Genomic DNA, 72,089 nt, shown 5'->3' on the forward strand with positions numbered 1-72,089 from the left:
TTGCCCTAGCCCAGTGATAGGGAAGGAAACATTAGGGAAAACATGAAAGAGCAGTGAGACTGAGACTATTCTGCCAAACTTTACATTTCATCTTGAAAGCTGCTTTCATGTCCCTGTGACCACATGTATTCTTTGCAGTTCTGAGTTTCCACAACTGTGCTTCTAGAAAGCAAGTCAAATTCCTAGCACACAGGACTCGGGTATTTATATAGGGTAAGTGTATGCTCTACAAACCAGGAAGAAACCACTACCTGGAAAGTGACTTCCAGAGCTTTACTGTTATGAGTGAGGGCTGCCATTCACTTCTTTTTCTACTGTTGTATATTGAAAATTGCTAGAATAAACATGACGAAATTAAACTTGTCTGATTTTGAGGTCAATAATGTTGTGGAGTCTAGCCATATTTCAAGAATATGTAATACAGGAGAATTCTTTTTCAAAAAGGAGGTGTGAACTGGCCCAGCTTATAACAAGCAGCTTTATGCTGCTGATATGATTATGAACAGAATGGTAAAGAATGGCCTTGCAAATGGGTGTGCTCTAAAAAAGGGACACTTCCTATATACAGCCATGTTATCAGTTTCCTCAGTAGCTTGAATTTGAAACCAGGGCCTTTCCACACTACTTGGTCACTCTGGGACGTCTGGTGTAATTTTATGTTTCGTTGCCCAGGGTTTCAGGGTACATTCCTTCTCCAGCACTCAGCAATGAAAATTGCTGTATTTTCAAGTTCTCTTCACTGCTTGTGCCAATCATTTCTGTAGTTATTTTATACAAACACTCAGATTTAGTTTGTAGGTTTGTTTATGGACATCTGGGCTGTCTCCTCCAAAGACTTTTTATCAAAGTTGTCATTTTGTATCAAGTGGAGGTCTCTCTAAAACACATTGAAAATATCCTATGCTTCCTTTTGCTTGAGCTTTTCTGGAAAGAGAAGAGAAAAAAAAAATCCCATATTTATGTTTTATTGGTAACATTATAGCTGAAAAAAAAATAATATCAAGCACAGGCTTTCTGGTTTAGAATGGCTTTCTTATGTTCTCTTTTCCATTGTTGTTTATGATTAATAGGCCTGACTTGCAGTATAAATTTGTTTTTCCTTGTTGACAATTTTGCTATTATTCTGTATTTACATTCAGTGTTGTTTGGTTTTTTTTACTGGTGGTGGTGGTGGTGGTGTTTTTTTCAATTAACATTAAATGACGTCTACATCTGTCTGCTTTTATTCGTAATAGCTTTGCACATTGTGCTGATGAACTATTCCTCTCTCCTACCAAAATCATTCTTAGGTTTGGTATATATCGGTAAACATATCTGGGAGAGTTTCTCCAAGTTACTCCTGTGTCATCAGAGGTGGAATCCTGGAAACATAAATAGAAAAAGCAGTCTGAGTGCAGGAGCTCAAATTTCACTAGATTCTCTGACATTTTTTAAAGTAATTTTCCATGACAAAGACATAAATAAAAGAGTGAAACAAACTGCTCACCTGGTTCCTGGCTATTATGAATCACATTGTTGATTAAAAAAAAAAAAAAAAGATTAATTTTATTGGCAGTGGTTCACACACTGATCTTCCTGCTTTTAAATCCACCTCATGTGCAGAGGTGATATTTAGTCGTTAATTGTTCATCCCATGACACTTACGGAGACTGATAGAAAGGTAAGGTAGAAATTTATAAATGTTATCTTTGACTTCTTCATATCACCCATTTAAAAAGCAATATGTTTGATGATAATGATAATCAGATTCACACATTGAATGTATTCATTGGAAAATATTGGTCTCTGTCTAGTATGGCTTTGAGTCCTGGCACTCATGACTACAGTAACTTCCATTCTTTTAATCAGAAAACTCCAAGGTAGTTTTTCTACCTCTTTTCCTGGTCTTAGTTCGTTTGCATCCAGACAAGAACTTGATTACACATATCCCAGTTTAGAACATGTGCAAGCATTCAGCTTCATTTTGTCAACATTAGGAGACTACGGGATGGCTAATAGAATATGTGTGCTTGATTTTTTATCTCTGAATAAGGTATTCTTAAAATAACAGATCTTGTATTCCCAAACCTCCTAGTCATAAATCAGACCCAGAGGTAATTAAACAAAACAGATTAGGCTCAGCCTGCACTTTCCACAGCACATCTTTGCAAACTGTAGACTGTAGACAGCAGCCTGGGCAAGAATTTTTCAACAAAACAGTTTTTCACCAGAATTCTTGAAACCTAAAATTTCTTGCTTTCAGGAACATATCTGTTTTGTTGAGAAATTTTCCAAGCAGCACGATAGACTTATGTGTTGACTGTAGCCTCAGAGACAGGTTTCTTGGAGTTGTAGGAAAACTTTCATGCAAGTTTGGAGCCTCTCTTCACTGAGAACCCTACCTGTATAGCTGGTTATTCCCTTTCTGGCTGCACCCAACACAGAAATATAAGCTCTAAAGAATGGAAAAACATAAAAACATTTCCCATCTCCCTCCTTCAATATTTCAAGTAAGCATGCTAAAAAAATTAAACCGTGCATACAGGCAATAAATCTTGCAGTAGCCTAATTTTTCTTACAACGATGCCTAAGGCAAATCATCTGTGAGAAAAAAGAAAGTGAAAATATTAAAACTATCTCAAATTCCCTCATTTACTTATTTTCTTCTTCATCTTAAACTACTACTTCTCTCAAGAGGATTCAAAGTCCTAGTATTGCTCAGTTCTTCAACCAACCAGTGAGAAGAAACGTTCAGTGTTGCTTATCGGACTAATTCTGACAAATCACTCAGGAGTTTCAAACTGAGTAATTATTACTTTTAACAAAAACATAATAAAGATAGCATGTAAGAAAGCTGCAGATTTAGTAAGTTAGTTAGTTAGTTCTTTTCATGTACCCTTCTCACTTACTGAGAAAATCTTTATTTCCTCTTTCAACAGGAAGTATATCATCTCTGATGAAACCTTGTTGAAATTCATTTGGCTTGGCTAGCTATTACCTTTTCTATTCCTCAGTAATTTCAGAGAAGTGCTTTTAAAGATCATGTAGCCATTCTCAGCGATCTTTATGCTGTACACACCTTATGCAGAACTAAAATCACATTAGCCATGTTATTGACTATCCCATAGATAGAAGGTCAATGCCCATTCTTATTTTCCAGGGATCTCTCAGCATCATTCAGTGTTTCCATCATGAGAAAGAAATGTTCCATCTGAGAAGGTATTTCATATATTTGTACAGTGTTCTGCTCCATTAGCTTTCATAGCCTGAGTTACTGAATAATTCTATTTTGTTTGTGATTGTTTTGGCTAAGGACCTATTCTCTTGAGGTGAGAACTCAAACTTAATTCTTCCAAGGCAAGAACACTTAAAAAGCAAAAGAAATTCAAATTACAAACACCTCACTCACAGAGACTTGCAAAGATCATTTGTCTTAGAATATTTAGAGAACTGATGAGACACAAACTCAAGTTTGAATCTGCTTGCAGATGATACATAGTCTTGTTTACAGAACATCACATCATACAGCTATATTACCCTCACTAAATTAATCAACTTTTTGATGAAGATGAGCTGACGGATGAAGAACAGCTGTTTGAAAATGAATCATACCAAAATAAAGATTACACTGTGAAGTAGAGAAAAGCACACAGTTTGCCAAATGGCATATTCTCATCTATTTGATAGAATATAATCACAGGTAGCCCATTCTTAATACAAGTTACTTAAGAATTTTTGGTTCTTCACTGATAGGAAATTTTAATCATATAGTAATATCTATGGAGAAGTAATTAATTCTGAACTCTACAGTTGGCTAGGACACTACGTTATATTTTCCCTTTAATAACCTGACTCTAAGTTATGTCCCTTGGATGTGTTTAGAAGGGCTACAACTTAGCCTTTGATGGAGACATGAAATAGAACTCTAGAAACTACAGCCAAGACTGAAATCCAGCAGCAGACTTTGTAATTTCCTATAAGTACCTTAAATCTTTAGTCAGCTTTGCTCTCAGATTCTCTGTAGAATTTCCTATCGTGGTCGAGACTTGGTCTTCAGCTTTCAGGGTGGGGGTTCCTGGGAAAAATAATAATAATAATAATAATAAAAATCACGTATATATATATATATAAAGGGATATATGTATATCCCTTTAAAAGCAGGCCATGGCTAACAAGCAAAATGCAAGGGGGCTTCCTGTTGCTAAGTGAATAAAGTGAATAAAGACAAAACATTTTGGGGATGTTGTTGGGAGCAGGTCAAAGACTATTGAAAACATTCTTAGCAGACCTGAGAACAAATGCAACTCCTGCTATCCTTACCACATGTATGCAAAAACAACTACCTTGACCTTCACTCTTGTAATAAATACCTAGCAGAACATATGCAAATGTAAAAAAAGACTTTGCTTTTTTTCATCTGCACAAAATTATTCCCTAAGAAAAGGCAGAGAGAAAGAAGAAAATAACCACATTGTATAAATTAACAGCTCATGAATCATGAATGAATTATTAATTCTACTGGCTATTAATAATATTTTCATTTGAAATAATGATTCCCTGTCCTCCATATTTGAAATAACCCATGAGGTTTTATGATTCAGGAATGACAGGACTGACTGCCTCCAAAGAATTCTTATTGTTTATCATTCAAACATACCAGAAGTATCAAATTTTGACTTTGCAGACAGTGAAGCTTCCATTATGTGCTTTAAAGTAAACTAACATTTTACTTCTAAATTATGGAAGCAGCCTTGATTTCTGTTAACAGGATGCAGGAAGCAGACTCCTACACATATCTTCTGTATTTTTTGCTCACATTGTAAGGCTTGGTGTGATTTTGTTACTCATTGTCAACATCCAAGACTCAGATGTATTTGCAGGAATATGAGTCAGTGATAATGGTTTTCAAAGCAAAGCTAATTGAATATGAATGTTATTAAGTAATGTGTTTTTCATGAACCCCAAAAAATGAAATAATTGGAACTACTAGTAATGATCCAGCATTAAAATAATGAGAAAATGTGTCTGCTTGTATCTATTCATTCATTTTGACCTATAACTCAAAAAAAAAAAATTATTTCTGTAGCATTAAGATCTAATAATAGCATGGAGTATTTTACTTGTCTCCAGTCATATTGCATCCAGGATGCACTAAGCTCTTTTTTAAACTTCTGCTTCTGTTGCCAGCCAGTTCCACAGCCTGCTCAGAATGGGGCAGAGAAGGGTTTTGCTATCTCTTTCACCCAGCATACAACACCAGGAGAGAGAAAATATAGGGTAACACAGATATAGGCAATGCCAACTTTGTTTGAGAACTTGAATTTTAACTGCCTGTACTACTGAGGTGTAGCATAGGTAACAGAGGCTTCTTCCAACCTTCTGACCTTATGCAGCTACCCCCATACCAGTTACGATATGGCTTCACACAAGAAAACTAAAAGTGCTGTGTTTCCTTGAAAGAAATTGAAGAGCAGAGAGAGAATAAAAATAAAATTAAAAAAAAATGCTAAGGTATCTAGGAACTAGTAGGATAATAGGTAGTGTTAATACTATCAAGAATCAGTATTGTTGGTGTTAAGAAAAATATTATTACTTTTTAGGAAGAGTCAATACATTGCTGGCTTGCAAGGCATGGAAATATCTCAAAATACTTTCTACTGTCTTGTCATTATCACAAAAATAAAGTTCTCTAAAAAAAAACTAAAGCCCTGTCCACAACATAATACAATACAATGGAAAACTTAGCATCTAGCTGATATGTTACATGCATCTTTCATCTTCACGATAAAATACAAAATCCTTGCTCAGGAAAGAGAAGAATCATCTTCTGAATGTACACTTGCTGGATGAACTGGCCTTTTGAAGGGCCTGTAATGAATTATGCATTTAATATGATTCTGCTGTAGTTCGATCTTTAATGGCCAGAAAAGAGAAAACCCATCTAAGTGGATACAGAACTTGTGTGGCAACACAGAGAATTATACTGATTTCATTCTGACTGACAGGCTCTGTATTATCCAGAAGACTGTAGAATAAAGCCACTTCAACTCATGAACTGCCTGCAGAGATATATCATTTAACAAAACATTAAGCAGAAAAGAACAAAATTGTTCAGCATGAAAACTTCAGAATTAGCTAAGACAAGTTCAGGACAGAACTTAGTCTTGGGATGAATGTGAAAAGACATTAACTGTTACTAACTAATTGAATTTTTCTGCATTAAATAAAAGTGAAAGATCTGGTTGATGTTGTAAATGTAGCCCATCAAGTAAAGAAATTACTAAAGTTATATTATCTCAGAAAATATTCTATTTTATTGAAACTGAGGCTGAAGTTACAAATTTGAAATCTAAGTCTTTACGTCCTGCCAGAGCTATTGTATTTCTCAAAAAAATCAACCAGAAGAGAGTCAGTTACTGTGCTACAGAGATTTTTTTTTTGCCCATTTTCAAAAACAGCACTGATGCAGAAAGTAGGAACAAAGAACAGCCAGTGGGAACAGAGACATGAGAATGGAGAGCTGTGAAATGGACATTGGGTGACATTGCATTTAAAAGACAATCTTCAAGAAATTTACTCATTGATTGATTTTGTTCATCATTTTGGAATTGATTTTATTTCATAATTTTCACTAATTTCTTCAACACAAAAACTGTGAACAAATTAAAAAGCTAGCCAATATTGCAAATCTGGGAGGGTAATCAGTTAAAGAGATAACTGGAATATGACCTTCAAAGAACCAGATGAACTTGAGGCACAAGTAAACAGCACTGAAATGGTAAAATAAAATACAAGGTCATTAACTGAGAAAACAACCAAATTTTCTATCAGAAATTGCAAGTGCATCAGACAGAACTGAAAGAAAAGGAGACAAACTGGTAGATTAGTTAATCACAGCAAGACAAATAATCAGCAAAGAGATGCAGCTATGAAAATATGATTAAAAGGTGTTTCAGCCAAGCTGTTTACAGTTGAAGTAGGTAAATATAAATGTCATGTGTGCATGACAGTGTGAAGCCTAATTTAAAATACAGCTTTAACCACTCATATTTAGATACAAAGAACTCAGACTAGAACAGATGTAGAGAATATGCAATGAGCAATGACTAGCCCATTGTATGAGGGGAGGCTAGATGAAACTGGCTTGTTTTCAGTCCAGTGAAATGAAGACCAGGAGGAAGCTGTTATCTATAAGTCTGACATAAATTAGAAAGGGAAAAAAAAGAAGCTTTAGAGTATAAAAGTCATGCAATAGGATGTAAACTGTTATAAAAAGATCAGAAAAATTCTAGTTTCTAGCTTGTCAGGTAGTGAAATCTGGAACAGCTCTATTAGAGGTTTCTCATCCATCATATGCTTCTCATCCTTCGGTTTTGATTCAATTACATCAAATTAAAACATGATACTAGTACTAAATTATGGAAAACTACGGGCTTACAAAAATCAGAATGAATTATACTTCATTGGTAGAAGTCATTGTTTTTGTGTTTGCCTTTGGTCAGCCTGGCAGTAGCAGGACGACATAAATCCATAATGTTGCCCTAGAACATTCCTGTGACACTTCAACCTACAGATGATCTCCTCTAAGGCAAGTGGCTTGGTATCATTTATCTAAAGCAAAATTACACATAGATAATGCATTCTCATATGCAACAATTCAAATGCATTTTTGCACCTGTGGTCATCTTCTGTTGACCCGTAGAACGGACAAAAAGTATTGTGTGTAGAGAACCAATGAAAAGCAGATAGCTGTCTATGGATGAGGCAAAGGAGCAAATAAAAGATGAGTATACTGACACTTGAATGTTGAGTTAGTACTAACCCATGTTAAACTCATCATAACATCCTATGTGTGGAGAGCCTCTGCTTGACCACACACCTCAGAGGGATCACTAGAGATTGGGCTGCACAGTGTGGGATTTGAACATCACTCTAGTTCAAGCTTTGGGTAGTAACTTCACCACATTTCTTTAATCGAAGTGCTTTTATCTTGGACTTAGAGAACAGTTTATTCAAATTAGTCTCACCTGCAAAAACAGACATTATCTTGGGAAAGTTTTAAAGAAACTACCTTTCCATGTATGCTTTATCTACTTGTGATATGATTTCATATTCTACTCTTAGCCATTAGCCACATCGATTAACATTAACATATATATTTGCCTTACACATATCACTTTTGTTGTCCTTGTATCAATGCATATTATGCTTGCATTATTACATTTCAACATTCTACTTGATTATCACCTAAAAGAAACTTAAGTAAACAATCAAAATTGTCATGACTTTATTCTTCTTTTTACTCAACAAAAAAGATCACTCCTCATTCAGGTGAGTGGGTTAATACTTTTGTATCAACATAGCTTCAATATAATTAATTTAGATTAAACTCTTTAAGTTTAAACTCTTCTTTTCATATTTCTGCAAAGCTGGAGTAATAGCATCATTGTTATAAAATTTTCCAGCATATACACATTTTTCCTGAATGTGTTCCTATATATTAAAGATTGTCTTATACACCAAAGTATAGCTACTTTTGCTGATACCACTAAGGGTCACCATTAGTGGAAACAAAAACAAAAACAGAGGTGCAAAGTAACCAACAGTATTTTAGGGGGAACTTATTATTTTTACTCATTTGTAAAGGTGCACCTATGACTTATACAGAAGGAATTATAGTAGTTAAGTTTAAGATGCAGCTTGTGAATAGAATTCTTATGAAAGGCATTATTAAATATTGCTGTCTTACACATTGTAGGTTTAGTACAGAAGGTTTAAATCAGTCTTTGTACTTAGCAAACAGTAACAAGAATACTGGAAGATGATTGCTGCTTCATTGCACTTTCCGAAATAAAACAACCCCATGAAGTACAAAACAGAAAGACCTTGGACAAAGGACACTTTTTGCTGAATTAAGTAGTTCTAACCATCTGACAGTAGAATGAAAATGTAAATATAGCAATGCAATATGAAGGACTTGCAATACCTTCATGATCAACGTCCAGGCAGTAAAATAAAATAAAATTAAAATAATAAAATAAAATAAATAAAATAAAATAAAATAAATATATATTTTTTAAGTGATATTAAATTAAAACCAAGAAAAGTTTGTAAAACCTGAATGTTTGTTGTTGGTTTGGGGGGGGAGAGGTTGTTTGTTTGTTTTCACTCTCTTAGTATCAAATTCATTATTCAGGCGATATATTCAGAAAGACCTTGGAAGAAGTAGAACACAGGATCACATGCAGAACAGTGAAAGTGTATCTAGAAATATCATCAATGTCTTAGGAATTCCTAAATGGCAATATTGTATATCTGAACTTGAAATGATATGGAGCACTGACAAACCAAAAGGGATTCACTGAGCAGCCAACAAGCACTACAGCTGTTCAGCTACTGCACTCAGGCACTCGTTTACAAGCCTTACCTCCAAAAGGTCTTAAGTGGAAATTTTATCCTTCCTGAAATCATGCAGTAGCACTTCATTGAAAAGAATCACCGAATTAGGTTTAAACAAAATAAGGAGCATAGGCTTAGAAGAATACTTTTTGCAGATGGACATGATTGCTTTAAGTGCAAAAGTTGTTAAAGAAGAAATCATACAAGAAGCAATACATTTTGAAGTCATTGAGTGTTTGATCTATTTCAATATCTTAAAAAGTTGAATCATATGAACTTGGGTAATGATAAAACCACGTGAATTAAAAATAGCTCAAAGACCATGACAAATAGGAATGATAAAAAGAAATGTACCAATTTGTGATAGTTCAGCCTCACTCCTCACATAGATAAGATTAGGTCAGTATGTTAAACTGAAAGATAGAAATATTCAAATGATCAAAGGGGAGATACTGTTGGTGGCAATTGAATAATTGCTAGCGCAACATCATTTGAACAAACCAGTGTCCTAACTTGCTTTCTGAATAGAGTCCAGGCAGTCTAGAATTATCCAAAACATTTCAGTCCATTTGAACTGACATCTCCATCAGATTCCTAGAAGAATATGCTCAGTGGTTTGAATGCTGCTGATCTCAGTTGACAAGGATAAAAAAACAGGCTGCTTTTATAATTCTTGCATCTTAATGGAATTCCTACTTAATTTTGACAGTAGGGAAAGAGGATCATGCTACTCATTAAAGGTTGCTAATTGTCAAAAATTTCCTATAGGAGGACACTTTCTCACTTTTTGTTTGGATGGAAGTAATGTTTCTTATTTATACCTAAATAATCATATGTTCTTTTCTGTTTGGTTTAGTAACAAATATATAGAAGGAAAATAATATAATAATAGCCCCTACAATAGCTTTTCTTTTTTAATTTCATAATGCATTTCTTATGTTTTCATTAATATTACTCCCTTGTAATCTTCTATGGACCATGACAGTTTATCATGGAGATGGACTGGGTGGGAGGGTCATTTAGATAAAATAGTTTAGTTATAAACTATAGCATTTAGAAGCCTTTGATCAAATTTTATATGCTATCAACCCAAAAATAGTAATTTTTTCTCTGGTATCTATAAATACTCTTCTACAATGTCCACACATCAACAACTGAGATAACCACTGCATTCTGCTGGTGACAGAACAAGCACCAGAACTTTCGATGTACTGTTCTCTGTAGTGGGAATGATGAGATTAGAATATCTCTTTACTAATTCATATAGCCATGCTGGAGTTGAGAAGGTTACCCCTAGGAAGGAAGAAAGGTCAGTCTTTCACCTAGGGGCAAAAACCCGCCTGGACATGTTTCTGTGTGACCTGATCTAGGTGTTCCTGCTCTGGCAGGGGGATTGGACTAGATGATCTTTCAAGGTCCCTTCCAATCCCTAACATTCTGTGATTCTGTGAATATTTGAGAATAATATAAAATAGATTAGAAATCACAGAAAGACAGCACAGCTTATGGTTTCCCAAATGACCTGTTACTGTCTTTGTTAAGTTTCAGATTCTTTTGTGCACCCATTCTAAGAATGCCAGGTATCATTTGTCAGGAGAAATCTACAAAGGTAGTAGAAACAGAGCTCTGGCCTGCTGTTAGCCCAGCCTTGTGTACTACTTTCAAGGTCTTGCGTGTCCTCCAGAAGGGAGAAATTGTACTGCCAGAACACAAAAACTTTACATCTGCTTCTTCCTATATTTTGAAAAGTATGTCAATATACTGACATATACTGCATAATGTGCAACATAAAAGAAAGTCCAGTCACTGAACTGTCAAACTTTCACACAGTGGCTGTCCTTTTTCCTACATAACTTTCTGCTTCATACATTATTCACTTTCAAAATAAACTCTCAAAATAAAAGAAAATACTAAGGTGTCTATTTCCCGCAAAGCATTACGGATGTGATGACAGAGAGCCACAGAAAAAAAGAGAAGATTTAAGCAGTTCTGAAGTATAATGTTTTGGAGGAAGATCTTGTTAGAATGTGAAATTGCAGTCCTGTAAAATCTAAAATATAAGGAGTTTGTATTCTTGTTTATTCCACTTTTTATCAAATAGATTGATGTATTTTGTTTAGAGAAAAGGACCAAAACAGTACTCTATAATGATTTTACTGCTTTGCTTTGAAAGATTTTTTTATTGAACTTCATCCATGCAACTGCTATACAATTCAACATAACATATACTATCATGTGTGTTAAATAAAATATAATTATCAAAGTAGACAGCTGTAGTCTACATACTGTGGTGGGGAATTGCAAATTAAAATAGGCAGCGATAATTTACAAACTAATTCAAATATAATCACAAAACATCAGTTAAAACACTAGCAAAAGCTGGGAAATTTTCTAACAGTGAGAAATCCAAGATTTTTGGAAGTCTAAGTATTCCTTTTACTTCTGACTGTCTGGTGGGAGAAGCTATTCACACCTCTCACCTGCAAGATGTATGTATTGATTCTGATGAAACCTATTTCTTCCAGTAGAAAATCCTTCTATCAGCTCAAATAAAAAGTTGGCCCGCTGTTTTATATAACCTGAAAATACTGCAAAATTAGAAACACTGAGACACTGAAAGAAAGAAAAAGCCCTTGAACTTAGACTATTTATTTTAAAAACATATTTCCAAGTCATGTATGGTACTAATAGCTGCGTTCTGAGTGCATTCTTCTTTCTGAATGTGAAAGCGGAAAAAACATCCGGAAGATATATATTGTTTAACAGCAGTCTAAAAGATTAATTAGTTTTAAAAAGTAATGATTTTAAAATATTCATGATAAATATAATTTCCTGAAAACTGAATGTTTTTTACTTTTACTGTGTGTGCAGTTAATTCTCCATGTGTAAATGATAATGCAGGAGAAGCAAAGAAAAAATATAATTTCTCTAAATTGTTTTATTTAAAAAAAAAAAATTGTAGATCACATTTGTATTTCTGCCAGCTTTCCTCTCTCCAGTGAAAAAGAGCTCTCCAGATAACAGAACTTCAAAATTTTTGTAGTTATTTACAGTTTAGATAAGTACACTGAATTTCAAACATTCGTACAAATATATATATATATATAACAAATATATATATTTGTACGAATATATCCAACCCTTTGAAGCTGGATTTAGATCTCATTTACACTGATTTGACCTCATGTCACACTTAGCACTACTTCTGATCTAGGTCAGAATATACAAGATTCAGACCTCTGATGTCTGCAAATTGAAGAAGATTCAATACAAGAACTACCAGTCTTTCAAGATTCCCACTGCTTCTGATTCCAGCTGGAAACTTCTCAACAGCAACATTTCTCAAGGTATCTCGGCACTTCCAGTGTTGGCCAGCTCCCAAAAATTCAAGGGCTATAAAAATGAGTAAGGGAAAATACATTGAAACATTTCAGAACCTCCACAAAGACTGCATCTCATCTGGTAATTGGGCCTTTTCAAAAGAACACCTAAGGATAAGTCAGAGTGAACAGGGCTGATAAAATTCCAGTCTGATTCTCTGTCCCTAATTCTATTCCCGTACCCAAGTTTCCCTACAGTCTATTGCTGAGTGCAAAATGATGTTCCATTTCAAGACACATAGCGACTCAATGACCGTAGTTTAGCTCTTTGCTTTCAAAACTGCTTTTATGCAATGGGGAAATGAAAGGTACTAAAGTAAAATCATGTTATAGTTTTTAAATTTGTCCATTTGCATTACATTGAGGACTTGACTAATCCTTCCCATGTCTAAGAGAAGACAGTGAGGAGATCCTGCAGTATATCACAGAACTCTCAAGAAGCTCAGTTGTGTTAAATTTCTCAGCAGAACTTCACAGTTAAATTCTTGTCAAGCGTTTATGTAAAGAAAGATAGAATGTGTTCTTGACAATCAACCAAATTTTTACATACACTGTTTCACAGTCAATTATCTCTAGTAGACATATTTTACTATTGCAAAATTGTAATTTACTTTAGTATATTTACTATTTATAGGAAATTTACTCAAAGTAAAATATACTATATTTTACTACTTCCACTAGTATTTTCAATATAAAAGCAACTTGTTATAATGGCAGAAGTGAAAGGGGGAAAAAATGTGTTTTCACCAAGTTTTGTACGAAACTCATGACTAACTAAATGAATTTTCTTTAGGCTTTCAATTTCTTTAGGCTTCATACTTTCATTTCTTTATGTCTACCACCGAACTATGAAATCTGGCCCAAATTTTAATGATTCAGAATCACGTTTGCAGAAGAAAGTACTATCTTACCCGTGAAAAGACCTTGAATAAATACCTATTCTTTTTTTAAGCACTGAGAAATAATAATCACAGAATTCATTCCACTGCCTTGAAATACAGGTCCAAAACCTCTCTGACTGCCCTTAGGATTATAATCCTTAGTTAGTATTCTGACTGCCCTTTCATTCCCAGCTGCACATTTCCACCCATTTTTTTGGTTTGTCACAGAAGATAATCTGACCACATAGCCAGCCAGTTCAAGATAGTGATTTAATTGAAAACGACCTCTATTACTACTACAAAAAGCAAGAGCAACAATATTAATAATATTAATATTATTAATAACAATGTGTATATATTCCAAACAGATCAACAACAATATTTGTGAAAATAAATTTGATTTTAAATATATTTTTCAGATTAAACTAATTACTTAATTACTTGTAATAAGTTTAAAATTGGTATCGCTACAAAAAAAAATAAGAAAAGCATTCTGCCCCACTTTGTCTTTAAAAAAAAAATATTTTGTGGAGAGAAAATATCATTCTCACAGCTAGATTTCAGTGAGTGAAAATTGAATCACAGAATGGCTCAGGTTGGAAGGGTCCTTAGAGACCATCTAATTTCAACTCCCCTGCTCTGGGCCGGGACACCTCCCACTAGACCAGTTTGCTCAAATCTCCATCCAACCTGGCCTTGAACACTTCCAGGGATGGGGCATCCACAGCTTCACTGAGAAACCTGTGCCAGTGCCTCACCACCCTCTGAGTAGAGAATTTCTTCCAGATATCAAACCAAAATCTACCCTCATTTAATTTAAAACAATTACCCCTTTTCCTGTCGCTATGGGCCCATGTAAAAAGTCTCTCCCCATCTTTCTTAGAGTGTTGAAAGGCTGTAATAAGGTCTCCCTGGACTCATCTTTTCTCCAGGCTAAACAACCCAAGTTTTCTCAGCCTTTCTCCACAGGAGAAGTGCTCCAGCCCTTTAATCATCCTCATGGCCCTCCGCTGGATTTGTTCTAACAGATCCACGTCCTCCTTGTGCTGGGGGCCCCAGAGCAGAATGCGATGCACCTGGAGTACTCTCTCTGTTGAGGGAGAATCACCTCCCTCTACCTGCTGGCCACATTTCTTTTGATGCAGCCTGGGATTTGATTGGCTGTCTTGGCTACAAGTGCCCAGATTGTGTCATGCCTAGTCAGGGGGCCAGATTTAAAGTTACTCAAAGAGAGATGATAAGACAATTTAAAAGCTCAGGAAATCTATTTTGCATTGGTAGGAGAAGGACTGAAATATTTAGGATACAGTCTGGAAAGAAAGGCTGATGGACAAGGAATACATTTTTAAGAAATTGAATTTTTATTTTCTTTATTATTTAAAGACTAAATAACTCTAGCTTATAAATACTAAGTTTTTAAGCTTGAAAATTTGGGTGGTATGTTCCAGTTTTAATGAAAATTACTTAGCGTCTTTAGAGAGAGAGAGGGTGAAAATAATAGACAAAAGAACAAAGCCCAAAATTATTGATGATTTGATTTAAAACCTGAACTTGAAGTTGTTTTTTTCAGTTTCTCCCTAAAGTAGTGTTCTACGTTATCTTTTTTCTGTGAGGCCAAACAGGTAGGCCACAAAATACTTTTCTGTCTAGGTCTAAGAAAAAAAAATAAATCTTAATCCAGTCTCTGGATGTCTGTAGGCAGCAGCCCTGCTTGCATACAAACAGTTAATATGCCACACACCATTTCTAGGCACCCTTCTTTGTATAACTTTGAGTTATAGAATAAAGAATCAACACATTAAATTGAAAATTATTTCAGCATTGCTAAACTCAGACATGAAAAATTCTTAGCCAATCCTAAGAAATCCAAGAAAGGGGTTTATTTGCCATTTAGATGTTAAGGCGACAGGGTTGTGAACATTTGTCTAAAATCAGGAGGAGTAACTAATATTACTTGGAAAAAAATAAAAATAAAAATATGTAATTGCATGTAGGAAAAGCTGTAAGAAAAAGCATCTTACATGTGCTGGCACTATTATACCACTTGGCTCCCTGGTGATATCGCTCTTGTCAGCACAAGTGTCACATCTATTGCACAGAAAGGCAGCCTCTACAGGCTGTTTGCCAAAAACACTCTTCTGTGAGCTTTTCAGTAACTGAAGTTCATTCTAAACCTTAGCCTCAGAAAGAAAAGTGAAAATATAACATAGAGTTGTTAGCCAAAGGCTACAGAAAATAGAGTGGGTTTCAGCTCACAGAGCAATCAGTACACTGTCTGGTTTTTATAAGACATATCTGCTGAAGTCAACCTATTCAAAATTAAATGGAGATAATACAAGTTTCTACTCTTCTGACTCTAAGAACATCATTCTCTTGGCCCCTTGACCAGGAGGATGGATAAAATACCCAATTATTCTGTGGACAGCAAAATAACCATATTCATGCATGAGAATTAATGTGGTGTAAAAGTGTCAGGAATATTCTGCATAGAAGCTCTTTGCCTGTGATTCCTGTTAAACAGAAGAAAATATATACATTTTTGAAATATCAAAACACCTAAACAGCTACTTGTTTTGGATGAATGATCCAAAACATACAGGAATTTTGCCTGTATGTGTAAAAAACACCTCTTCTACTGCCCCAATCCTTCTTGCACTTTCCAGCTAAACAAAACAACAGAAAGTGGCCAACTATTCAAACTGCTATGTTCTGAGTGCTGACAAATTTTCAGGAGAGGAAACATCCCAAGCATTGGATTAAGCTCTTGCATACCAGGTGTAATTTTGAACCATTTACTTAAACCTAAATATCCGCAGATTAAAATAAAACCTCTGTTTTAACTCATGGATCTTCATATTGTAGAAATCACTTTGATTCTGAAATTACCTTGTGGTGGTACCTTAGCCAAGCCACCCACTTCTCTGCCTCAGTTTTTCCATTAACTTTTCCACTTCTCCATGTAGAAAATATGATTGTAAAATCATTTGCCTCTACACCTATTAACCATTTTTCCATGGTCAGTTCTCAATTTTCATACTTCAGGCCATCCCAGCAGTCTGTCAGTCCCTATCTTTTATGTGAGCTATGCCGACTTCTCACTCCCTCTGACAAACTCAAGTTCCTCAGCATCTTGCAGATCTTGTCTATATTTCATCTTCATTTTCATCCCATAAACCTCAAGTCACACACTATCAGTTATCTCACAATATTGCTTCTTTGCCATGTGACTTTGTCTTTCTTTTAAGCCCCATAGAGTTGTCAAACCCTCTGGGAAACAGAGATACTGCCTACAGCTATCTGGTGTGAGGAGTGTAAGAGGGGATGCAGGATCAACTTCTCCCAGGCATGCAGAGAAATTAGCATTCAACAGCATTGAAGGTAACACTTTAAAAGAAATGTTATTTCACTGCAGAGAAGAAATGGCTAATGTCTGCAACTAAACTTTACCTTCTTTCTCCCCCCATCTCAGACAAAAATATCTCTTTCCCTCCATTAGTATTACCCCTTCCTTTCCCCGACAGCATCCCCTTCTTCTAAAAATAGAGTTTGTATCCTATTCCCTGTTCAGATCTAGTGAATGTCTGTTTGCAATCTTCCATTTATCTTGCCTTTCTGGAAGTGTGACCTCCTGAAGTCCTGAGTATTTCTCCCTCTATAACCAAGAGCAGCAAGACCTGCTGTGTACATTAGCGCTGCTTTGCTGAGGATCACATGAAGGGGACTCGGACTCTCCACGGGTGATTAGTGTTCCTGCAGCCAGGAGATAGAAAATACAGTTAAACCTGAGGAATTGAGGGAAAGGTAAAGTTGCATGGTTTTGGAGGGTGAGAGGGATATTTAATCTCCTTATCTCAAGTTTTCTGTCAATTAGAGGGAGGACAGGAACAAGCATTGTATCACTTTCCTTTAAAAGCAAAAGAAACATTACTGTGCCTATGAAGGCTTCACAGTTCAACTGTAGGAAGGTTTCATATTCATCTTATCACTTCAGTTAAACAATGCTTACTGAAGTCCCTCAGATTTTAAAACATCAATGTATGGTTGCTTCAGTAGGCTGACCTGCTGAATAATCTCATGTAAATTGTGCATTTAAATGTGACCAAGAGTCAATAAGCATGCTTCCACATGGAAAAGTCATGTTACAGCATAGATTTTCATTTAAGCCATGACTGACAGGACATTTAGGGCAGCTCTCTGTCACAATGGAAAACATAACACTCCAACCCAAAACAATATTTCCCAATACCCTCTGTGGTTTAAAGGGCAAGAGATCCCAGCCTGCTGTCCTAAACATGAAAAAAGTATGGCCACCTCCCTTCCTAACTCAGATGTTTTAGTACTTTATGTATCTTACCTGAAACCCAGCTCAAGGATTTATTTTTTCTTAGCTTCCACAGCCACAGAAAAAGCTCATAAAGTACATTTATAGGTTCCATCTTTAAAAAGATTTTTTTAAAAATAAAACAAGAATCATGATTTCAAAATGTCAGGATTTTGACAACTCTTGAGCACAGCTGGCAATTCTGATGCTACCCTCTCCCTTTTCAGCTGTGTATAACAGCATTAGCTGTAAGCAGTCCATTTGTCTGCAGATTTATGACTTTGTTATGGTTAGAGGTGGGGGAGTAATCCCTCGGTGTCCTGCTCCCTTCCTCCTACACAGCCACCACCAGCCACCTAGAGAAACAATTGCTGACAAGCACGACCAGCTTTGGACTTAAGCCAGATAGGTAGTTGCCTTGCACTGAAAACAATAGACTTTGCCTAGATGTTGTCTTGTCTAAGTATTGCACTAAGAGAATTGCAAGAAGGAGTCACAGGAGGTACCTGGCCATGTATGAACTCATCTGCAACGCAGCAAAGGTCTGCAATAAAAGAATTCATGCTTCCCTACAACATTATTTTGCCTACAAACCTGACAAGCCTTGAATCAACTCTTCTAAAAGTATGCTACACATTTATACAGTATCTTAATCCATAGGAAATCAAAGGAACACTGCAATAAAAAATAACAAGCAAAACTGAACAGATCAGCAATTAGTGGTCCCAGGTGAGAGCAACACATTGAGTTTATGTTAGAAAGGAAAGAAGAAATGTCAAAATTATCTCAGCTGATGGTAAGTTCTAGAAAAGAATTCTCGTTGGCAGAATCAGTAGGAAAGAACAGCAAATAGGTACACATTGAATTTTACATGAAATGAAAAGGAGTATTTGTTCAAAATACCAAGTCATTTATTTATGACTTATATTTATGACATATATTTATTTAGGAGAAAAATGTGTTGAGAATTTTCCCAACAGAGCATGTAGGAAGACCAGATTCAAAAAGATCCACTTTTTCACACCCCAAAAAAGGCAAGCAAACTTCCTTGCTTTGCCTCATTTGTCAGAACATCCCCAATTTGGTGGATTTTAGGACACATTCTTGATCAGAGGCAAAATATTCTTCAGCTCCTTTACCAAACTAAACATAAATATATCCTGGACTTTTGTTTTGCTGTTGGCAGATACATCTAACTTTTTGTTTATTTAAGTTTTAACCTAAAAAAAAAAAAAAGTCCTAGTGCATATTCCATGAAGTTTCACAAATCAGCTTTCTATTTTCAAAAAATAAAAATTTCAGTGGCAAAACATTTCTTTGTAATAAATCCATATGAAAACCTATCAAAATACCAGCTGTTCCTGACAAAACCTTGAAGCTAAATTAACACTTCTGCACAATTTTAACAGCTGCAACCTCTAGGCAGTAGCTGAGTTGAGGACCAAAAATGGCTATTATGCATATTTGATATTAACTGAAATAGGGAGGCTTCTGGCACTATACTGCAGTCTGAATGGAAAGTAAGATGGCACACAAAGGTCAGCTCTTCTGAAGGTAAGAAAAGACAATCTTGCAGGCAATGTTAATACAAATTCAATAGAAATAGCATTTAGTCACAGAGTCTTAATCAACGTGCTGCCCGGATAGCATTGCATTCTTTGTGCAAATGAATTAGGGAACACTGAGACATGCTGCAGAGGCTCTGTTAGCAACTACAGAGGAAAAATATCATAGATGAAGAAATAGTGAACTTAAATTTCACACAAAGGTAGCCACCTGTTTCTAGATCTGAAGGAAAGAGAGACAGTAAGCACTCTGGAAGTTAGTCACTCAAGTGCAGGCTCGGAACTGAATATAGAATCAGAAACGACACTTTTCACAACCCTGCTTTATTAAACTGACACCCACATTCAGAATAAGGTACATTGTGCGTGTGTCCGTTCCAGACTTCAGACGGCATCTGTTTTCTCAGTAGGCTCCTGTAATGAAGAGCTCTCATCAACATATACTTTTGACTGCACTGGAGCACTGGCAATCATAACAAGTAGCAAAGGATGGGTTTATTATGTTGTCTGTTGTTCTTCCAAAAGAAGAACCAACTTCAGCCGAGGCATTTTAGGCCTCTATCCAAAGGCATAAAATTTCTTTCTATTGGAAAATAAAGTCTAGTTATGTGTAGATACTCATTTTTGCTTCTCTTCTTCCAGCTCAGCAAATGACTTGGGAAAGTGGGCAAGACTACCTCAGAAAACACTGTAATCAGTTAAATGGTGTTTTTCACACAACTTCTGCATTGCCATTCTGCCAGCAGTTCCCTGGTCTGTACTTCTGGCTCCCATCCAAATCCCTGAAAGCAGAGCACCAGGTCAGGTACAAACTCCAGCTCCAAGCCAGGTGACCAGGAGAATCCCAAGATGAATTGTATAGATTCTCTCAAACCTCCAAAAGCTAGCTTTCATTACAACCTTCTCCTTCCCTTCTCATCCCGACATATGCCTTGTAAAATGTCACAGTATCCACAGAACTAAAGCTGCTAAACTAGATCTAAAAATTTCCACAAAACTAAACTGCATGACTACAGGTACATAACCTCTACTACATCCAACACAGGACACTTTCAGATAACAGAATTTCATTGGAGCCATGCAAACGTTAGCAACCAGAATAGCCTCTCAGCTTTTCCCTTTTACACAGAGTGGGATCCAGAAAGAAGGAATCAGTGAGTTAGCCCAGTGGCAAAGGGCTACATTATCAGTTGCCTCATTTAATCTTGAGGGAATCAGTCAGCAACGCTTCCCTCAAGCTTTCTTGCCAGAACTTCTCCCTCCAGACCACTCTGCTTCATTTTGTACCTCTCTAGTACTCCAGTTATGGAGCATCCATTTATAGAGCACTAGATCCTCACATTTATTTCTAGTATCTAGTACATCCAGTTATGGAGCACTAGATCCTCACGTTTCTTTGTATTATCAGTTTCTTTTGGGGGGAAAAAATGTCAAGCTGGTACTTAATATTTTTGAGGGGCTGGATCTTTAAATCTGAATGTCCATTTGCTAACAAAGAGAGATTAAGCAAACGTCTCAATGGAGACCAGCAAACATTTAGCATGAAGCAAAAGAAAGATTATATTTTACTAAGATTTCTCCTTTCAATCAACTAATACCGAGTGTTTATTTTTCAGTTTGAAATAGCTAAATAAGCAGACCTGAATATCCTTTTTATCATAATGATTTCAGTTATCCAAGGATCCTTTTACAGATAGATGGCTTTAGGGGGGAAAGGCTCTAAAAGTTCTTTAAAGAGCTAAGCAAAAGACAATGCAACCAGTGCAAAACAGCTTAGTTATTAGGCCTTTTAATATACAGCACATTGTTGAATCAATCTTACTGAAACTTTTCTAGAAAACATTCTACACATAAAGCAGTTTTGTTGTTCAGATCCTGCAACAACTTACTGAGACAGCAGTGAAAAAGAACTTAGCCTCTCTTCCTGATCCTCTAAAGCCCTCTCAAAACAATAAGCAGGAAGGAAGTATGAAAAGCTGGGCCTGTCAACCACTTTTAATACAAATGTTCATTGTTGTATGATATGTAGGTCATCGGCATCCCACTGAGAAATGCCATCAGCAAATTTCACAATACTAACAAACAACACTTGCATGGAAGAAGTAATGCTGACATGGCCACCAAAAACACTAGACTAGACAAGACTAGACTAGTCCAGTTGGAAAAGATCTTCAAAGACCATCTAGTCCAACTGCCATAAATTTGTTAGCAAGGAACAAGCTTAACTAAAAGTCCTGCAAATGGACAATAAAAGCCCTAGAGATGGCTTTAAAATTACTTAAGGTAGATGCTCACACCTAACTAGAAACTCATTAAACACATTATCAAATAATATCTATCTAAGAACATGACCTGTGTTATTCTAAAGGTAAACAGTTTTAGAGAGGAAGTCTACATTCCCTGTTCTACTATTTCACATTTTTACTTGAGCAAACACATGCTTAGGCAATTACAGTTGCAAAGTGATATACCATCTATCAGTCAATACCATTATTGAAATATTATATAAACTTACTGTATTTTATTATATAAAACTTACTAAACTACAGTAATTTAATCAATTTGTTGCTGGGTTTTGCAGATGTGCAAAATTCACTGGACTGCATGTTTGAGAGAGAACACATATATTTAATTACCCCACTAAATGATTCACATGAAATAACCAAAAATAAAAAACATCTTACACCTACGTCAATTGAAACAAGAAATGCGAAGATGGTGGCAATACACTTAATATCCCAAAGGTTGCTGGAACAGCAAAAGCCATGCATGAATAAAGAGGGAAACACGCTACAGGGAAAAGCAATAAGTTCTTTTTGTCCTTAGGCCACTGGAATCTAATCAAGAGTCTCTGCTACTTTTGCACATTTTAGAGAACATCACCAGAGAGTTTAAGTTGTAAGAGGTCTGCATAGCACAGGAAAGAAATTAAATAGAAGTTGCTATCATACTCATGGCGAAATAAATGACTTCTCTGTCAGACTTGACAAAGTGATAGTATAAATAACTTCCAAGGATAATTTGCTAACACTTGGCTAGTTACCTTGATTCAGCAATTGGCACTGATAACCCAGTCTGATTTTTACAAGAGCAATAGCATGGTTTAATTCTTAATTCCCACTGCAGAAAATTGCAACCTATTGTAAAAACCAATGATTTACCACAGTAGTATGTATCACCAATGTACACATTGCAGAATCTCACAGTGACTATTTATATCATTGTCTCAGAATGTGTAAACCTGTATAAAATACAATGGAGGAAATGGAGCATAAATGTCAGTCCAAAACATCCGAAAGAAAACAACAATACAAAATGTATCTCTTTTATGAATCCAAATTATAGCCTTTATAGACTTATATATAGCCTGATGCTTATTGAAATACATTATATGGCCAGACCCTTGCTAGTTTTCCTCTTATTTCTCATTTAGGTACATTAAAACAGCAGCTCAGAGTCATGGAAAAAAAAGTCCTTCTGTCTGTGAAATCATGTAAATTACTGTTGTTTCAACTTTGATAATAATCTGTTTGTCCAAAGGAGCTTGCTGCCATGCAGCACCAGCTCCAAGTACTTTGTGTACTTACTATCATGTGTTTGATTTCCCTACTATCCCTATTCACCTGTCATTCTCCCCATTTTGAAATCTAAATCTTCAGCTGCTGCTGTGGCTGCTTTATCTAGTGTGGCCAATAACAGTGATAGTGATAAATAGCACCCTGGCTTTTGGGCATGCCGCAGAGAGAAAAAACACCTCAAAAACAAACAAAATCAGACTGGTTTAGTGGCCATCTCATTGACAACCGTCAATAGGAAAACCTCAAGCTCATATTCATTGCTGACTACCTCCCAGCAACCCTTCCTAGACTAGGTGCTAGTTAAATCATACCTTCTCAAATGTATCCAACAGCAGTGGATGTAAATATTTCTATCAATAGAGGACTTTCCTGGAAAAGAGTTTAGATTATGCAAACAGAATGCAAAAAAAACACCTGCCATACAATAGTTGTGTTTTTTCTCTCATTCACATTGAAGAGATGGGTGGTCCTAACAGCAGAGGAACAGAGGCACAAGCCAAGTGTGTGATCCCACAAAGGTCCCTCAAGAGCACTGGTAGCAGAAGAACTATTCTGCAGCATCCTCTGCAAGGTTTAATGTCTCAGTCACCCAAGTACTGCAAAGAATTTGAAGCAGTGAGGGACAACAACTCTGGTGACTCAGTCATGTCACTGTCTCCATCCTGACCAACTGATGCAGAAATATAAAACCGGGAGGCAGGGATAACCTTCAAACAGCATTGCTAAAATTCTCAAAGCTCTGATTCATGCATAGCCCTCATTGCTGAATGTACTTTAGGGGATAAAACAGCTTGAATTCCATTTTTCAAAACTGAAAAACGCAGTCATATGTAAAGAAGAGATTTAGAACGGAACAAAATTTTGAAGAGCTGCAAAAAGTTCCATCTTATTCTCCTTTTAGATATTTTTTGCCTTTCTTCTCCTAATGTAAAGGAGTTTTGTGAGGGGTGATCCCTCTGTTGTTTCAAGAATATGCTATCAACACTACCATGAACAGGGAAGCAAAAATTAATTGTACAATTTCTGTATGTATATATGTGTGTATATAAATAAATAGGCATACATTAATAAAATAAAAACCTTACCCAAGGATTTTATGCACTGTACCTCACATACTATTCACACCATCAGGAAACAGTGGAAGAAAGGATGAAACATAACAGATGCTAGATCGTTCCCTTAGTTCAATACAGTCAGTCCCTAAGATGAGACCAAGGTAGTGAAAAGTCTCTGTAGAATAAACCAGCACAGAATAGCCTAAGTCTGTGACATAGAATCAGATACCTAAGAAAAGAACCAGACCTGATGATATAGATGGTGGATCTGCTGCTGGTGTTAAACAGTCTATATTAGGTGTAAAATTCAGGACTATTATTTTTACAGGTTCCAGAAACATGCTCCTAGGATGGATGTTTTCTAGGACAAATAGAAAAACATGGGCCATGACCTGAATGGTTTTCAAAGACTTGACATGACAAGTGAGGATCGCCAAAGTCATTGAGGGGATAAATTGAAGAATGTTAATGGAATATTAAAGCTGAGGTGCTAGACATCACAAAAGGCAAGAAATTTAAAATATTATTTTCCATGGCAACACTAGCTTTGTTGTGTTGTTTAGCCTGTGCAACTACAGAAACCAAAACTTGTTAGCACCTCCATTTAACAAAGAAAAAATAAACTCAGATATTGCTTTTGCCCAATGTAGCAAAATGAACTCCAGTTTTGAACTCATTCAGACTGAGATTAAGACTCTCTTGTAGCAATGCATGTATTGGCATGTTCCTTGCAAAGAGATATGAAAAAGTGGATCTCATAGCAGAACTTAATTCACAAAGGCAAAATTTAATGGTAATAAACAGACATTGAATGCAAACTATACTGATAAGACGGACGTTGTTTTCTGAGGCTACTCTAATTCATTCTGGAACCCATCACATGGCCATTCACCTGGTCTTCTTTTTTTCAGGTTTCTGCATCAGATAGAGTTCACAGCTACAACAATATGAACATTAGTGCTGTGGGTAGCTTACTTCAAGAGGTAGGCAACTAACAGGAGCAAGTGAGAGCCCCTAAGGCAGCTCTGAAGCACACCAGACATGAATCTCCCTTCCCATTTGGTCGTCCTTCTGACATCAACCAGCAACCTCTTTGTCTTCATAAGTATCTACACAAAGAAAAAATGTGCTAGATAAGCTCTTCAACAGATATGGAAAAGACAGGCTTGGTGTCAGAAGAGAGTATTCAACCACTATCCACCAACTTGGCCCAAGTAAATAACAGCAAAAATGAAATGAAAGTGATCGCCAATCCCTTCAGTGCTGTCTATTAGAGGTAGTTTTAAACAAATATGGCACATACGCGCTCACATACAAGCAGAAGTAGAACCTAAGTCTATTGTTTAGATCACATAAAATACCAACGGTACAAATGGATTTAACCTTTAGTAATGCCTTTGAGACAACTGTGACAACACGAAATCCTGCACAAATTGCTTCAGACAAACAACAGTCATTAATATTTCAGAAATTCAAGGGAAGAGTAAGACTACCACAAGGACAAAGCTACAAAATAATGAGGTTATTAGAGGAAGACTGCAATTACAGGGATAAATAAAGTACAGCTGACTGAAACAAGTTCAACAGCTAATACAAAGGCATTAGCAGAAATTCTGCTATAATCTGGCTATAAAGACTGGTTTAAAAAAATTACAGGAGTATTTGAATACCCTAAATTCCACCTAAAGGAGATTATTGCTATGCTATTGTAGTTACAGATGGAAATGGCTTTTCAAATAAGTGCACAGAAACATATTTCACAACAAGTAAACAAAATTTTATGAAAGCCTTTCAATCTATAAGGATATAAAACTTTATAATCAAAATACAAAGATTGGAAGGAAAAGATGAGATTGAGGACAGAAGAGAAAAAAAAAAGTAAATTTTAATCTCTGCTACAGGAAATAATAAGCAGTTCTAGGTGCTATACAAAATAACTGAACTGCAATTTGCATAAATAAATAACCATTTCTTGCCAGCTCCCTCCTTTTATTTTATTTTATTCACAACATTTAGCTCACTGGGCCTCTATTTGCTTCAACTACACTTAAATTCGAAACCTCCTTCCTTATAAATTAGCTTCCCCATTACAGAACTCCTGAGCACGTTTATGCACTTGTAGAAAACCATTATATAGGAGCTTTAGGGCATTCATAACTTTTCCCCAAGCAATAATAACAATAACAAATATCTGTGATAACCAAACCATCAGCAGCAAGTACTTGGTCAATATTACAGCTCTGCAAAAACATTGTTTGTTTTTTTTTTATTTAAATTAAATTTAAATTTTGATTTTTGATTTTTTACCCTAAATGGGTAGGGGGCAGAGAAAATGTGGGGTAGAACTTGACTATTTAATGTTTGAGTTATCTATACCAAAAGAAAACAATGTAAATCGGGAGGATATGGGCACTGTTCACAAGACCATGTGAGCTGGTTACCAGGGTACTTGATTTGGGCATTCATCTTGAGCTGATGAAAACACCATTTATATTTCTTTTCTTACCTGAAAGAATTTAATCCATCGTCAAACACGGATCAAGGAGAATTTGCATTATCTCCTGCTGAATATGTTCCCCCCTTTTTACAAGACACTTAAATTTTCACTGGGCCATAGAGAGGAATGACATTATAATGTAGTGGCTGTAGCAATGCTGTACCCTCTTGTTCTAGTCCCTGATTATGCAGCACATCAGGAAGCAGAACAGAGTCAACAGACAATACTGAGAGCAACTTGTTTGTGCATACACTACAAGATGGTGCTTAGGATGCTGTCTGGAGCAGCAACTGCAATGGTGAATTCAAACTGAGATCTCTCGCTTCTCTATAAAGCAGTCCAACTATAACACCTGTCATCAGCTGAATGAATATTTAAGTATCTGACATGAAGTGAAATAGCACCAAAATAAAATAAATGCACCCACCACAGTCACATATGGTCTGTAACATGACACTTGGAAAATTCTCATAGAAAGAAGGATTCAAATCCCTAATCAACTAGGCAAAAAGGGGAGCACCACTACATGGAAATATTTGCTAAATTCAAAACAAATTCAAGAATAACTTCAAGCAGTTAAACTACTTACAGCCATTTAGCTCCATTCTAATCAAAATTAGCATTACAATTTCTGTTATTCAGGGACCTTACATAAAAGAACCCTTTTAAGTATAGAATACAAATAATTAACAATGAACTTGAATTTTGAAATTGTGAAAAATCTTTTAGCTATAATGCAAAGTGATAATGTATTTTATGTAAATTTAACTGCTTTAATAAGAATTTCTTCATATTCTTAGTGTTAATTGTTTTATTGTTAAAAAGGTAAATAAAATGCAATATACCTGGCTTCCTCAACATTTTTTTTGTTCTGAACTTGCTCATACACTTTAAAATTTAGCTTTTAAAAACCAACAGCTTAAATAGTTGAAGGAAATATCTCTTACCAGCTTTGCTTCTTTTTTTTTTCTTTTTTTTCTTTTTTTTTTTTTTCTTCTTTTTTTTTTCTTCTAGAAGTGGAAAGGGATTACCTATTCTGTAATAGTTCAAGCCACAATTCTCTTCTCTGTATCTAACAACTTTCTTCTGGTTGTTTTTCTCATCACTGGATCTTTTCATTTTCTCTGTTTCTCATTCTCCTCCTCTCTTCCTATAGTTTTTTCTCTTTGCTTCCATTGCTCTTTTAATAAAGCTTATTACTTCAACTACTTCAATGATCTACATCCATTTTTGAATGAACTCAAGGGAAGAGGGAGAGAAGGCAGGGGGAGAAAGGAAATAGTGCCACAGCAACTGCAAGGCTTCTGACTGAATTCTGCATTTTACCCTTGATTCAGTAAATCTCCTTCATATTTTTACAGACCATTTCAAAACAGATCGCAGCTATTGCCACTTCTAGTGGCCACAGACCGCACAAATACAGTGTAACTCGCAAAGGCTCTAGAGAGTATAAAGCATTTAAGCTGAGACAGTATGAATTGTAAGGTGAATTTTATTATATCTTATAACTTGACTGAAGTTGTTCTTATTATTGCCATCATGTTACCTGTGCCCTCCGAAATGCTAAAAGATTTCAGCTCTCCACTAAAGCAGTGGTGAGATGTATGACACTGCCTCTTGCCACGACTCCCAGCTGAAAATGGGGTGGTCTCCCATCCTTCCAGGCCACATCCCTGCAGCTGCATGGTCACTTCTCTTGGCAGTGAGCAACCATAGGTCACAACCAGGCAGTAGATATAAATGTCCAGGGCAGACATGGGAAGGGTCTTTAAATTAATCTCACTGTGTCACCCCTTCTGATTTCGCATTCTTTAAATTAATGAATAACAGTTTTCATGTTCTGTGACACTTTCCAGAAAGGATATAATTAATTTTGCTCTAAGACACAAATAGTCTTTCCTCCCCTGTTCAAAATAAATAAATAAAAATAAAAGATTTTTTCAAAGAAATGACCTTAAACCCTTCAGACTTTTGGGCAAACAAGCTGGTGTTTCCACAGCAAGCATAAGCTTTTTCAGTCTTGCTTCCACTAGTGGTTAATACTGGGACTCCACAGTGAGTATCAAAGAAGACAAATATAGAAAAGTATGCTAAGGAGAGAGAGAATAAAATAAAATAAAATAAAATAAAAATAAAAATAAAAATAAAATAAAAATAAAAATAAAAATAAAAATAAAAATAAAAATAAAAATAAAATAAAAATAAAAATAAAAATAAAAATAAAAAAAATAAAAATAAAAATAAAAATAAAAATAAAAATAAAAATAAAAATAAAAATAAAAATAAAAATAAAAATAAAAATAAAAATAAAAATAAAAATAAAAATAAAAATAAAAGGAAGGGGTTGCATTAGTTATTCTTTAATTTTTTATAATAATGACGTTGAATCATGCATTTGAGGTGGACTTTTAAATGAAAGTCCAGCAGAATAAGATCAAATGACAAACCTGAAAAGGTTCCAAATGAAGCACAGTTAGAGAAACGTTAAACAACAGGTTATTCTCCTCACCTTTTTGCCATTGTTAATGATGCGCTTTTGTCCCAGTGGGTTTTAAAATAAAAACAAAGGCCCTTGCAGTCTCTTTCAAGGACATTATTTCACAGGAAGCTATGTCTTGTTTTTTACATCTGAATTATGCCTATCCATGTTATAGTCAGGGAAAGAGATTAATTCAGATTAAATGACAATCAAGACAAGATTCTGATCTCTCCTTCAAATGCAGCTTTTCAGAAGATTTATAAATGGTCAAATGTTATTTATTTTTCAAGTTTTAGAGTACCTTCACTTTACACAAGGGCATCACTGCAAAATCTGGTTATTCTTGTAGTTCTTTCTCTGTGTTTCTGGATCGCACAAAAATTCAGGCTGATACAATTTTCAACACACTCTTCATATATCAGTGTCAGTGAGAGCGGGCTGGAATGGAAACTCAATTTCTAGCGTAGTTCCAAGTTATTGGGAAATGTGGTCCCAAGCAAAGCAGCATTATCTGCAGAAATTGAGAGCTCATTCCAGTCACTGAAAAGTTAAATTTTGAATTGTAAAAGAAAAAGAAAGAAGGGGAAAAAAAAAAAAAAGAGAGAGAGTTTTGCATAGCTGTGTCACGTATCCACTAGAGTACTGCAAGTTTTATATAACAGCAATGGCAGAATTTAGGACCAATTTAAAAAATAAAAAATTAAAAATATAGTCAAGGTCTAATTCTAATTTGACTAATCAAAATGTCAATTCCTTTTAAAACCAAGTTTGTTTATATTCATACAAACTGTAAAAATTCTCAATGATCCAAATAAGTTTAGCAAGGGGGCTTGACTGTCACTATGAATAGCTAAGCACTTCAGGAAATGTGCAATTATAGTCAAGTTAGGTAAACAATATGTTGTATGAGGATTGAGGGAAAACAGCTTTGAAAATGTCACCACATTTTTTCAATAAATCACAAGTATAATTTCATTTGAATTAATATGTAGCCTATTCTAATCAGGGTAACGCAGAATTACATAGGATTCAAGGAGGTTTAATAAGCATTATCCACGTGGACAAACTGATGAATAGAGGTCAAAAAGACTGATAGATCTCTATTGTAGAGTGAATTTTAACATAAAAATAGTAAGAATTATTAAAATGTGTAGTATGAGGAAAATAGCTGAGCAGTTTCATGGTAACATAGGATATTCAATTAAATAAAAATTAAGCTAATTCAAAAACAAATAAAAACTTTTTCACAATCTAATCAAGCATTTTGAAATTTATTTACACAAGACTTTATGAACATCAAGAATTTGGGAAGATTGAAGGAACACCTGAATATTCATATAAACAACAAAAGCAGTCCAAGTAGTCAGAACTGTTGGAACATTCCTTTGCTTCTGGACATTAAACTTCAGGCTTAATGTTCTCAGGCTTAGGTCGATCCATCTAAAAACACGGACAAATAATGAACAGGACTACAAATTATCCTATATCAGTTCTAAGGAGCTCTTAACACTTTCTTAAATAGCCTTGGGTGCTACCTATTGTTGACAGCAGCAGGACATGGAAGATGAACCTCAGCCCAATGATGCCTGTCAATTCCTACACTCTTTGGCAAAATTACCAGCCTTTTTTTTCTGGATTCTCATAAATTAATCAATATGTCTGTATCTATAACCCAAAATGGACATATTGGTATATGAGCCATTAAAGCAAGACAAGTGGCCACCTTCCTAAATGCAAAAAACAATAAATGCTTACTGAAGGTGTTGTGCTTCTTAATAGTTAATTGTTCAGAGTGGCTGCTATAGAAAGAGTTCTGCTTTTTTGCCATGCTCTCATCACTACTCTCTTGCACTCTAACACACTCAAAAAATTCCATTTTCTTTTTTTTTAATTTCAAATTGCAACTATTCCAAAATGTGTTTTCCAATCCATAGTCAGCAATCCAAAATGAAGCAAAGTTTTCTGGAAGGAAAGCAGCAAGAGGCTAATGAAAGAAAATAAAAATGTTTTTCTAGGGCTTAACAGTATTGAATTAAGGGAATTGCTTTCCCAGTCTCCTTCCCTACAAAGACATTATGTGGGGGAAAAAAAATAATAATAGATATTTCTTCTTGTTACCAGATTAGGTTGGTGCACTTTTTGTTCCCCTAATGGCATATGCTAATATTTACATAGCAAGACAAGTGAGAATATCCACGTCTACTCAGGTTGATACAATCACCAATACGATTGTGCCTGTAATAAGGATAATAGGAAAAAATCTACGCGCCAAGACCTAACTTCGACAAAATACTAAAAGAAGTATAAGCATGATGAAAAAGGAAAAACAAACAAACAAACAACAACAAAAACACAACCCTTCACAGGAAGTTGGAACAAAGTTCCTTCAAGTAAATTCATTCTATGATCAAGAACTACTTTATCTTACTCTGATATACCAGCATAATTTTTAACCTGCCTATATTTAGAGGCAATCAAAAATTCACTACAGTTACAGCACCTGGTCCATTGTAAGTGCTTACTGAGAACGAAGACAGATTAGAAAATACTCTATGACTGCATGTGATCGCCTCTGTGTGGTAACTAGTCTGGAGTAACATTTCAAATGCTGTAACAAGCATAAAATACTTCTATGGTGCAGCATAGTGAAACATTTTTGAAGATTCTTGACACTTGTTTTCATTCTTTCCCCAAAAGCAAAATAATTCTGTAGTCCATTCCAGTGACTCTTTCCATTTTTAACTTTACAGAAATTTTGCTACACATGTGATGCCTCAACAGCAGTTCACTCTGTGCAACATGGAAGCACTAAACTCAAAGTAAACTTCTTAATGAAAGAGACAGTTTCTTCCAGCTTTCTGCGCTCTTGATCCATTTGCCATTTTCTAGCCCTTGATGGAAAACTGCAATAGTAGCAAAATACACAGATCTTTTAAATCAAATCAAAAGTAAAAGACAGAGTGAGGAAAACATTGAAGAAAAATCATTGTGTCACACTTACAGTTCTTGTGTATATTTATACCTCAATATTCCTTAACATTGTTGAACCAAAAGGGTGGTTTTCAGAGGTCCATAGGATCAGACTAGCACTCAAGATATCATCTGTTTAGCTCCCTGCTCAAACTACTTATGCCAATCCTGACATATTTTGTTTTATAGACCATTTACAAAAGATGTGCAGTAAAAAAAAAAAAAAAAAAAAAAAAGAATACACAGATCCAAAGGCAATGTAATTCAATTGTATTAGGGAAACTTGAATTTTCCAGTGCTACAGTGTAAGCCCATTATTATCACAATCCATCAGCAATACACAAAAGAATGTATTCTTTTCCTGTTATAGGTCTTCATTTGTGACTTTTGCCTCCTTTCTCTTTTCTTCAAGTCAAACAATGCTATATTTTACTTTTCCCAGAAAATCATGTTCCTTTGGCCTCTAACCATTCTTATTCTCTCCACCAGTTTCTCTCCAGCTGGTCCACAGCTTTCAGTAACCAACTACATGCTGTAAGCTACCTAATGCCTTACAATCGCAGAACAGAGTTAAAAGGACTACATAGCTGGTCCTGAGGCTATATCCCCATATATGTATTTTGGCTTAGCAACTCCAAGTTTTGCAGTGGCAGGATATCAACTCCTTTTTGGCTTAGGATCCCCAACTGACCTTTTTGTACAGTACCACAACTTAATTAGCGGTATTTGCACTATTTTAAGTATCTAATTTAAATGCTCAGTTCCTGATTTTAGTCTTTTGCATTATCCCCAGGTCACATACCTTGAACTAAATAATATAGATATGATTTCTCTGAATTTGCCATATGGTGTAAATAAAATAAAATAAAAAAAAATTCCAGTGAGATTTTACCATAGGTCTTATATATAGGCGAAAAGAAGTTCAAAGCCCTGAATCTGGGGAGTAGTAATCCCAGGCACCTGTTCGTGGCAGTGGTCATCCGGATGGAACGTAGTGTTACCAAAAAGGATGTAGGAGTCCTGGTTGATACCAAGTTGAATATGAGGCAGTAATGTGACCTCACTGCTAAGAAGGCTAAGAGTATCCTGGGCTACCTAAAGCAAAGTGTTGCCAGTAGGTCAAGGCAGGTGATCCTTCTCCTCTGTTCAACGCTGGTGAGGCCACACCTGGAGTGCTGGGTCCAGTTCCAGGTCCACCAGTACAAGAGAGTCATGGACATACTGGAAAGTCCAATGAAGGGCTACCAAGATGATGAATATTTTGGGGCATCTCTCCTTTGAGGAGAGGCTGAGAGAGATGAGACTGTTTTGCCTAGAGAAGAGGAGACACAGGGGGAATCTTATCAATGTCTGTGAATACCTGAAGGGAGAAGAGCAGGTCAGGTTCTTTTCAGAGGTTCCCAGTGCTACGACAAGGGACAATGGGCACAAAATGGTACACAAGAGGTTCAGGACACACTTCTTTACTGTACAGGTGACAGAGCACTGACACAGATTGCCCAGAGAGGTTGTGGAGTCTTCTTCCTTAGAGATCTTTGAGAACCACCTGGACACAGTCCTGGACAACCTGCTTTAAGTGTCCCTGCTTGACCAGCGAGTTAGACTAGATGGCCTCTAGAGGTCCTTTCCAGCATCAGCCGTTCTGTAATATACAAGTATCACAGACAAACATTTCTGAGGGGAAGATATTCATTTCAGAGTGGATTTACAAGTTTAGAAATGTTAGTTATACAATAATGGCTGTAAGGTTCCTTCACATACCCAAAGACCACAACAGCAAAAACAAGTAATTAACTGGAAGAATAAGGTGAAGGTGGTAAAAGGAAGGGCCTCACAAGGAGAATACTTCTTAATGAAAGGCAAGGATACGCTTTTTAATCTACATATTTTGCAGGGCAGGGAATACGGGCTGTGACAGAGACATTCAATATTTATCCTGATAGATATGTAGTTTACACTTTTCATTTTATTACTAAACATAACAAGATGTCCTCAAATGGCTATTGCAGGCTGCATTATCGAATATATGCTGCTTAAGCTGAATTTGAAAAAATAAACAATGGTGACACTTAACATCATCCATAATTTAATTAGCTTAGAAGCATAGAATCATTGTCACAGTCTCTCAGGGTTTTCCACATTCCAACACACTGACAAGATCTCGTGCCACTTATTTTTTCAAAGGATACATCCAAAGTTGGATCAGGAGCAAAAGCTCTGAATTAGCATAATGAATCTCATTATCTGTCAGTTGGCAATAGAGAATACATGAAGAAGGATTTGCAATAAGCTACATATAAAGAAAGTTAGTGGAAATGAAATGGGAAAACTGGTGAATACTTACATTACAATTATGTATCTTAGAAAAAAAAAAAAAAGCACTATACTAGAAACGGAATCTAAGGATATGAAATCTAAGAAATGAATTATTAAAGGATAATCCTCAAAAAATCTTTGTCACCATACTCATACTATACACACTGAGACATAAAGTATAGAATCAAAACTGCTACTCTACAGGTACTAGATTACAATCAAACCTTGAAGATTATATTCCAACCTTGAGGCCCATATTAGGAGTGTCCAAAATATATAATTTAATCAGCAGTGACGACAATTAATTTAAAACTTAGTAAAATGAGATCAGGGTTAGGCTGAAGGAATACAAATAAACTGTCACTGATGAAGGGAAAGTGAGTGTCTTCTTGTTACATTCGATTACGTGTGATCTGTATGACTGACAGATGAACATTTCTGAATAGCTTTAAGGCAGTACTCTGTACACTAAAATCTAAAACAAAGAGGATACATAGAAGAAAGACAAAAATACCATATTAACATAGCCTTCCTGCTAGATAAATAAAATAACCTATTGAGAAAAAAATAAATAAAAATCAGCTAGTCTCCTTGAAAACCTAAGGCACTTTGAAGAAGCCCTACTCTCTCTCTGAGCATAGATAATGTCTCTCTTCTCCCTGCTCACTACTACCACAGAACCTGCAGGGATAATGACATCTTTGGATCTCCAAAGGCAAATGGACATCCAAAGATATGATGAACTGTAGTGGTTTCATCCAGCTGGGCAGCTGAACTCCACCACAGCCACTCTCTCACTCTCGCTTTTCAAAAGGAAAGGGGGACAAAATACGATGAAAAGGGCTCAAGGGTTGAGATAAGGACAGGAAGATCACTCAACAATTATCATCATGGGCAAAACAGACTCAGCATAGGAAGATTAATGTAATTTCTTGCCCATCACTAGGAGACGAGAACAGTGAGAAACTAAAAATAAACTACAAACACCTTCTGCCACCCACCTTCTTCTATGTCCTTCCCCCGAGCAGCACAGGGAAACAGGGAATGGGGGCTGCGGTCAGTCCCTAACACTTCGTCTCCGCTGCTCCTTCACGGTCCCTCCCTGCCCCTGCCCCACGCGGGGTCCCTCCCACGGGATGCCGTCCTGCCCGAACTGAGCCTGCGGGGGCTGCCCACAGGCAGCAGCTCTTCAAGCACTGCTCCCACACGGCTCCGTACCACGGGGTCCATCCCCCAGGAGCAAACTGCTCCAGCACGGGTCCCCCACGGGCGGCAGCTCCCCCCAGACCCCCTGCTCCTGCGTGGGCTCCTCTCCACGGGCTGCAGCTCCGGCCCGGGGCCTGCTCCTGCGGGGGCTCTCCATGGGCCGCAGCCTCCTCCAGGCCACATCCACCTGCTCCACCGGGGGCTCCTCCACGGGCTGCAGCGTGGAGATCTGCTCCGTGTGGGACCCATGGGCTGCAGGGGGACAGCCTGCTCCACCAGGGGCCTCTCCACAGGCCGCAGGGGAACTGCTGCTGCCTGCCTGGAGCACCTCCTGCCCTCCTGCTGCACTGACCTTGGGGTCTGCAGGGCTGGTTCTCTCACACTTACTCCTCTCTCCCAGCTGCTGTTGCACAGCAGTTTGTTTTGTTTGTTTTGTTTGTTTGTTTGATTGTTTTTTTCCCTTTCTTCAATGTGTTCTCCCAGAGGCCCACCCAGCGTTGCTCACTGACTCGGCTCTGGCCAGTGATGGGTCCCTTTTGGTGCTGGCTGGAGCTGGCTGTGGTCTGACATGGGGCAGCTTCTGAACTCTTCTCACAGAGGCCACCCCTGCAGCCCTCCACTACCAAAACCTTGCCACGTAAATCCAATATGAATGCCAGTAACCAGTTGGTTTAAAACATTCTAAAGTGAAGAACAGATATGCATGTATACAGACACACTCAGATATGTGTGTGTAGATATGCGTATATATAAATACACACAGAAATAGAAAACGTTTTGTTTCCTTAGGAAACTAGGCAGTGTTCAGTGTTCACCAATTTCAGAAACAGAAATCTTCTCAGTGTACTGTACTGACCTTACCTTTGGAAATGAATTGGGGGTGAGAGGTTCAGGTTTCCAGAATTGTATTTTCCAGAGTATATTTTCCTGTATTCCCAAGAAATATTCACCTAATTATTTCAATATTTTACTTTGGAACTTCTACAGTGCAAGAAGAAGTTTTTCTGTCTCCCATTCTTATTTTCATAACGTCATCATGTGCAAATTATGTAAACTTAAAGCACAGCCTACAATCATACCTCAGACTATTTTCATCTGAAGCAGACTTAAAAATGAAGTTCAACATTCTGCTATTTTAATGTTCTCTTCTATTAATTTATCTGCTTTGAAGACTCCAGAAAGCCCTCTTGAAATTGAGGAGTGTAATAAATATTTCTGCAATTCTGAGATTATATTCTTGTTTGAGGCTTCAGCTATTTCGTGGTAACACCCTTCTTGATTCCCTGTAAAGGTGTTTGCAAAAATGTTAGCTGAAACATACCAACTGCATCTGTAAGATACAGTGCCTCCTAACATACAGGTAAAAAGCCATACCTTCTAACATATTATCATTTGTACCCTGTACTGTATTAGTATTTCATCATATCCTAGACATAAATACACTTCATGCATAAATAACAGAATTTGTTTTTTGTTTGATGGAAATACTTTTGTATTATTATTTCCATCTACTTTCAACAGAAATCTGATCATTTGCTTTTGTTCTGAAAGAACTTACTTGATCCAATCAATGATTACTTTAACAGAATGTTCCATAAATCATCCATAATAAAGCTGAGGAAATTACAAAACTTTGAAGTATAAACTGCAAGTTTAGCAACAGCATGTATTGAATGTTGAGATAGCAGTCAAGTGCATTCTTATACCAGTTCATAGCAAATAAATGAAGGAAATGTATTCTTTTCTGGTGCAAACAAACTGTGGGTCAAAATTACATCAGCCATTCTAGAGTTTTAACGTATTTTTTCACCACCTACTGCATCTAGCTCTGTTTCACTGAATCAACCCCTAAAGGAGAAATGTGAAATTAAAATATAGTGACGAAAAGAAATAATTTTGTATTACTGTTTATACAGCTGCATATTGTGGGTCATTATGACTTAAAGCAATGCTGTAAAATGCAAGCAACAGAGACCTAGCACATGTCAGGGGAACTCATAACCATAAAGTCATCTCAGACAAGGATAATGAAAATATAGTTAGAGCAAGCAGACTTAATTCTTTAGTGATACAGGATAAATCACAAGAAGAAAAATGGAAATAATGTTTGCAAGACTAGAGTGTGGTCATTATTTGTAGACAATGCAGAGGAATTAGGAGAGATGTAGTCAAAATGTCATAGTAATAGAATTAGAGGTCATGAAGACCTTTCATGATACTCCATGCATTTCTGAAATGTCATATAAAAACCTAAGAGATATGCATGGGAGTTCGTTCTTTATCTTACGTACTCCATTTCTCAAGAAACATTTACATAACTGTTAATGATGACAGTAAAATGCTTCTAGCTCTGTATAATTAAAGGTATATTTCTTTCCCTCATTGCACCCTTGAAGCTGTTGGCTTCAAATTCAGTCAGCATGGACATCTTGGTCTGATCAGGCAAGAGACCTTAAAACATTTTTAGATTGGTATTTATGGGTAGAAGGCTACCTAGTTAAAAGTTAGAAGAAGACTTACAATATTAGTTCAGTAATGAGACCCCTGACAGCCTTTAAAATAACATCCAACCTATTTACTTTTTTTCATGGTGAGCATGTTAATTAGCTTCCTCTGATCGTATAAATAAAAGCTGCACACAAACACCTCACAGGTTTTCTTTCAATGCTCTGGTGCTCTTTTCATCTATTCTCAATTGCTACCTGGAAGCCTTCAAAATATGAGCTCAGGTGTTTTAAAATATATTTTGCTCTCCTTTAAGTTTTACTTTTTAAATGGAGAAAGAAGGAAACAAAATAGATAATAATGATGATAAAATTATGATAAACGTAGTTCACCAGAAATAAGATGTCCTACTTATGTTATTCATTTTATTTTTAATGGAGTTAATTTTGGTTAAATATTTAGTACAACCCCATTTAAAATTCTTAAAAGCCAGGGTACAGAATCCTAGAATTCAACTTGGGTTTAAAATCGTTTTATTAGCATGTATCTCAACAATGGTTTCAATCTATTTCTTTCCAAGAATCCCTCTTGCAGAATATCAGCTAAAGGTCACAGAGCAACTGCTTACAGCTCTAATACAAACCCCAAATAACTATTTAAGCAACATTACAAAACATCTTTTTTAATACAACTGCATAAGTAAGGCAAAATAGGAAGTCACTGCTGATCCTATTTCTAGGGATTCCTTTGGCATTTGGGGGGGATGCAGTTTACCTCATTTATAAACTTCTGGACATAGTACAGGTTAACATAGTAGAGCTTTATTCATTTGCGGTCCATCTTAACGAAGCTTTAATTCTATTATGAGTAACAGGAAGTAGTCAACAGGCAAACTACAGAAAGGCAAACTACAACCATAGGAACTACTCATCCAGCTGTTAGCTCACTTAATAAATTTAATAATAATAAGAGAAGTCAAAAAACTCTGCTTAAAGCAATCATTTTTATTTACACTTAAAGTCAACATATTTTGCTAGAAAATACTTAAAAACTCAGTGCTGATTCATAAATTATTTACTATAAATCTGAAGCAGGTATACTCTATTCTACAAAAAATAATGAAGTTTAAAAGCTGTCCTTAAGTGAGAAAGCAATTTCATCATCACATACCACATTTCTGGATTCTGGGCCTCATTGCTAACAACAAAATTAGTCAACCAAGAAGCCAAACAGAATTTCAGAGCCAACACACTCTCATGCTCAACCCCTTGAAAATGCAGGAACACCTGTGCTTACCATTGTTCTTCACCTATAAATCACTCAGCTAAAAAGAGAGCTTTTCTGATTCATTATAAGTGTATAGGCACAAGCAGCCAAACCTGTACATATCATTCATACTCTTCCTACCACCAGAACGTTCAGTTTTCTTAAGCATTTTCTTAACACTGTCGTCACCATTCAGATTCATTATACTGTAAAAAAGTCACAGCATTTTAGAAGCAAATAATTTTTGTTTGTTTATGAATTAGAAGAAAATACTGTTTTGATAACGTATGAGGTCAAACTTTGCCAAGGCTTACATCTGTTGCAGGCTTTCAGCTGAGGTGTTACACATAGCATACATATAACATCCATCTTTGCTTTATTCTGGTTAATTCAAAAAGCACTGTTCAATTTCACTTCATCATCCTGCATTTTTGACATTTCAAAGTAGTTTGGCCTTAGCCAAATATAAACCTTCAGCTTGACGAACCAGCCAGCAGAAATCCCCAGCCCACTCCTGCGCTGTGACTCAGAGATCCTGAATCACTGCTGGGAGGGCTGACAGCAGCCAGCAGCCGCACCAGAAAGCATGAACCACTGCACTGGAAGAGCAAGCTGCCTACTAATAAAAATAGCATTTGTTTTCTTTTCTTGTGACAGCTGCCAGAGTATAAATCTAAGTATTTTACACTTCTTTTTTCAACTAAATTAAGCCAGACAGGTGCCTTGCACACCACGGGAACTGAAGAACAAATCCAGACAAACAGTAGTAGAAGCTAGTCTTTCAAAATTACAATACAAAGGGACAGCAGTAAAAAAAATAAAAATAAATAAATAAATAAATAAACTACTGTAACAGTCATTTCTCTAGGGGAGTTCCCTACCCTGGTTACATGCTAGATAGTAGACTCAGTAACTACTGAATTGTAGAATACCATGTCTTTTTCCTAGTCTTCATATTTTATGTGGCAATAGATGACATCTTTATCACACATCATAAATAATGAAAAATATGTATTTTGGGGGTGACAATGGTCTCCCCAGAGTTTTAGGATAAATTATTTTTCTCCATCTACTATAAAGCTCCATGACATTGACCCAGCTTTGTTAATATGACCTTAAATTCCACTGTCCTTAAGAAAGAAATGCATCTAGCTACTTCCAGCTCATCAATAAATTTCAAATCATCTAGTAAACTATTATGAGTTACAGTAAACTTAAAAACGTCAAGGTAAATATTTCAGAATGGTTCCTGAAGTGCATGACTGCTTTGTCACCTGAAATGCAACCTGTCAGCCAGTGCACAAGGGAAGAGTAAATCTTGAAAGTCTTTCGTAAGTTAAAAATCCATTTATAGAAGGTGCTCAGGATGCTTATGCCTCATCATCCATGTACCAGACTTCTGAACTTCCTGTTAACATGCTGCATCTTCTTTGATTTTTCCCTGCTGCTTCACACCTCACATTAGTAATCTGCATCAGAGCAAAGTGAGTGCAAACAATCATTATGGTCCACCACACCTATTTTATTCAAGCATAGTGGCTATACAAAACATTGAGACCTTGAAGAAGTAGCCGCTATGCACATCTCAAGCAGTCAAAGGAATCTAGGCACCTAATTTCAAGGCCCATGTTTATAAACACAAACGTGATTCAACTCCTAAGAATTATGAGTGAATTGGAGAAATTTCTAAGCAAGCATATCTTATGTGTCCCACAAATGAATGCCTAAAGTAAGCTGAAAATTAATAGAAGAACCACATAGTTTACAGCTATGTACTTACAATTAACAAATGTTTTCCGTCTATAAACAGTCATCTAGCCATCTAGTATTACCTATGGAGACACTTCTAATTTTTACCCTTCAGTTGGCTGGCTTACTAAAAAATATATATTGCAGTCTTAGTTAAGATAACTCCTCTGCTTCTGTTGTGATGCGTTAACTACTTAAACTTTAGTTCCTGTTGGGATCACACAGCTTTGCACTGAAGGCACACCGCCTGCCTCTGGAAAACATATCTGCCCAGTAAGAGACAGGGGTGCAAAGGGGCCATCCAAATTTTGGGTGCCAAACTGCGGGGTTCAATAATCTTCAATGCCACTACATTCAGAGAAGACAGGATATCACTTCTGCCCTGCAGGACTATGCAGGGAGCCTAGTGTGATGGAGCACCTTATTTTGGTTTCTGAAGTTTGGCAGCACGATTTCCTTTCCCCTTCTGCTCTCCTGTTATCTCAAAGCAGTTTTAAATTTTCTTTGATTTTTTGTTTTTATAAAGTGCATTCTCATATCAAAAAGAGTAAAACATCTCAGCAAAGAAGGATTGCAAGGCAGCTGGGCCAGACTAAAACCTAAACATTCCTATAAAAACTGTCAGTAGCTGGCCACTTTGATAAACCTCCCAGCTTTCTCAAGCTCCTACCTTGAGGTGCTGGGAGCCTAAATAACCCATTTCCTGTTTGAAATAATAAATTATTAAGGGTAATGTAGGCAACACTTATTCAAATATTAACTGTCATAAAAATCTGTTAACTTTTACTTAATCTCAGAACCGTCTTTGGAAACTTAGAATAGATCTAGAGTGGACCCTTGACTTTTCCCAATTATGGTGTCTTTATAAATTTTGGCCCCATCATTTGGATGGTAAAAAGGAAAGACAGCTATGAAAAATTTTGGCTTTTGTTCACCAGATTTACCATGAAAACAAAAAACAGCTATGCCAGTTAATTATCTCCCATTTAGCAGCTCCACTTGGAGTCAAGAGGCTGGTTAGGTAAGAGGCAAGCAGAAGGTCAGATGTGCTTCTGTTTCTGCCTGCAGCTGGAAGATATAATGGTGTGACAGGATGAAAAAAGATTTTGCTTACTGCATGTGCTGCCAGCAGGAAGGAGAGCCTGCTCTGGAAAGATGGGCCCAAGAGGAAGTCTGAAGAGACAGAACATGAAAAGGGATCAAGGCATCTCTTTAAATGCAGTTCAGTAGGGCTCCAGGCAGCAACAATGATGCCAGGACTTTTTCCAGCATCTGACTATAAATCAGTGCCTGGCAGGCTACCAGCTAAAAACATTTATCAAAGGGTTCTGTCAACACAGAACCAGGACATCTCCAAGAGGAAGGCAGTATCTGGCATTTAGGTAACAGACCCATTGTAAGAGATGGGCTACTTGTGCAGTCTTTCCTGACTCAGAGCTTTGCAGGGCTTTTCAGGACTTTTGTTCAGCTGGGAAAAGCTGTTTTTTTAATTTTTACCTTCATGCCCTGAAGGTTACTGGAATAAGGTTCTGTTGGACTGCCTAGGAAATCCTCTTTGCAGAAACAGCCTTAGCTCTAAACGAGGAGTGCTCAGATTTAAAGGCGAGTGAGTTAAACCCTTCCAACATATTTTAACTGCTTCCTGCAGGTCAGGAGGGCAGGGGGCCTGCCAGCGAGCTAGGTCACAGGCCACTCTCCTATACAAAGAAAACATTTTTTGTAAGAATGAAAAGGAAATACCATGATAACAATACCCAGGAGCCACAGCTGGAGATCCTCATACTAGATACCAGAAAAACGGCTTCCACAAACCTCAGTAAGTCATGAGACAAAACCAGAAAATGATTACCTACTATGCTTGTTTGAACCAAATTTAGCCATTAGCTTGAATATTTCTTCAGCCTTCTTTGCTTTAACTCCCATGCCTAAATAGATCTAGAACCTGTCACTATATGGTGATAGTATTCATTTATTTATACATTGCTTCTTCCTTCTGCTGACACAGATGCCACTACAATTTGGAGAACTCAAGAGTTTTTGCTTTCTTTCTTTTCCTGCCATACATGAAACTAAAACTGAGAGTTCAGAACTCAGCAATATTGAGCTGTGAATGTTTCTACAATTACAACAATTTCTGTAAATATGAATATATATATATATGAATCTCACTGATTGAATTTTCCTTGTATCCTGAATGAATTGCTGTTGTTAAATGCATTCTTGCACACATGAAATCAAATTAGTAGGGAGGAGCACACTGCTGTTTTTAATAAAAGATTATTTAAAACCCCTCCTGCCCTTCTCCCTGCCACAGACATATACATATATTGTCAGTATTTGGGCTCACATTTTTGAAAAGTAGTATCAGCCATTACCTTCTTGTTTTAAAAGAGGGCATTAAATACACAGAAATAGATAATGTGACAATAGAAATGTTTTGAGTGTTAATATCCTTTATAAGGTCCTGGTAAAACCTCATTCCTAATACTGTGTACAATCCTCATCTCCAAGGGGCAATGCAAATTAATTCATTCTGGAATCCTCATATGCCCAGAGAAATGAACGCTGAGAGTACATATTAAAGCTCTCTATAAATACATGAAAAGGTAAACAGAAGGGAGGGAAAAGGGACTATTCAAACTTAGGGACAATGTTGACACAAACGCAAATGGTTATAAAATGACCATGAATAAATTTCAGCTAGAGGTGAGAAGAAGGTTTCTAAATATCAAAGGAGCAGAGCTTTGGAAGGCTCTTTCGGTAATAGTAGTGAGGGAAAACACCTTAATTAGGGGTAAGATGTAGCTCAGTGGATTTCTCAAGTAATAGAAGCAAGCCAGGTTAAATGACACAGCCGCTTCTGTTCTGTATCCCTTTTTTTTGAGATAGGACCTGAGTCTATTTGGAAGGTGTCCCTGCCCATGGCAGGGGGGTTGGAATTATATGATCTTTAAGGTCCCTTCCAATCCAAACCACTCTGTGATTCTATGATTCTATTTGCACATAAAATATACAGGAATTAATTACAAGAATACTCCAATGTATACAACTCTTTCACTTCCATGACAACAATAATTCTTATTGCCTTGAGAAGAAATCATGGTGTAAACTATAAAATCAAACAATTCTTGTTATTGGAGGATTCCCAGATTAAGCCATCTGCAATGGATGGCAGTTCTGAGGGACTGCAGAGTTTTGGCTCTTGGAGTTATTTTTTGTAATATCATCTAAGGACATCAGCAAACTCTTCAAACTGAAATGATAAATGATTCCTGTTTGATTCGACCTTACAAGATTAATGTGCAGCTGGTCAATAATCCATTCTTTCATTTGATTTCATGTATTTATTTTTAAATGTAGCACTGCTGAGGTTGGTTGAAATATGTTCCAACATCAGTGAATCACTGATAATCCTTAGGTAACCAGGGGCTATTTATATATCCAATTAGAAAGCCAGATTTAAAATAAGGCATCTGGAGATAACAGGCATTTAGTGGGAAACATATGTCATAGAAACACAGACTGGTTTGGGTTGGAAGGGACCTTAAAGACCATCTAGTTCCAACCCCCCATCATGGGTAGGAACAGAATGGCACCTATGGAAACCTAGATCAGGTTGCCTAAAGCCCCACCCAGCCTGGCCTTGAACACTTCCAAGGATGGGGCATCCACAGCTTCCATGGGTAACCTGTGCTAGGGCCTCACCGTCCTCATAGTGAAGCATTTCTTCCAAATATCTATTCTATAGCTACCTTCTTTTAGTTTAGCTGTTACCCCTTGTCCTGTCACTACACTCCCTGATGAAGAGTTCCTCCCTATCTTTCCTGTAGCTCCCCTTTATATCCTTCACATCAGTTTGGAAATGAATTTTAAAAAATAAATAAATAAATAAATAAATAAATCTTTTCTGAAGGGGCGAGGAATGAGCCTACTCTGAAAAAGATAACTTTCAGATTTGTTCTATCATCATTTGGAAAAGAAAAACAAGATCCACTGATTTTGCAAATATACACAGATGGGAAAGAAATTACCAAATGATCTGTCAAGGTTGGAGCACAGGCATGTTTGTTCCAAGACATGAAGCAAATTTTCCTTCAGAAGTTTCAGCAATGAAATATTTCACTGACTTGGTTTGGATGTTTGATTTGTTTTTGAAGCAGCTCCACTATCAGTTCTGTAGTTTCATCTTCATTGAAAGGATAAGTGGATATAGTGAAAATAATATTACAGTTAAACAGTAAGCTGGACATAGATGTAACAGTGGCTGCTACTTCCACAAATAATAATACTAAAAAAATATGTTCAGGTCTTATTGCTAACTTTCAAGAAGTGATGTGCTTTCTGTTTAAGGGGAGAGCAGTCTTTAGAGGGTGAGGTGGGAGGAAAGGAGCTTAAAAGGTCCAGACCTTAGTCACCTACAAGGTTAAACTTTGCTTGGAAAGGTGAGCAAGAGCATTCCTTCTGGGAAAAAAAAAAAAAAAAAAAAAAAAGGAAAGCCAATTTAGCATCTAAATGTATGTCCTGCTTACTGTGAACAGCTGGAAATTTCACCTTCCAAATTTCTTGATATTAATGCTGAGTATGGCCTTGATTTATCCCTTTGACATCTCCCTGAAACATTGAGTATTTTGCTATCAGTGCCAAGTTTCCAATTTAAGAAGAGAGAGACATTTAGTAGAGTGAGATATGCAAAGAGAATGTTCCGGGGAGCCTTTTGGAACAAAATTCTACTCTGCAAATGCCTGCAGCTGAGTGGGCTGCTTAATGACCATAGAAATCCTTTCTGAAGCCTCTGTTCCTTATTAGCCTCTTATTTGTTATCAACAGTTTGTACAAAAAGCTGACTTCAGTGGAGTTCTATTGATTCACAGCACTTGGCCCAAAAGAGAAGGAGAAAGACTTTTTGCTAATTAAGAAGTTTTTCATCTGTTTTAAGTGTAATTTCCAGAGTTACTGATTCCTCCAGACTTGAAGAAAATGAAGAAAACAGGAGGGAAAAAAAAATGTACATTTATGTCCCAAGTTTTAACGCTCCAAGAGCACTAATATACAGCATTTGGTACACCATGTAATTTTAGTACATTTTACAAAAGTATATTTGATTTTATTATTGAGAAATTATGGACACAGAGGACACAAATCTGATTTTCAAGAGAGGTTCAAAAATTTTCATTACTGCCTAATCATCTCCTCTCCTTCATCCTTCTCAGAACCTTCTTCAGCTTCCAAACAATCTCCACCATCCTAAAAAGCTGGTCCCTTTCATCTTCTGCCTCTAAAGCAGCATTCTATATCTTTCTGCATCATGCATAATCCTTTTATTTTCAAATTTACACTCATGTAATTTGAAATTTATTTATTTCTTCATTTACTGTGAACACTGCAAAGACAGCAGTTTTGCAGTATTTCATGATGCTGAGACTGAACACGTTGCCTTTCAGCATCTCCTACTGATGTCATGAAATGTATTAGTAAAATCAACTCCAGGTGTTTAGGCTGCAGCACTTTTTGTGAAAGACAATACATAAACAGATTACATTCAAAATATATTTTCTATCAAGAGTTGTGAGATATCATAAACTTTTCTCGGTAAAGAGTTTTTGTCTTGCACTTCCCTTAAAGCTTGACTCAATAAATTGACCATCTCTAGAACAATTGGCACTTCCTACAGAGAATTTAGTGTTCAAAACTGACACTTTTTTTGGTTTAGTTGGCATCAGTTATTCACTAAGTAACCAAAATTCATACTCCTCAAAGATGGTTGCTTTCTGTGTAGTTTCCCATAGGCTCTTTCCATCTTCCTTTTTTACCTCCTTGTTGATCTCTGGTTGTCTTGAGGGCAGTGCAGTACATGGTTGCATCGATACTAGCAAACCAAGCATTGCCAGGACTCCGTCTCTGGCCCAGAGGACCAACAACCCAGACTGCCAAGGTCAATATAATTAAATTTGCAGTTTCCAAATGTGTAACAGCATTGAAAGTGCTGACTTAGAACTCAGCCCTGGAGCTGCTGTGGCCAGTAGTGGTCAAACAGGGCCAAAACCATAGAAGGACCCATCTATCAGTTTCACAGGTAAGTCCCAGGGCCCAATATGTACCCTGGTACTTTTCAATTTCCTAGCAGGGACATGGCCAGTGAATGAAAGGAATTTTAATACCGTTGATCAAAGATTTGCCATTCATGTTTTATCCTTCCCTATTGGGCTAACTCTTAAAGACCCTTAAAGCATTGACTGCCCAGAGAAAGGGGCTGAACCAATTTGAGAACAGCAGTTTTCAACAGCTTAAATAAATGTGCATAGGATGCAATTTCACAAGAGAGGAGGTGAGAACAGAATCCAGACATAAAGTTCCTCCAGTGCTATTCCGTTTTATGATGATGTGTACTTTTTTGTTTCCATTAATTATTTCCCCTGGGAGTTTTTAATCTCTCCTACTGAAATATTTCAATAAAAGTTAAATTAAAAAAGGATTTGAGGGAGAGCTATTAAAAAACGGAATTTTCACTGTCTCAGTGTAAGGATTTAGTTGCTTTCTTGGTTTGCTTCTCATTTTTCTTGGTTATAGAAACTTAAATGCCCACCCAGTAAGCCATATTACATTATAAACTGCCTAAGTATGGAAAATGCAGTTTCGCTCAAATGATGCATGCCAGCCAACTGCCCAAAACAGCCACCTCATCAGTTACTTACAAAGGGATTAGGAACCTGAGAGCAAGACTATGGTCCAGTGAATAAAGGGGTAAACAAGAAATAATCAAACCTAGACAATTTCAGTCTCTGCCTCTGACTCACTCTGAGATTTTAGACAAGTCACTTAACCTCTTTACACTTCAGTTCCTTCATCTGTAAAGTGGAAATAATGCTGTCTTTGTAAAGTATGTGGAAACGCATGGGTAAAAACATGTCAGCACAATCACCATAGCAGTTACTGATTGAATACAATGCCACTGGATCCTAGTACTGCAACATTTACATTCTTCCACGAACACTACAAACAAAACCAAAGTTCACAAGCCAGTTTGGGCAAGAAAAAGGAACCAACAGAGGAACTTGCATACAGTTGGTTTTCTTCCAACGTACAGTATGCTGATATAAACTGATAAATTTTCAGATATAGTCATTAGTTTGTGTTCCAAAACTAAACTTCCTCTTTTCAGTGTATTTCTCACCACCTTTACAATTGACATGTAAAAGTAGATAATATTGAGCATACAAAACCATACAAATAAGAATCATAGAATCACAGAATCATAGAATCACAGAATGGCTTGGGTTGGAAGACACCTCACTTTTTTTTTCTTTTTTCTTTTTAATAAAAGACATCAAGACCCCAAAAGAATCTAGACATCTTGGCAGTGAAGACACTGCATTTTGGCAAAGGAGGCTCCATTCCCATCCCCACTACCTTCCCGTTTTATTTATTTATTTACTTACTTACTTATTTATTAAGTTTGAGATGACATTTGAATTTAGGCCACACATGTTCTAGATCTGCCCTTGGGCCATGAGGCTGCTAATAATTCAGAGGCTGGTCAGTCACTCCAGTGGAAGTAGAAAGTCCAACCAGAATATAACAGTATTGTCAAACATGGTAGGCACTTGCAAATAAAAATCACTCTTGAATTAAACAGTCTTTTCTGACAATAAAAGTATAGCTTTGCTCGGGGTGGGGGGTGGGGAATGTCTCTAACTAATCAGTGTGGTCAATTACAAGATCAATGGAGCATCATCAAAGGAGCAATGTATTCATTGACAAATATAAGTCTATGTGAATGTTTTCACACACGTACCTACTAGAATATAGAAGAAATTGGCCAATTTACAATGCCAGTACCAAAGCTTCATCTTCCTTGTTGCCACAGAATCATGCACTGTATTGTTTCCTAATATAACCTTGTTTTCCTTGATTTGCCTTCAATTAGAGTAGGGAAAATATTTGCAGGTTTGTATAAAGTTATTTTTGGCTGATGTTTTCTGGAAAGTGTCAACATTATTTATAACAATAATTATATATATAATATATATTTATAACAATAATTTCAACATGAAATTGTTGATCTTTCATACTTTCTTTCTAGTGATCTTTTCATACTGTTTTCATTTGTAAATGTATTTCATTTTTGAAAATTTCAAAAATTCACGTGAAGAAAATATTATTTTGGATCACAAGGAGCAAACACAATATACAGTGTAAAAAGTCAATTCTATTTCACTAACAAAACTGAAAACTGTTCTTTTTAAACTCACAAGAAGTGATATTTCTTTTTTTATTGAGTAAGAAAAACAAAAATTTATTCATGCAGCTTCATGTCCCACATATTCATTATCTCCTTTAGAATATCTGATCTCTCTTCCAGATTTTGGGGATTCTCTTCCATTTCACCTTTCACCTTGAAGGACTCATCTACAATTGTAACTGTAACTATCATCCCCCTGCAGACTATTCTACCCTAATTCTGTAGGCCTGTCTTATTCATTTCTAAAGACAATCTTGTCTGTCTGACCTATTAGCTGATTTAAAATCAAGCTTAACAGGTCTATAAAGACCCATCAACATTTTTCTGCACACCTTCATTGTTATGTCCTTTTCTCTGAACTGCCATGGGTACTTTCATCCTATGTTATCATATGCTGATCATAAACAGAGCATCATCTTCAAAGTGAACCTCTCTAGTACTCACATTTATATCACTGCTACATGTTGCAGCTTCTTTCTGCATGCATATTTAACTCTTTTGTATCCAAGCTCCCACCATAGTTCAAATACTGCAGACCATCCCTATAACCTTGGAATAAAGATATCTTCTACACCTTATTAGTAATCATGCTTGGTGATAATTTCTACTAGTTCTCACATCTCTCTCTGAATCACTTTCTCAGCTCTGCCATCTTCTGCATTGCACATCAGGTATTTGCCATCTCTCTACAGGCTCTTTACAACTTAGTTCAATCTTTACAATTATCTCTTATTCAGTTTCAAGAAGCTGACTACAATCAGCCCGTCAGCCATTTTCAAACTCTTTTTTTTTTTCTGTATTATGCATTACACTCTTAGGAAAACTCTGAATCATCCAAGAAACTCCTTCATTATTCTCCTCCAGGTTGCTCCTAAAGTCTTTCCTTTGATGTGTTATTAGGCTTATGATACACTAAAGCCACAGTTTATCACACTGAATAACTCTCACATGTGGTGATTAATTCTAGCTTTATTTTGCATCCCTGGTATTCTGCAAAGACAATAAGTAGCAAATATAAGCTGAGTATATGTTCATAATTAATAAACCAACAATTCCACACCCATCTTTTGTATACCTCTAGTGATTTAACATGCAGAAAGCTAGCAGGAGGCAGACGTAGTCTTTTGCATTCAGGTGCAAAATTGCATTCCAAATTTGACAGAGGTCTATTGAGAATTGTACATGCACACTTGGTTAGCTTCTGTCCCCAGCCTTGTAAAACAACACCAGATGTCGCCAGGCTATAGATGTTCAATAACTAGTATTCTCTGGTATACTCCCAGGTTAAAAGTGGTGCCACAATTGGTTTAGCTCTTCTTGACACTTTGTATGCTCATGCTTTTATAGAGATGTATTTGAGAAAAAAACTATTAGAGCATACAGCAAATGCTAAAACTGTCCAGAAAATATGGATTTATTTTCTATGCGCTGCTTGTACAGCAGAGACCTGTAACAGTGGCCAGAAAAGGCAGTGCGATGCAGCTCCTGCACATGGATGTGACTAATTTGTGACAGTTTTGTAGTGCTTTCCTTTCCTGTGAGCAGTATATATTCTTTATTGTTCCCTTTGAGTCTTTATATCAGAGTTAGCCTTCAACAACAGAGCAACAGAGTCTACTTTAAAGAAAGAAAAGGCTGAAATAACAACTACAAAAAATGTTCATCTGAAAAAAAAAAACTGGCAGAAAAGTGGCATTGCTTCAGAAGACAGGGCCTCCTAGAGTGGTCGAGATAGCTGGAAAAATTGTAGATAAGAGTCTCCAAAAGAAAAGTAACAGTGGATGATAAATTTTGAAGCATCAACTGGACCAAAGAAGAGCCAACAGAAATTGGAGAATTTATTAATATTAATCAATCTAACAGGGGGCTAGGTGCTTACCTTCTATGTGAGAAGGACAAAAAATGGAAGATGCTTTGCTAGCAGTGTGGTAATCTTGAGATGCAAAGTCAAAGTAATGACAACAAGAAGTGTTGGATTTTAGTGATGCAAAAAGTTACCTTAAAAGGGTTATTATAGCACTATTTGACAAAGCCTAAGGTATGTTTAACGTGGTTTATAAACATATGTTTTCTGTAAGACACATCCATCAACACTGTCTCTGTTATTTTCCATCAACGTTCTCCAGAAATATGGAAATTTTTTCCGTAGTTATTCATAAAAAAAGAGGCCAAATGATGACAAAATTGGGAAAACAATGGTATATTTCCAAACAATTAGTAAATCCTTTAAATGTGACAGTACAATCAAAAAAAAAAAAAAAAAGAATCCATACCACCCCCAAAAGTTAAATCCATCTTGTAGAAATTTACTTTGGAAAAAGCCAGAAAAATTCTGTGGCAAAACAAGAAGGCAGTTAACTTTTGTTTTGGAAAATGCAAAGACATTTTCTTTCAAAATAGCAATATTCCAGAAATCTGCCCTAAAATCCTGATGATTTCATTTTGAGAAATCACTGTTTTAACTCTCTCATGTATATACATTATTTTCATAACTAACATCACAGCATCACATTCATCTACCTGTTCAACCTTACCCTACCCACAGCCAATGTAGATATTTGACTGACATCAAAATAGTAATAATCGCTTTGAACTCAGATGGCTGAGGGCAACGATTGTGGGATATCTGCAACACATACCTCAGAGGAGGAGAAAGGCAAGGCAATTTAAATTAATTAGAATCCATGGAGAATGCTGTCACCATAGCAAAAAGTCCTTTTTTGCTCCCCTAAGATCTCATGCCATGGCTTCAGTTTGTGCAAACAGTAACACATATCTGTACTTACCTGAAACAACATTGCATTATGAAAAGTCCACAAATCCATTACAATTGGTCCTTGTGCCTGTTGCAGCTGGAGGGTGAAAATCACATTTATCACTCATAGGCCACAACAAAATGACCACCCCTGGCAATGCTCCAGTTAAAATTAATCTCCATAAACATAATGATTCAGTTCTGCTTCCCTGCTTTACAGGTAGCATTATAATATTCTTCAAGGATAGGAGAGAAAAGAAGAAAATGAAAGGGAAAGGGAAAGGGAAAGGGAAAGGGAAAGGGAAAGGGAAAGGGAAAGGGAAAGGGAAAGGGAAAAAGGAATGATTTCTCCAACAGAAGAACATGCAAAATTTCCTCAACCTAAAACAAATCTTTGGATTTCAGCTCATTTTTTGTTTCTGGATGGCGTGATGAGCTGTGTTGCAGTCCACAAGCATATCACAGTGGACTTTTCCCAGAGACATGCCTCTGGGCTATACAGCAGGATCATTCTTTAAATATGGACATCCAAAATGAAGCCTATTTCATATCCTCCCTTGTGGACCAATGCAGAAGAAAAACTCCTGCCAACAACAAATTAGTGACTTTTAATGACAAACAAGTAACTGTGAGTTCCATTGCATTTGTTCCAATTTTTGCTGTCTACATGTAGGCTTTTAATATGCCAGTCCAAGAAGCAAGAAAAATACAGATTCTTATAAACTGACAACTAACAGGTAAAGATGGGTCCTTCCAGGTGTCTCAAATATAGCATGACTTTCAAGTAACTTCAGGCACTGATGCAACTTGCCATGCAACCGTCATCCATTCTGACAGCACTGGCAAGGACTACAATTTGATCTTGACTTCATTGCTGAAAAATATTAAGTTTTCTCCAATTCTATTTTTAACATACCCGGGGGCTATTTTGCCATATTCCCATGCCTAAAGTTAAATTCACCTACCTGAAACCAATATCATCCCTGGTATTAATATCACATGGCATAAAGAAGATATTAAACAATGTGATTTCCAACAACATGGCTCACTTCTGCTAGTGTTACTTATGTCAGCTGGCAGAAGCATGTAACAGCTAAAGAACAGGGGGGCTTTGGCGGGATGTGGGAGAGATGTTTACTTGCTTTAACTTGTCCAAAACTACCTGTGAATTTTGACAACTGAAGATTTGGCAGCCTAGATTCAGATGTCTCTGAAAGGTCTGTTTGCTTTTTTTGTGTAGCTTTTGTCTTCCTAGAAACAGTCACTAAAGACAGCTCCGTTTAGATTCCACATTGTCATCAAGCTAAACAGAGCTTAGTGCATATCTCTAAGGTAAGTAAGGTAAGTAGAGGAAAAAAGGGAAGAAAAAGGAGAAGGGAACAGAGAGAAAAAAAATAGCCCCTACATTTCCACTTTCATCTCCTGAGCCAGTTGTTTTGGAAAAAAAATAATAAATAAATAAATAATAATAATAATAATAATAGTGAGGTGTGAAATCCTGTAGAGGAAACTGGGAAAAACAACACAAACAACATCAGTTCAGTAAGATGTGGCATGGTTCTCAACAGCACCAGAAGTGAATGGGATGAAATATTTTTTAAAATTTTTAAAGGGTGATGAAGAGTCTGTCCATTCCCAGGAAGTACAAAGAGAGATTTACAACTACAGCTCATCTGAGGAAATCAGAGAAGCCAAATATATTTGTATAGGAGTCACTACATTGTAAATAGCCTATCTTGTATATTTGGCACATAAATATATGAATGTATGTGCATTTCTAACCTTTAAATTTGACAGGGGCTTTTTCCAAGGAATAAGAAATTGGTTTGCTCATCAGTGGGTGTACAGGTATTTGTCTCTGTGCCTAGAGAGACACTCACCAAGCATCTGTGGATTGGTCTTTTCTATGCTGATCTGCCATGCTTCTTACTGGCAAAAACAGTGCTACAGATTATTCAGCAAGCTACAATCCACGCCTGTGAACAATAGAATTTTATTTAGTCATTCATTCTGGAGATATAATTTAAAAGGACAAATTAAAATATATTCTGGAATTTATTTACAAGTAACTGTTTTTGTTAGTGTTTCTTCTTATCCCAAAGGAGTTTTAAGCTAAAGTTTTCATTCATTCAGCTGTCCCTTTTCTCAGTCTTTAGAAGGCAAGAAACTCTTCCTTCTGTCTCCTTATGGATTGGTGTCCAAATGACCCAGGGTCTACATGATAACTCAGGGAGCTTTATTGCTCCCATCCTAGAGGATGTCTCTGCCTTGTGGTTTCTTCCCTCCGCAAGAAAAGTTCTGAGACGACTAAGGAGCTGACCACAATATACTCTGTATTGCCACTGCAACATGGCAAGAGGCACCCTCTAACTTTTAAATCATCTCAGTATCTCCCAGAAAGTGCATATACATGACTCTCCGTGTCTGCCTGCATTCACCAGTTAGATTAGTCTCCTTTAAAGAAGCTTGTAAAAAGAGTTGATCAGCTTCATTTGGACCTGTGATTAACAGGGACACTTAAGAGTGAAAAACACTGCAAGCATATTCTATCAAAGCAGGAGATCAAGATCTGGATAACAAAGTCAGAAACAAGATAAGAAGTAGCATAATGCAGTTCTTGGGTTACATTTAACCAATGCAGTTCTTCCTTAGCTAGCCAGGTGACTCCTCATGAGGAGACCTAAGATGTCTCTCTACCACAAATGCCAACGGGCACCTTACGTAATCACTTTCTGTCTTTCAAGTGTTATCACACATAGCTGAACCCATTTCATACACACAGAAATATATATTCAAGACTTTCTCTTGAAAATTTTGAATCTTTTCTTGAAAGAGTAGCTGTTCCTCACATCCAGCCTTCTGTGGGAGGAAAGCTATACTACAGCTCCTTGATCAACTTTCAGTCTAGGCTCACTGGGGACAGTCACCTCTTCTGTGATCATAGTTCATTAGCCTTTCAATTTCTCATTTTTTCCCTCCCTCCTCTGACTAAGAAGGAAGATGACTATAAGACTGACTAGACAGACAAGGTAATATTCCTTACAGTAAAACTCCTTTGCATTAGGAAAAAAAATTACATAAAAGGTACAGACAGCCACCCAAAGTGTTCAGGAGTTTGTGAAAGCACGGCCTTCTTATTACACTCCATTGGCTTCTAGCAGTGACTAAATGTAATATACCCGTAATACAGATTCTGTACTTAATGAGGATGTATAAGGCAGTAGTGCACACTCCTCCCTCAGAGGTGCTGTCAACTCTGTCAGAATTCATCAGTTCATCTGAGCAGGTTGCTAGTTTTGTTATAGAAATCAGGAGCCTTAATGGGATCTCCATTGCCCTCTATTCACACTAGTTGGACAGGTAGTAGGCCTGGAGGCAGTCCAGCTCTACAGTTAAGACCACGGTTGTTGGTTCCAGCCAGAGGCGCTTAGGAACAAATGCTGGATTTAGCATTTCTGCAGCTATAACTATTTCTGTTGGTATAGAAAATTAGCTCCTGGCTGCTTATCTCTGCCTGTTTCCAGCTTTTCCAGGCCTGTCTTCAAGGTGACAAAGTGCAGAGCAATGAGATGAAATCACCACACCATTCCAGAATGTGCCCTCAAAGCTGTTTATGAATATTGCAGATTAGCAGTACCTCACTTTTCCCTTTTGGCTGTGACCCCATTTCTCACCATTCCTCTTGGGTCAGGCAGCGAATCCCATGAACTTCAACAATGGAAAGTGCAGACTGGTAATCCCAGTTAACCAGGCTCAGCTCGACGTGGGGTAGTGACTCTTCTCTGGAAACTGCTGAAAAATCAGTAAAAAAGGCCTATGGTCACTCATTGATTGGTGACAGCAGAACAGAGCACTAAGGGAGTACACTGTGTCTGTGCACTGAAAATACCATGTTCAGGGTGTGGGGGAGAAAATATCTAGGCAAATAATACTGCACAGTGTAGTACCCAAATGGGATGACACGGGGTTGTAATCTTACCTCTGGCACTCCCAGAGTTTTCAATGATTAGCCTTTCAACATTAATTCTTTCTTTTCTACAGCCATGTTGTGTGGGAGAAATAATAGTAGAAAAATAACTGCTATAAAATATAGAAATTGAGAGAGATTGTAATGTCAGTCTGCACACACAGGTGCAAGATTCCAGATTCCAAAAGGATAAGTCTTGAGAAGAAATTTCACAAAATAGGTGCATTTTCTCAATGTGATTCTGTGCCATTCTCCCTCTTGGAGATGGTATCAATCTTTCAGATTAACTGCTACTCATTCAGCCGTATCCTCAAAAGGACTGTGGTTCTCTTCATAAATGATTCAGGCAGCAACAGTATACGAAGTTAAATCCTTGATGAGGAAGGAGCAGCTATACTTGATCATTTAGATTAAATGGATGCCTCTTGCTCCCTGTTACTCAGCAGTGCTTGTGGTGTCCATACAGGGGACTGGAAGACAAGTCTCTCAAGTGAGTGTTGCAGCTCACCTGCTGGTTTTGATCACAATAGGCTGAGAACCACCAAATTTTAACGAGGAGAAAGGTTTGACCTAGAGGGGGAAAAATCAGCAGTTGGTGGTGAAAGTAAAGTGTATGTGAGACTAGATAATTTTTGCCCATCTACCTTTAAAACTTGAGACTAAGAAGAGTGCAAAGTGAAACTGTTTATATCCCCTTTGGTCCCAAATCCACATTGCACACATGAGAAAGAGAAACTGGGATATGTTACACAGAAAAGCACTAATAAAATACGGAAGTGACAAGGAAAAAAAGCAGGGTGAAGACTGAAACAGCAGGGGACTATAACCTAAGAAGTATGGGGATCACTTGCTGCTGGGCTCTGAAGGAGAACAGGATGATCTGCTGACAGCAGAAAGAAAAACTAAAATTTACACCAGAACCAGGAAAGACAGTGACTACAGGCTTCATTGTAAGAATTGACAGGTCTGTCACCCAAAGTGTTGCAGCCAAAGAAGATATATGATATCTGCCACGAGCAAAAGGTATGAGATGTGCTTGAGGCAAGAACAAAGACTGTGTGGAGGTGAGGAAGGCACAGAAAAAACTAACCTAGTTGCTCTTCACATTGGAACAAATGATCCTGACAGATTCCTGTTGAAACAAAAGCAAGAATAGCTACTCCCACTAGAAATAAGACTCAAAGCAAGATGATCTGTATGGCAACCTTCCCTGCCCCTAACAGGGAGAGTGCATGGGATCAACAAGAAAGAGGGGATTAACAGGTGAATTAATGGAATGTTCTTTGCATCTGAGAAAATTTTCAGGTGCATAGTCCTCGGGGGGTATTAATGAAAAACTGGCTCTTGACACAGTGATTTCAATCACGGTATCTGACTAACATAGACACCAGGGTAAAGTTTCACATAATTTAAAGTAAATAAAGTGGGGACAAAAACTTTTAAGAGAGAGTTGTGAAATTCATGCCATCTGTCAACACACAAAAAGAGGAAAGTGTAACAGATACAGAAACACTATGGATTAGTTAAAGCCTGTGAGCAGAAGGAGAGGAAAGACAAGAGAAGAGAAAAATACACACGCTGAAGGAAGTGGCAGAGTCATTAAGGCAAAATAGTGTGATATAATTATAAAAGAAAGGTATAAAGTCAAGAGGAAATGCAAGTGCCTTGAGTCTACACATAAAACCAAATGGAGACACTAGAATCTGGTAAAAGACATGCAAGCAAATACCATAAGACTCACAGAAACACAAGTATTAGTTATAATTTACATTAATATATTAAAGTGCTTCTGTTATCACAGAAGAGCAGAAGTAAAAGCAAAGATAGACATAGATAATGCAAATGTGTTGCAGTAGTTAGTAGAGTAACAAGAAGAGTTAATCAGAATGAAGCATAATCTATGAGTCAAAGAGGTTTTAAAAAAAATGAAGGGGGGAGAAGACATAACTGTATAATTAGTCAATCAGGTAAAGGCTCTGGCTGAAATACAGATCTGGCCATTTCTATACAAAGCTAAGCGGGGAACAAAGAAAAAGACTCTTACCTGTGTGAGTAAAGTTTCAGATGCAAAAGGGGATTTTGGCTATGGTGGACATATGATTTAGCAGTATCAGAGTGGAACCATAAGTTGTTTAAGAAGATGCAACAGTGGTTTCATGCTCCTGGGATTCTGAACAAGAATCTAACTTCTAAGAAGTTAGCTTCTTTAGGACTTGAGCAAACTTCTGCAGTTAAAGATTTTCATGAGGAAAGGGCTTTAGCTAAACTGAAACGCGAAAGGTTAGGAGGACTTTTCAACTAGTGAACTGCAGAAAAACACAGTTTGTGGAGATGCATCTTCTCAGATAGAGCCATAAGACCTCTATATAAGGAAAGAGTGTAAGAAAAGCAGGGAAAACTCCAATAGGAAATGATGGTGAATAGTTAGATCATTCAGCCAAAAATCTGCAACAAACTAATATGTAAAGCAACCAACAAGATGGCAGAAACAGCAAATTCTACTTAAAATAGAGATCTATTAGTCACACTGGAAACTTAGAGGAATAAAAACTGGTGGATCACTATTCTATAGGGATGTGAAATACAAAGAAAAACTGCTGGATAAGTAAGTGTAGCTGTACATTATAAAGCCTTAATCTGAAGACCAGGTTAACAGATTGGTACCTACGATACAGCAAAACCCCTATGGAATGACATTTTAGACCCAACCAGGAGCCAACTCTCTGCAACAAAATGAGGAGGTGAAGCGGGGAGGGAGGTGCTGGCCTCTGCTCCCTGGTCACCAATGGCAGGACATGAGGGAACGGCACAAAGTTGCACCAGGGAAGGGTCAGACTGGGTGCTAGGGAAAATTTCTGTACCTTGAGGGTGGTCAGACACTGCAACAGGCTTTCTGGAGAGGTGGTTGATGCCCCATGCTTGTCAGTGTTCAAGAGGGGTTTGGACAATGCCCTCAATAACGTGCTGTAACTTTTGGTTAGCCCTGAAGTGGTCAGGCAGTTGGACTGCATGATCTTTGAGGTCCCTTCCAACAGAACTATTCTATTCTATTCTAAGAGGAACTCAGTAATGGGGCTGTGTGCTGGCTGGCTGGTAAGGATAGCAATAGTAACCAATAAACTGAAAGGTATTTCTGTGGCCCTGAAGACCAAGAGACACGGTAATAAAAGGTCTAATAATCCAGTCTTCCTAAAGAAATTGTTAGCACAAATGTCATGTTAGGTTTGATGACATACTATATATTTATTTATTTTTAATGCTTAATCATTCAGATATTCAGGAAACCCCTAACAAGAAAGGCATTGTTTACTTATCTGACCGACACAGACACAGAAGTTCAAAATGCAGCAGAGCCCTTCTGACCTGCACAGGATCTGAGTCAGAGTCTGGGTTGAAATAGCGAAACCACAGCTACATGCTACATTTGTGCTTAACTTGACTTTGTTGACTTTCTTAGACTGGTGGTATTTTCTAGCTCACAAGCCCAGGACAAAGCCATTCTGACTCTCAAAACATTTTGTATTATTCCTAAAATTAAGAATTGAAGCTTTTTATGAAGCACATATTAGCTGGCATCATACAGGAAACACAACCCGAGCCATTCTATGATTCTATGAGTTCCCAGCTATATTTTGCATAGGAATAAAAAGAAAGAGCATGAATGCTAATAAAATCCTACATCAGAATTATTTGAACAACTCGACCATGAATAAATCGCAGTAACAAAGAGCAACACTGTAAAGAGTTGTGCCATATTATGCCAAATAGAAATCTGACAACTAAAAAGGTACAATTAGTTGTTAAATTGAAGTGTGTAAGGCTCAATCTGACCTACTAATATCATAAACTAGATATCTTACACCTAGCAGGTATTGTACTCCAAGTAAAATGACATTTATGGTTTAAACATTTTAGGACAGTGCCCAATCCTCATTTTAAACATGCAGAACAAACAATCCAATATTTCCCAAGACCTTATTTCCCAGTTTAGTCATCCTTATCTTAATAATTTGTACTTTATTTTCAGCTGGAATGTGTCTGGTTTTGGCTTCCAGCTGTTGATTCTTGTTATAGTTCCCAGCTAGATTAAAGAGCTCTGTGGTGTGTGGTAACTTCTTCCCATGAAAACCTTTATCCATATTAATCAAGGTATATGTCAATCATCTTTGGGATAAAAACAAACCATATTGAGCTCTCTCTCTTTTGTTCTGACATTGTCTTCAGTCCTCATACTGTTTCTGTGGATCTCTACTGTGTTCTCAATCTTTCAGCATGCTTCTTTAAATATTAATTCATATCATTTTAGCTGTCTAAAAGCTGGGCTTCTAGCCTAGGCAAGTCTGCAAAGTCCCTCTATGGTCCACACAGTACAGAAAGCAACTCAAGAGAGCAATCAATTCATGCTAATCTATTAGACACCTCTCTCAGGATCAGATAACGATGGTTTGGATGCAAGCCTCTCTCCATGGACTACAGCAGGAATCTGGGCCAATCCTCTGGACCACACACCCAGCTCTCAGAAAGCTGAATTCAAAGTAACATTCTAACTCTGCTACCAGTTGTTTTCAGCATTTTCGTATGTACCTCATCAGGACTGTGTATGGTAGTCCAGTCATCTTGCTGCTCTTGTCTATACACATTTGCACATCTGCCCCTCTAAGCTCATTTTTATTTCCTTCATACCCCATGACCTCTAGATCTGTTTTAGAATCCTGTTTCCAGATTGCAATTTCTCCATTTGTAACCCATATTTGAACCAAATATCTCCTGAGAAGATAGAGATCATTCTGCAAGCTGTACCTTGATTCCCATGACAATTATCATGATCAAAATACTCTCATGTCTCAGCTGCACCTATTTATTTGAACTTCCTGTTCTGGAGCTCGAATGAAATAATACCAAGCTTAACAGGTAAGTGACATTTTTGATACAAATGGAAAACTTGTTTTTAAAGATGTAATAACTCAGCACAGTCCTTCATAACCAGGACCTAAAAACTCAGAAAGCTGTATTGATTTTACCCTTCAAAACAACCATAAATTCTGGTAGACCTAACTTTGTTTTGTAATAACACCATTTTGTGATACAAAATCAGCTTGTTTCGGAAGGGAACTTGTGAAGATGTCTCAGGTCTAAAATTGATGAGTTTATAGAGGAAGAAATAGCAGATATTGTAGATACATTTATCCCTAATTCTTTGAATTTTCATCTCAACATTATTAAGCAGTGAGGTGTTATGAAAAACTGACTATTGTGATATGAATCAAGGGAAACTTACCATAAAAGCTTAGAGATGATACAGAAACACTGACTATGAAATAACACAGTCAAACTAGATCTTTGAATTAGTGGCCTAATGGACAGTCCATTCTAAGCCACCTTCAAACACATTTCCATCATTCTAAGGCTGTAAAGGAAGCTTGTTTTAATTGTTCTTATGTGTTACATCAGAGAACACAAAGAATTGTTCTGAAATCAGAAAAAAAAAAAAAAGTCCAAACAAGTATGGACCTTATATGTTGTGCATTAGATGAAAATAAATGTGTATGTTAATTATGTTCTATACAAGAAAAATGAAGTGTAAAAACAAAAAGCAATACCTGGCTGCACCTAGAAGCACACTTCTTTGTACACGCAGCAGGAAGTATCAGTGCTGCACATGCTCAGCTTTGCTAGTCCTTGGTTACAAAGAGTGTTTTCAAGAGAAGAAGGTTGCTGTACCTCCTCTGGGGAAGCTACTGAGCATGGAAAGTGAGCAAGGTTCCCAGCAGACAGGAGGTAGAAAAGGGGAAAAACACAGCTTGAGCAAAACTGGGCTGCAGCGAGGAGCTGGGAGCAGCCAGCCAGGCTGGAAGGGATGTGCAGGGCCTGGGTAGTGGTGCTGCAACACACAGTTGCTGAACAGATGAAGCCAAGCAGAGAAGAAAATACTCACGTGCAAAGAGAAAGTGGGCAGGAGGAGAGCTGTATATACATTCTGCTTCCTCCTGTTCTGCTTTCACTAGCTGTTTTGCATTTTCTGAGTTTTAAAAAAATGCTGAAATTTATAGCTCTTAAATCAGATTAAATGGGACTGGGGGAAGCCAAGTTTTAAATCTGATGGTCTTTTGGGAGATGTCCACTTTAGTAGATGTTCTGAGCATCTGCACTGGGCACCTCATGGCTTAATCATGCCGCAGAAGCATCAGTGCAGTGCCTTAACAAGCTCTGGAAATGAGCCCAAGTCTTGGATCTACGCACCCTGGCCACAAAGACAAAAGAGAGCTGACACATATTCCTACTTCCTCCTTGCACATTAAGATTAATTGGGTACTCACCTGCATCCACCCCATTCCCCACCCATATCACTCGAAATAACTCCTGGCTTTGGTGAAGGATGGCAGCTCTGCTCACTAACATGGTTTAGCTCACAGCCCTCAGAAGAGCAGCACTAGCACCACCAAGGAGCAGGAATGAGAAAACGGAATGAGAAATGAGGAATGAGAAAACAAGTGGCAGCAGGTACTTCAGAAACCATCCTCATTGGTAATGAAAAGATTGCAAAACCATGCCATGAAATAGAACAGTCTAGAGCATTTTGACAACTCTGGACTAAATCTAAGGAGTTGGAGAAATCCCTTTCTTCCCAAAGTTCACAGATAGTTACACCGCTACTGAGCCTAAGCAAGGGTATTGATGTGCATGCAGTTCATATAACAAGTTCTTTCCTGTGATGAGACAATCAGAAAAAATACATAGAAAACTGAAAGAGAATAGCAAGTTTTAAAAGACACAGTATTTAATCTAGAACTATAAATGCAAATGAGTAACCCTCATGAGTAGGTTACTGAGCCCTGCAAGAACTCATACAGTTCCATAGTAGTTTTGATGAGGCATCACCCTATTAGTCTCTCACGTCAGTCTCTCATCAGTCTCTAAAGTCACCTTGCCCCAGCATTAGAAAAAAGACATCTATGTTCACAAGCCTCTCCAATGAAACAATAATCTGTAAGTATTCCCCAACATCCATCTTGCAAGATATACATATTCAGCAAAGAGCTTAAAATGTAGACAACTAGATGCAATTTCTTTTGCATATGACAGAATATTTTTTAATTTATTCTATCGCTTATAAGATGGAAAAACAATGGCTTCATGGTGCAAATGTATTAAATTATAGCTCTTTTTTTGATGTTTTTTAAAGGAAAAAAAATCTCATTAAAAAAAAATCTTAAAATCCAAATACAAAAAGAACAGAATGATAGAAAATTAGATATGTATTTGTTTCTCCATGGGCCAACAATCATGGGCAAGATAGTCTCCTTAGGGGAAGAAGCATAAAGCTGCAGTGACTCTGAGAGGCCCAGGAAATGCATTAATGTCCTCGCAAATAAATTCACGTCAACCTCTGAAGCAGATATTGTTGCAATGTTGAGTGAGGAGTGGGAAGAAAATATAGACTCTCACTGTGGAGTCGTAAAGGTGGATATGATAAATCCTCCAATGAGACAGCGATTACAGGTTTACTGTTTTAATATTAAAACAAAGCAAGCTGAAACATGTTTACTGTGCTGTGGCAGTGCAGCTCCTGGCAAGGTGCCTTTCTGGGACTGAAGACCTGGAATCACCTGGTTCAGTAAAATGAAAACAAGTTAAGTCTTGTATTTGGCAAAAAGGTTGTTAATCCCCTTCAGAAAACACTTTTTCTTCTCTCCTTTCATCCACAAAGCCTTACTGGAAAGTGAATGAAAAATGCCAGATTTAAATCTGTCTAAAGTCTATTATCCACTACATTAACTTTTATCAAGTTATTAAAATAAACTTTTCATAAAGGTGCTGTATTTCAACTAAGGCTGTAAAGAGAGACAAAGTGAAATCCTCTAACCCCCTTTCAGTACAAAAGCATTCATCAAATTAAGCATCAACAAAGCACTTCATAGTACACAGGTATGCCTGTGCTTATTTTAGCAGCAGTTTCCCTCTTGTCCATAATTGTCTTCCTTAAACTGAAATAATAATGTTCCAGCTGCACAGAGTAAAGATTTGCTAAGGTTTCTTTTGTTTATTTTTAAGTTGCAATCTTTGCTGTCTGCTTTGCATTTCATTGTAGGTTATTATGGCATGGGAGTGAAACTTGTCAGCTGTCAACCTCACAGTGTCAGCAACCTGGAAATGATTGTGCTCCTAACTAGCAATTACTCACACGGCACTGTGAGATCTGAGCAAGCACAGGCATCTTCATGAAGACTTGAGAACTTCAGTTGCAGCTCCTGGTACATGCTATTAATGACAAACTGCAAATCATGGAAAGAAATGCTTTTTCAAATGCAGGCATTCAGCCCGGGAGATTACCATTTGCCTTACTATAGCTCCAATCAAGGAACTTGGGGATGTGCTGATTTACATGGGACTCGTCTGGCATTGCTGAGGCACCAGGTGGTACTTGGCCAATCAATAAATCAAAATGTGATTTTCAGAGAAGCGTGGCACTTTACCAGTGATATCTGTATGCAAATGTATCAGATTTCTGCCACTAGTGACTAATTGCCAAGTCACTCAACTGTAACTCAAACCGTCACTTTTTTCGCTTAAGGTGAAGGTTTTATTCCTCACATATGAGGTGGGTTTTTTTTTATTATTTTGTTTTGTTGGGGGGTGGGTGTTTTTTTCCAAATGTATTGACAGAAAGAGATACTAGCTTATCTTCTGTTGACAGAAAACTTGCAAGAGATTTGCTGTTGTGTACAATATTTTTACACTTTTCTCACTCAGTGGCTTTACAGCCTGTAACAAATCTTGTTATATTGGCCTGATTTTACACCTTTTTTCTGTTAGTAGTTAGGCAATAGAAACACTAAGAACCTCAACATTGATAATTTGACTGAAAATACTGACATTAACAAAACAGAAATTCACTTTCCTATATTTTTATCTTATTGTCATAAGTTACTATGGCAGCAGGCAAAATTATGTGCAGTTAAATAATTTTTTTTTTGAGATGGGCATAAATTATTTCAATTCATGCAACTTTAAAAGAATAATATCTGCTATTAACCTAAACCATATTATTCCTCCTAAAATTTGAGAAACATTTCCTCAAAAACCTTACTTACTGTTATTCATTACTTTGTTATCATATCCACAATGTTTTAGAGATTACTGTTATCTATCCCCCAGTGGAACCATTAAAAATATATATACATAACTTTCAGAGATCATATAATTTGTAAAGATTTTTTTCTACTTCTTGTTCCTTTGATTACAGATTATACAGTCAAGCATAGTTAAATTTGTCACCCATAATCAGGTTACAATAATTATGAATATTAACTGTCTCCAAGCATTCAAACATCTATTTTAAGTTAATGAATTATACCAGATCCTTAGACTGGTTATTTTAATCTGTGTTTTGTCGTAAGCATCGTTCATGCAACAGAAAATAAGTTTTGAGATATTTTTTGACCTAACTTCTGCAGTCATATCCTTTCTCTTCTGTGGGAAAAAAAAAAAAAGTGAAGAACAATTATATATATATATATATATATATTATATTATTATTATATATAATAATTATTATTATATATAATAATATATATTATTATATATTATATTATTATATATGTATAAACTTTCCTGACTATTCATAAGCAGAGCATAACACTTGAAAGTGTTGTGAAAAATCCACAGTGGTCTCAAATCAAGATTCAAGTCTGAGGGCACCTGATGGTTGTCCCAGGAGAAAAGGCTGCCCATTTCCAGCCAGAAACTCACCGCACAATACTGCACATGCACCATTACAAAACTTAATTCCAAGGAGTGAGATCCTTTTGGCAGTTCTGTCTCTTCTCATTGACAGTCACACAAAGCTTGGACAGTCATCTGCACATTCTTGGCTAAGAATCCCCTCCTCAATATTCACAATTTAGGAACATATGGGCTCCCTTGTCAGCTTACACTCATGCTCATCTGTTCAGATGGCATGGAGTCTGCCCACAAGTCAGTCAGATGGTTGCTCTAGGGTACACGTGGCATGCAATAACAGGTTTAGATGAGCAGCCTGCACAATACTGAAAATGTCTTTTCTGCTTCAGGATACCTCTCATCTGTACCAGTAGTCAAGCATTGGCACTGCATGCCTCCTTACACTTGACCAAAGCTGTTTGAATGCATTTGTCAGAAAAGGAAAAAAGCTATCAGCTGACCATTCTCATTGATTGTAGGAAACAGGGCTGTCTGAATAACAGAAACACAAAAAGCACACTTACTCAATAAGCACAGCAGTCTGGGCTAATCATGCAAACTCAGTGAACAAAGTAATCCAGGGGAATATATAGAACTACATCTGAATAACATAGTGAAGATTATGGCACAGATCTAATGTATACCTAGAAACATCACTTGGTGTTTGCTTTCATCTTTCACCATTGCTGGGAAGATGTGGGGAACAGGTATAAATGACAGCAAAAAAAACATCATCTTACAGGCACAACCAGCCCCCCCAAAAAAAGTATGTCAGTCTCACAGCACTGTAGCATTCAAGCTGCAGAAATCTGCATTTCTGGTAACATGTTGTGATTTGTTTTCAGATTTTGCAGTTTTTCCTCCCCAGAAATACCCTTCAGGCACGTTAGTAATTGACAGGGTCACATGCTGAGTTTAACTTGGGTGGCCCAGGGCATCTAAGAGCTTCATATCTTCCAGCCTATTGGACATGAAGTTAGTTTTCAACATCTGTGTAGTACCATCCCCTGGAAGAAAAGCCATACTACCTCCAATGAGAAGATTTGGCAAACAGATAGCAAAACTGAATGAAACAATCTATTTTCCTATATATAGCAACTCAACACCCCATCAGATTATTCAAGAAAGGATTTATAGAACAGAATACCATATACATACATCAGGATTGCAATTCTGGGAAATAAACTGTATATTTGTATCTTAACAGAGATTGGTCCTGAACGGCGTAGGAGAAATTTGTCAGCCTTTGCTATACCTGTTGTTCTTTTCTTTAATGTAAATAGGTAGCTGACTAGGTAGCTGACTAGGAACACCTTTCTACCACACAAATAATAATAATGATAATAACAATAAATATAATAATAATATGCTAAATTTTTCTACTAGTATTTTCACAAATTAAAACAGCTTTTTCTGGTGTTATTTTTCTGAATCATATTAAAATTTTTCTTCAAGAACATAAAAATTCATGACAAATGTCTCTTAATCCCACAGGCTAGCATGTTCTAGCAAAGGTCAGCATGCAGGCTGGAGTCTGAGCTGCAGATGACAAACTCTTCTTAAATCATTCCCATTCTGAAGAGTGTTTATCTGAACTACCTAAGGGATGCCTTGTAGTAATTAATTTACTCTCTCTCTCACACACACCAAAAAAAAAAAAAAAAGTTGAGCTTGCACAGTTCAGTCACCAAAAAAATAGATTAAACTGGTAGTTAAAATGTTTGAAATGTCTAATCAGAAATCCTCTAAAATGCAGCCTTTCAGTTCTATTTCTGCAGTGATTAAATTAGAAGACAGATGAACCGCTTAATGAAAGTAAATCCACAAATAAGAACAAATACAAAGAAAATAATTCTTCAGTAAGCACTGATGATATATCCAAGCCTAATACAGTTAACACTACTCAAATAGCACAAAGCACTTCAATCAAATATTTGTTTAAATTCTTTAGGTAATTCACACTACTACCTGTGCTTCCTTTCTATGAACTCCTGAGCAGCAAAGCTTTATCTGCGAGTTTAGTAGGAAGTGAATTGCAAAATCTGTTCTACAATCATAAATGAAAAACAATTTTAAATTCTGTTCATAAAGTATTATATATAAAGAATGTCTTTAAAGAAATTATTAAAATGTTGCTGAAAAGTACTCATGCATAACATGGTATTTATTAACTTCTCTGTCTGTATGCTATTTTGTGCTGATTTTCCTTTGTGATCACTGTTTTTTGTGATGCAAATAGGAAAAGCAACAAGTGATTGCCATATTACTTGTGATCAAAAACAGGGGTCAACATGATATTCTCTCAATAGCAAATTGGAAATAAATCCTATAGATTTATGTTGTTTTGCTCCTCAGGTTTAGAAAGGCGTATCAGACAAGGAGAATTCTTCAGTGAAAAAGGTGTTCGTTTTACCTTGTACCTCCTTTCTGCCACTTGAAGTTCTCCTCTTCAAGAGCAGATGAAATTATAGCACTATAAAATGCACGAAAAATACAGATCACTAAATTTGTCCTTGGACCTTAAGTGCAAACGCATTTACTTATATAATTTATATCCTGTTAGAAGAAAGAAAGAAAGAAAGAAAGAAAGAAAGAAAGAAAGAAAGAAAGAAAGAAAGAAAGAAAGAAAGAAAGAAAGAAAGAAAGAAAGAAAGAAAGAAAGAAAGAAGAAAAAGAAAAAGAAAGAAAGAAAAAAGAAAAAAGGAAAAAGAAAAAAGGAAAAAGAAAGAAGAAAAAGAAAGAAGAAAAAGAAAAAGAAAGAAAGAAAAAAGAAAAAAGGAAAAAGAAAAAAGGAAAAAGAAAGAAGAAAAAGAAGAAGAAGAAAAAGAAGAAGAAAAAGAAAAAGAAAAAGAAAAAGAACAAGAACAGGAAAAAGAAAAAGAAAAAGAAAAAAAAGAAAAAGAAAAAGAAAAGGAAAAGGAAAAGGAAAAGGAAACGGAAACAGGAAACGGAAACGGGAAGGGAAGGGAAGGGAAGGGAAGGGAAGGGGGAAGGGAAGGGAAGGGAAGGGAAGGGAAGGGAAGGGAAGGGAAGGGAAGGGAAGGGAAGGGAAGGGAAGGGAAGGGAAGGGAAGGGAAGGGAAGGGAAGGGAAGGGAAAGGGAAAGGGAAAGGGAAAGGGAAAGGGAAAGGGAAAGGGAAAGGGAAAGGGAAAGGGAAAGGGAAAGGGAAAGGGAAAGGGAAAGGGAAAGGGAAAGGGAAAGGGAAAGGGAAAGGGAAAGGGAAAGGGAAAGGGAAAGGGAAAGGGAAAGGGAAAGGGAAAGGGAAAGGGAAAGGGAAAGGGGAGGGGAGGGGAGGGGGGGAGGGGAGGGGAGGGGAGGGGAGGGGAGGGGAGGGGAGGGGAGGGGAGGGGAGGGGAGGGGAGGGGAGGGGAGGGGAGGGGGGGAGGGAAGGGAGGGAAGGGAAGGGAAGGGAAGGGAAGGGGGAAGGGAAGGGAAGGGAAGGGAAGGGAAGGGAAGGGAAGGGAAGGGAAGGGAAGGGAAGGGAAGGGAAGGGAAGGGAAGGGAAGGGAAGGGAAGGGAAGGGAAGGGAAGGAAAAAGGAAGAAGTCTACTTTTCATAGTAAAAGAAAAAAAAAGAGAAAGAAAATAAAAGTAAAAGAAGAAAAAAAAAAGATAGAACCCTTACTGCTCAGACATAGACGCAACATGAAAATCTCTCAAATAGGCTTTACCTCCTAGAGCCTATTGTAACCTAGAAGAAGACATAAAGACACCAAGTCTGAATGGGGTGTCGTACAATTGACTATGATCCATACATCTCCAGGACAAAAGCCATAATTTAAAACGGGAATATAGAGACATACATAAGTGAAACTGACATCAATAAAGCAAAACTTCTCCAAAGAACAGGCAAAATTGTGGTGACAGGCTGCCTACTGAATGCTCAACTTTAATAAATTCTAAGTGCACTTTTCTGCATTACTATATTATGGAAAAAAAAAAAAAAAAGTACTTCCACCTTCTAAAGAGATTCCATTAGGTGAATTGCTCTTTTGAACATTCAAGAATGAATGCCATAGATCTAATATAGACAGATTCTCGAATACTTCTTTTTTCCTGCCTGCTTAAAATAATTATTGTGTAAGGCTAAGTTTTTCCACCTGCAAAAAAGCAATCCAGTGACAAATAAGATTATATGCATTTTTTTCTAGCAGAATAGCACTGACAACTGAGTTTTTGAGCAAAATCCTCAAAATGTGTTGACCATTAAGTTTAGCCATTCTTCTTTTGAACCTTGATGAAGGAAACATAAAAGGGATACAATTAAATCTCTATTTACCAGTCTATGATGCAGTTAGTCTGCTCACTTGTGTCAAATGCAACATCCTGTCCTATGGTCCTTGTACTGTTCTGTTGTTGTATTACCTGATCATTAAGTCTGCCTAGTCATTGACTTTTAGGAATAGCAGCAAGTTATACTGAAGAAAAGAGCTGAGAAATTGGAAAAGAAAGTTGGCTGGTTGCAGTATTCCAGTGATAAAATGTACCAGACAAATTAGTCTGGATTTGATTAAATATCTGAGTGATTTTAGTAAGAAGAGATTCTGTTGCTGTTCAAGATGAGTGAAAGGTTCTATGTGTTTGATCAAAGGTCTGTGTGAAAGAAAGTATCAAGACTACTACAGAAAGAAGCTTCTCTGAAGGAAGCTACTCAGAAAGAAACAATGTGGAAAGGGGAAAATGTCTTTGGCAAGGATCTCCAGTTTAATTTCTGGAATCCAGGTTGGTGAAATCCAGCCCCAATCTGCAGTCCCACATCAGCATACCTCCAACTGTGCAGTAGCAGAAGAAAGCATCTCTGTGTTTTCCAAAAATAGCCTCTTTGGTTTATATTTCTCTCATAGGTTCCATAGGTTCAAGTTTCTTTTCTGATGCAAAAGTCTTTTTAAGAACTTTGCATGGTATGCAAAGCAGGAGCAAAGGAAATTAAAATCAAAGTACTCAGAATATTATGCTCATTATTACAAGTACAGTTCCCCACTCCTCTGGGTTAGTTTTTCACACGCAAACCTACTGACTTCTTTTAAATCACAGGAGCATAGTACTGGTCTAACAGGAGAGAGAAACAAGTACTGAGAAACAGTGTGAATACCACAGCTGGATTTCAAGTTACAGACCTTATTAGATTATTAGTTTACTATGTTGTGGGTTTTTTTGTTGTTGTTGTTGTTTGCTTGCTTTTAGGGAGGACTACATATATGTAATAAAATACACATGCTCATTGTCTGTATATATATATGTAAGTGCTTAAGCATTTGGTACATGTGGCATAGAAAATCCACACAGGTTGTTTGAAACATCAAATGATGAACTTCATCAAATTTGGTGCAATATGTTCAGTGTTGATAACTGTTCTTTTACAGTCCCAGATAAAGTCTAAAGGAGTAATGTTTACTTCAGCTAAGAAGGAAGATCTCTGTGATATGCATGGTGACTCCCTGATCATTCAACAGATCATACTTTCAATTTCACAGTGCATCAATTGTCCAGCAGCTCAGGATGTAGAGCCAACTGGCACCAGCACCTGTGAAGTAAGGTGAGCACAATGTTCCACATATATATGAATAACTACACACACGGATGCGGAGCAGAAAATGAGAGATTTGTAGTAAAATTATTTCTAATGATGAAAACTATTCAAAATATTTTAGCTACTGTTTTAACTCAGAGCATTTAAAGATGCCAGCTCTCCCAGATGCAATCTGTGAGAAAAACAGATGGGCGATAGAGACGTAATAGACGATTTTACTGAAGCTGGATCAGTAGGGCTTACCCAACCTAAAAAGCAGAGAGGACCTACCCCCTCCCCCATCTCTAAAGAAGAAAAGCAATGTATGAAGAAATGTTATTTTTAGATAGCACTTGCTTTGGGATATATCTAACATTTCCATCTAAATACGTTACCAGTATGGTACAAAGATGAATATTGGGATGCAGTGCAGGGACGGAGAAATTAGGCATGCAGGTGTGCTTCTGAGCAGAACTCCAGATAAGCTGTGAAATAGTCTTTGAGAAAAAATGGTGGAAGCTCTATTGGTCAGCTCAAGTAGAAGTGGACAGTGGAGAACTCTAGACATGCAGTATATGTATGGATTGGTTCTACATTCACAGGAACAGAAACTAGAACAAATGACCTTGTAAAATGTCTATACAAAAAGCTGTCTTCTAATCAGTGTGTATATACTGTTTTCCTGGTTGTTTAATTCTGGACATAAAAACCTGATGTTTTCACAGTAAGGCCACAGTCCTCCAGGACTCTGTCTTTTCTTTGAAAAATGAAGAAATGGAGTCAAAATTTCAAGTGAAAGTACTAGATACATAAC

The sequence above is a fragment of the Anser cygnoides genome, chromosome 3 (assembly GCF_040182565.1).
Source record: "Anser cygnoides isolate HZ-2024a breed goose chromosome 3, Taihu_goose_T2T_genome, whole genome shotgun sequence".
In the NCBI taxonomy this organism is placed as follows: domain Eukaryota; kingdom Metazoa; phylum Chordata; class Aves; order Anseriformes; family Anatidae; genus Anser; species Anser cygnoides.